At 42.5% G+C, this 72,089-nt stretch overlaps 1 long non-coding RNA gene across 1 annotated transcript; it reads left to right on the top strand.

Moving 5' to 3' along the window:
* The first annotated feature begins 38,122 nt into the window (after positions 1 to 38,122).
* Positions 38,123 to 57,479, top strand: LOC122451173. Its single transcript, XR_006272326.1, has 5 exons — positions 38,123 to 38,182; positions 42,676 to 42,744; positions 43,233 to 43,517; positions 54,391 to 54,492; positions 56,203 to 57,479. It is a non-coding gene; the product is annotated as an uncharacterized LOC122451173 (long non-coding RNA).
* The last annotated feature ends 14,610 nt before the right edge of the window (positions 57,480 to 72,089 follow it).

The following is a 72,089-nucleotide window of genomic DNA, read 5'->3' as shown; positions in this document are numbered from 1 at the left end:
TGTTATTCGGTTTGTTTTGATCTCCCAGAGATGTCAACATGACATGTTTCCCTAATGCCAGGAGATTTTTTCAGCACAAATTTAACTCTGGTGTTTCCTTGAGGTTGGTATCTTCACTGCTTTATGATTTATTTTTGATCATAGGTGAGGCTTGAGAAAATATCCAATTTCAGGATCCTTGGCAGATTCTTCCTTCTTAGTTTCAGCCGCTCGTTGTTACTTTCAGAGTTATGTTGCCAGGACTTCCCTGCTCCTCACTCCAGGCAAGAGCCATGCTTGCTGCCTCCTGGGTTTCATCATTTCATGCTTCATGTCTGCTTCTGGGTTTGTTAGAGAAACTTACCTTTTCACGAATGGGAGATGAGCAGACCTTTCCAAATAAAGCGATGGGGGATCCGCGTCCATGTGAGGCAGGCTTGGTGTAATGAAGAGAAACCGGCAGCCTTCGGTTCTGATCCCTTTCCAGCCTCTTGCAGTATAAACTTGGAAAATCCCTTTTCTTGCTCTGAGCCCTATTTTCTTCATTTGCAAAATGAAATTTCATTACATTTCTCTCACTGGTTAGATCTGGAGAGGTAAAATGAAATATACATGTATAGAAGCCTAGACACATTGCTTGGTACATAGCAGGCATTCAGCAATTCCTGTAGACAAATCAAAACCTCTGAGATGCGATGGGGATCCTCAACTTCTGATTATACTGGAGCTTAAAAGGAGCTGACAAGGTGCTCTGGGCCTACAAATACTGAGTCCTCCCAGGCGAAATGTGTGCTCTCTATTCTAAATGACAGTCTTTTTGTCTTTGTTGTAAGCATTACTAAAATTTTTCTCTTGGGCAAATTAAATCCACAGATATCAAATCTACTTCCTAAGATTCTGTGATGGTAAGATGGGAGCTGGAAAAAATGACATTAAAAATTACATAAAAATCCTAATAAATCATGCAAAAATCCCTGTTAAAATATTTTTGGCTGAGTTACTTTTCATTTTTATATTCTTCTTGTGTGATATAGAACATCACCCTTGCCCTGAGTATTTCTGGAATATCTTGTCATTCAGTGAGTCTGAGCTCCAGAATCACATAGGTTAGAACAGCAGAGACCTGAGTCCAAACTGTAGTCCTGCCCCTGACTTTGAGGAGGTCACCCACCCAACATTTTGTGCCTAAAAAGTGAACATCACGATGCCCTTTATCTCAAGATTTGTTTACAGATTAAGATAATGTAAATAAAATTCAAAGCAGTGGGTAAGGAAGAGTGCTCAACAGTGGTAGCAGTTATTGTTGAAACACGTGCTAAGTTGCTTCAGTTGTATCTGATTCTTTGCAACCCTATGGACTGGAGCCCATCAGCCTCTTCTGTCCATGGGACTCTCCAGGCAAGAATATTGGAGTGGGTTGCCATTTTCTCCTCCGGGGATCTTCCCGATCCAGGGATTGAACATGCATCTCTTACATCTCCTACTTTGGCAGGTGGGTTCTTTACCAGTAGCACCACCTGGGAAGCTTATTGTTGACCAGGAACTATTATCAAATCAGTGTAGATCTAGGAAAAAGGTTTATGGAGTCCGTTGCCTTTATTTTAAGTCTGGGAAAACTGGTCTGAGAAAGGAGAAATGTAACACATCAAACAGCAACCCATTAGTTCATAGAACCTGGGTTTCCTGAGGTCCACTGTAACTTCCCGGCACTACCATTTCATACGAAAGTGCCACCGATGGGCAGACAGCAGTAAGCCACATCATCAGGAGATGCAGGACAGTCATCAGACTTAGATGCCATCTGTGCAAATTCACACAACTGTCCTGACTGCCACCACCGCTCCCGCTCACTACTCCCCATCAGGTTCTGAATAGCCTGAGGATTTTGTTGCCATCCGTTGAAAAATGTCAGCTTTCCATGATACAGTTTCAGACCAAATTCTGCAAGAAATATTTTCACCCTCTCTTCCACAGCCTCTGAGAAGTAGGTCTGGCACACAATTGGAAGATAAATTATATGCTCCCATAAAAATAAAGGATCTGCATCATGGGGAATGGTTAATGCTCAAATTTTTGTAGAATATGCTAGAAATTGGAGGGACACTGTGATCATGCTTTCAGTGGTCAAATAAGATGTCTTGAAGAAAAAAAAACACCACCACCAAGAAGGACTCTAGGAGAAGGCAAAAGGGAGGGTAAAATAAGTATTTCGTGAGGACCTACAATGTATCACACATTTTACCATGCTTTAAAAAAACTATTACTTCGTTATGTTTATTTTCCACTGAAAGTTCAGTGAGGATATGGCTCTATCTTATATTCTCATCTGTAATTAACACAGTGCCTAAAACTTTGGCCGCCTAATGTGAAGAGTCGACTCATTGGAAAAGACCCGAATGCTGGGAAAGATTGAAGGCAAAAGGAGATAGGAAGTTCAGAGGATGGGATGGTTAGACTGCACCACCAACTTGAGAGACATGAATTTGAGCAAACTCTGGGAGACAGTGGAGGACAGAGGAGCCTGGTGTGCTGCAGTCCACGGGGTCGCAAACAGTCGGACACAACTTAGCGACTGAACAATAACAACAAAGCATGATTAAATGTTTGTTGACGGAGTAAATATGCTAGAAGCTCTCTGTAAGTGATCTTTCCAAATAATTTCAGTACTTAATGAGTTATAAATTATCCCCACATTGTGAATGAGAACACTAAGATTTACAGAAGCTAACTGCTGTGGACATTTTGTCAGCAACAGATCTGGAATCCCAATCCAGGTGCCATGATTCCTGAGTCCATTCTGTTTCCAGTGCGACATGCTGCCTGACTCTTTATGGGAAACATCTCTACTTGTGGTACACATTATTGGTAGGTGTTCTTTTCTCTAGTGATTTCCTGTAGATTGAAGGGAAATGGCTCTGCCTCAGAGAACCACAAGGCTGAATGAGTTGAGACAAAAGGAACTCACTGGACTGATTCTTTCTTTTTTACTTTTATTTTATGTTAGAGTATAGCTGATTAACAATGTAGGGATAGTTTCAGGTAGACAGCAAAGGGACTCAGTCATACATAGACATGTATTCATTCTCTCCCAAACTCCTCTCTCATCTGGGCTGCCACGTAACATTGAGCAGAGTTCCCTGTGCTATACAGTAGGTCCTTGTTGGTTACCCATTTAAACTATAGCAGCGTGTACAGGAAACCAGTTCGTTCTAAGTCTGTGAATCTATTTTTGTTTTGTAAGTTCATTTGTATCATTTCTTTTTAGATTCCACACATAGGGGATGTCATATGATATTTCTCCTTCTCTGTCTGACTTACTTCATTCAGTATGACAGTCTCTAGGGTCCATCCATGTTGCTGCAAATGGCTTTATTTCATTCCTTTTAATCCTAGTCTGATTGTTTACTGTTGAGGACCAGTGTACTCTGCATGAGGATATAAGGGGGCTTATTCCACCTCTTCCCTGACTGCTTTCTTGGTTACTGGATAGTATATTAGTTATCTATCATGCATCATAGACCACTCCAAACTTAGTGGCTTAAAAACAGCAACATGTATTATCTCACTAATTTTGTGAATCAGGAATCATGGAGCAGCTTCCTTGGGTGGTTCTGGCTCAAGGTTTCTCATGAAGCTGTGGGCAAGATGACCTCTGGAGGTGTGGTCATCTGAAAGCTTGACAGGTGCAGAGGAGCCACTTACCAAAATGTTCACTCACACGCCTGTTGGAAGTGGCCTCAGTTCCCTGCTGGTGGTTGATAAGAGACCTCAGTTTGTCACCAGGTCGACCTCTCCATAAGGCTGTTTGAGTGTCCTCACAATACATCAGCTGTTTTCCCCCACAGTGACCCAAAGAAGAGCAGGGAAGAAGCCACAGTCTCATTACCTAGTCTCAGATGTCAGACACTCTCACTTTCAACATAGTCTATTCATCAGAAGCAATTCACTAACCCAGCCTACACTCAAGAAGGGGGGAATTAGTCTTCAGTATTTGAAGGGAAGAATCTCACCGGATTGGTGGACATGTCTTCAAGCCACTGCCATAGGTTTGGGAGGTCATCTATTGTATTTGACACTGAAATACTCTATTTCCATTCCTCATGGGTGTTGCTGAAAGATACGTGGCTTTGAATAAGGGGTCATGTTGGAATCCTGAGTAAATATTCTAAGTCTGCAAGGTTTGTTTCTCAACCATAAAATGAATTTCATATCAAACCAATTTGCCAGGCTTTCTGGGTGGATCAGAGCTCATAGAGATAAAGCTGTTTGTACAATGTCCGGCACAAGGTAAGTATTCAAGCAATGGGCTCATCAGTGTTCTTTCACAAGGCAACCCTCCCTCTTCCCAGTCCTCAGATATGTCTTTGTCAGGATACTGAAATCACACACACACACACACACACACACACACACACACACACACAGAGATTTCGGAGTCCCTTCTGTTTCCACCACACCACCCTGCCAACTTTTGCATTACAGTCATTTTAGCTTCTGCACTTTAGATTACAGTTACTCGTCACAAAAATTGGATTCCAGAATCAGGACACAAGCTGGAAAGGAACTCAGATGTTCTCCCATCTTGCCCACATTCTCATGGTTAGTTGCCATTCTTGAGTGTTTCTGATAAGAGAGACATCGTATTAAATCCAGACTCCTGCACTTGCTATGCAGACAGCCTTTCCCCACTTTTCTCAGGGTCGTTAGCTTCCTCTCAAGTGTATGGTGAAGTTTAAGTTAGATAAAGTCTGTAACTTTCTCAGTGAATAGTAGCTTTTACTTTCACCATAAGCATGGTTAGCTTCAGCTCCTTTTAAGTTCTAAAATATAAAACATTTCGCCTGGAAAAAGTCTATATATTAGGGAGTGGGGGTTGGATAGGCAGGTGTACTACTTTTTCTGAAGAATCCCCAAATGTGCTTGGGTAAGATATTGGGATACAGAGAGGTAAAGGGGTTTCTGTAGGGATACAGAGAGGCATAAAGCTCACTGTAGTTTTCCATTTTTGTCTCCAGATAATGGCAGACTTTTGAACTGTGGTGTTGGAGAAGACTCTTGAGAGTCCCTTGGACTGCAAGGAGACCCAACCAGTCCATCCTGAAGGAGATCAGTCCTGGGTGTTCATTGGAAGGACTGATGCTGGAGCTGAAACTTCAATACTTTGGCCACCTCATGTGAAGAGTTGACTCATTGGAAAAGACCCTGATGCTGGGAGGGATTGGGGGCAGGAGGAGAAGGGGATGACAGAGGATGAGATGGCTGGATGGCATCACCGACTCGATGGGCGTGAGTTTGAGTAAACTCTGGGAGTTGGTGATGGACAGGGAAGCCTGGTGTGCTGTGATTCATGGGGTCGTAAAGAGTCAGAGACGACTGAGTGACTGAACTGAACTGAATGGCAGACAGCCCACCCTGGTGAACTAGCTGATGAATGGAAAGCCAGCTTGTGTTATTCAGGTACATACTGATAGTAAACACAGAAGACTGGCAGCCCAGAGGCCTTGACATTGATGAAATTACTGATGAAACTGTGTTGGATGATTATAAAGTCAATCTGCTTGAAATCAAAACATCACAGCGGAACAATTTCCTTGGTTCTGTTATGTCATTTATCACCATTGTTTGTCTTCCTTGTTGGTGTTAACATCAATAATTTATCATAATGCACATTTTCCTTCGAAGCCCTCTTTCCTGTCTGATGTGTGGAATCTCTTGCTATTAACTTGAGGGGCGGGTGGAAATGTTAATTCTTCTTACATCACGGTTCCTTCTGAACTGAGAGCTTTTTCAGTGGGGACAGGTAAATTGGTAAAAGCTGTTCCACGTTGGACAAAGACTGTTTTCCTTGCTCTGTACATCTGTATACATTTCCAGTTGTCATTTAAGGTGCTCTTCTTCTGGGGTTGGTGGTGTAGGGAAGCAGGCAGATATGTCAAATCTAAAGCAGGTAAAAGCAACAATTCTTGGGATGGCAGAAACCACTAGCTGCATTCCAAGATCAGTTCTCCCTTTTTGCCTTAGTAACATAACCTCCTTTTTTATGGGGTAGCAGTGGGCACATAGCTGAAGACTGTATTTACTAGTTTGCCATGGCACTAAGTTATGGCTGATGAGAATTGGCAGGAGTGTGATGTGAAATTTGGGAGGAAGGATCATTAAAGGAAACTGAATTTGCTGGAAGCCTTTCAACTCTTACCCCATTACCATTTTCCTTCTAGCCTACAACACAGATGTGATGGCTAAAGCTCCAGGGCCACCCAGGACTGTGAGATGACATTAGGATGGAAACTGCAAGTTATGAGGGCAAACAAAGTGAAGGAACTTGGATCCTGACGGTCATTACACCACCGTGGCAAGCCCAGACTTCCTACCTTGGGAAGATATTTAAATAGCTGAATTACTTAAATCATGGGGTTAAACAAATGCTTAGGTTTTCTGTTATATGCAGGTGATGTTAATTCTAAGAGAAATATCTGGGAGCATCCCTCAGTCAGGAAGATCACCTGGAGAAGGAAATGGCAACCCACTCCAGTATTCTTGCTTGGGAAATCCCATGGACAGAGGCGCCTAGCAGGCTACAGTCTATGGGGTTGCATAAAGTCAGATACAACTAAGCACGCACACACACACACAGAGATGGGAGGGAGGACTGGAGATGGGGAGGGAGAGGGAAGATCAGAGAGGACTCTCTGGTTCTTGGTTTGGGTGACAATGTGGGTGCTGTGCTCAGTCTCTCTGCCAAGTCCGACTCTGTGTTGCCCCATGGACTGTAGCCCGCCAGGCTCCTCTGTCCATGGGGATTCTCCAGGCAAGAACCCTGGAGAGGGTTGCCCAGCTGCCCCTCCTTCAGGGGATCTTCCCAAGCCAGGGATCGAACCCTGATCTCCTGCATTGCAGGCAGATTCTTTACCATCTGAGCTATCAGGGAAGCCCAAGAATACTGGAGTGGATAGCCCCCAACCATGTGGGTGGTGATCGCTTTCACTGAGAGGAAAGACGGGATTGTAAGAGGAGGTGATATGCTTGGTTAAGCAAGAAGGGGCTGTGGGACTTTAAGGCATAGAATTCTCATAGGCAGCTAGATATGAGTGTTAAGGGCTATGAAGAGATGGTAAGTGAAGAGACACAGGCTTGGTCATAACTAGAAAGGAGACCTAGTTGTGTTGAGAATTAACAGAGAGCTTGATGGAGCTTCCGGTGGGACAGCTGAGGATAGTAAACAGATACACACACACATAATTAAGATTCCAGACAGGATGTCACCTGCACTTTTCCCCACAGGTACTCATATTTTGCTAAGGCACCAAATAAACAGAAAATTTAAAGCCAGTCATTTCTGCTTCTAATGAATCTAAGGCAAATACTGCTGCCACGTAGAGGTTCTAATCAGCATGAGAGAACTAGCGTTGCCATAGTACTTTGCCATTATTTCAGTTACATCAAAGCCTTGTGATGTCTTGAACCTATGTGACCTAATCACAGACAAATAAATGATTTCCAGTAGGGTTGTAAAATATTGAAATAGACGAAAGGATTCCCCGGTACACCTTGAAGGAATCATCAAGTAGCGGACAGAGCGTGGATGTAAGACTATCAAAACTGGGGGAGTATGTTAGCTCTAACTGCTTCTCCCTAGACTACATTAATGTCTCAGCTCAACTCCCTTATGGGGAAAATGTACCTCATGGCACTGCTGCGAGAAATAGGAGATGACACATTTAAACTATAGGGACAGTGCCAGGCATGTAGGAGACCCATAATTCTCCATCTCATTTGGTTAACAGGAAACTTAAGCCCTGGGAAAGTGGGGATCATCTTACAGATGCTTCCTGTGTGAAGGCTCCATTCTCATGGAGTTTTCTAGACCAGAAGCAAAAGAACCTTAATGAAAAATTTTTAAAATATAGAAACAAAGAGAAGAGCTGGTACACTGTGGCTTCCCTGGTAGCTCAGCTGGTAAAGAATCCGCCTGCAATGCAGGAGACCCCAGTTTGATTCCTAGGTTGGGAAGATCCCCGGAGGAGGGCGTGCAACCCACTCCAGTATTCTTGCCTGGAGAATCTTGATGGACAGAGGAGCCTGGCGGGCTATAGTCCATGGGGTCACAAAGAGCCAGACATGACTGAGCGACTGAGCACAGCTGGTACCTTGCACAACTGCGTGGAATGCACTCATCTGTGTTGCACACAATCGCTCCTGGAGTTGCACTGTGTGTAACCTCTGTCACTGGATATCAGCCTCCTTGGGAGACACTTCTCACAGTGTCTTCTCAATAATGGCTATTTTCTTTGAAACTAGGAAGAGATGTGGTTTGTCTTTTGTTGCCCTTTGTTGAAGTCCTGCTTCCCAAGGCTTCTTTGAGCCTGACTTTGCCTCCCCTCTGCCACACACTTAATGCCTTTTTCACTTTTGCCTTTTCTCTTTGGCACATTCTGTTCCCTTTTTCTGGAAAACTCTTCCCCTGGTTTAGCTTCCAGGTGACCTCATCTTTTAAGACCTGGCTCAAATCTTCTCTCCTCCGGTTGCCTCCCCCACAAGCTCCAGGTGCTATTAAGGACTCTCACTTCTGTGCTGCCATGATAGTTTGGACTTACCTTTGTCATTGACTTTGGGATGAAGCCTGTCCTGGGAAGGCTCAGTATGATCACTGGTGATCAATGATCACCTTTGCAGCAGCATTTCTAGTTATTTCCCTCCAATGATATGCCCAGAATCAATGCTTTCTATTTATGTTGATTGGGGCCTAGGGTTTAATTTGAGCCAGGAGGAGAATGACTTACTGTGAATTGGGGCTATTCCTGGAGAGAATTTCACATGATCCTGCCCATGGGTATACAGTACTAGCACCCTTTCTTAGCCCTGTCATACGCTTCGTGTTTTAAAATCTCTTGTCACATGTGGCTACTTCAGTTAATGTTGACATATATATACTACCATGTGCGAAACAGGCAGCTGCTGGGAAGCCGTTGTATAGCACAGGGCGCTCAGCCCAGTGCTCGGTGATGGCTTGGAGGGGTGGGACGGGGAGAACGGGAGGAAGGCTCAGGAGGGAGGGAGTCTAGGCACACACAGAGCTGATTCATGTTGTTCGTTGTACAGCAGAAACTAATGCAACATTATAAAGCAATTATCCGCCAATTAAAAAATTCTCTTTAAAACATTGAAATTAGAAACTGAAAATTATAGCCCACTCTCACTTTTGAATATTAATGTAAAACTCCCAAATAAAGCGGGAAAAGAAGCTAAAAAAGTGTGGATATGCATTTAATAGATTCACTTTGCTGTCCATATGAAACTGACACATTGTAAATTATGCCCTGTTTAAAAAAATTTTTTTTAATACTACAAAGAAAAAAAAAATAAGGCATTGCCCCAACTTAAAAAAATTGGGTTGTTCAATTGCACTAGTCACATTTCAAAGGCTCTATAGTTGTGGGTGGCTAGTGTCTGCTGTACCATATTGGACAGCATGGATAGAAATTTCCTCCATAGTAGAAAGTTCTATGGGATAGCATTGCTATAGACTGCAAATGTTTGGCGGGAAAAGTATCTTAGAATTTTGTTCCCCAAAATATTTTTCCAAGACTAGCAACAACTGTATTGCCTGGTTGCTTGTTAAAAATACAGCATCTCAGACAAATTATGTCAGAGCTACTGAGTCAGAATCTGCATTGTAACGCGATTCCGGGTGACCTGCAACAGAAGGTTGAGAATCACTATCACAAAAATCAGGGATTTCAGCCACCTCACTTTGGATGTTCTCAGGGTATTCAACTGCACCTTGAAACCTGAGGAGCCTTAAGAACTGAATATCTGGGTCTCAATCCCGGAATTTTGATGTAATGGTTCTGGGGGGTAGCCTTGGTACTGGGAGTTTTAAAAGCTCCCCAAGTGACTCTAAGGTGCACCCAGGGCTGAGCACCACTGCTTCAGAAACAAGGCAGGAAGGCTCAGAGAAGGTGATGGACATAGATCTCTAGTTATGGGCTCACTTATGTTCCTGACTCCACGGCTGGTGCTCACTGGCCTTGTCCTCATCAGGTGGAATTCTACAGGAGCACTCTGGGCAGATCGAGTTTTTCTTGTCATTATTGTTTTGGTATTTTCCTTTTTCTCCTCTTAAAACAATCACCCTGATATCCCCAAGTGAAGGTAACACAAGCAATGCCTTATTTTTTTTTTCTCTTTGTAGTATTAAAAAAAATTTTTTTTAAACAGGGCATAATTTACAATGTTGTGTCTGTTTCATGGACAGCAAAGTGAATCTATTAAATGCATATCCACACTTTTTTAGCTTCTTTTCCCATATAGGCTGGCACTGCATTATAATTGCTTGTTAATATCAAACTGATGGCTGGTGGATTTATCATCTGCAGAGGCTTTGCTTTTAAGGGCTAATGCCTGGCATGTAGGTCTTGCAACACTCCTGCTGGAGACTGATGCTCTATCATGGAAGCCACTGGATGGCAGACACAGTGGGGGTCCCACCTCCTGCCTTTGGGCACTTTGGCTCTGCAATGAACTCAGGTCAGATTCCGGAGGGCTGAGGGTGAGGGAGCCGCTAATGAGCCCACAGGAGCCCCAGACCTCCGTGCACAGGGGCAGCCATTACCCTGCTCAGGAAGAGGGCCTGCAGGCCTTCCCGCCCCCTCCAGTGGACCACGTCCGCCACGGCGGGCAGCCTTGGACTTTCCTGCAAGAGACTGCTGGGAGGCAAGAAAGAAAAAAGAAAACAAGAGAGAATTCACAGACACTGCCCGCTCTCTCTGAAAATCTGCCTCTTCTTCCCTCTCTCTCCAAACTTATTCCACGTGAGGGGTGGAGGGCAGATTAACAGAATGTTGATAATGATAATAACCTAAATTTAGAGCACTTTGTGCCAGAGAGTCTACTGAGTTCCTTTATTCACTTTCCTGTTTAATTCTCACAGCGATGCTTTAAGTTGGAGCTTGATTTTACAGATGAGGAAGCTAGAGATCAGAGAGGTTATGTGACTTGTTCAAAATCGCATCAGCAAGTGGATTTGAACCAAGGTCTGTCACTCAGCAACACCCATGCTCTTCACAGCCATGCAGTTTCCTCTCCCAAAACATGTATGTGTAGGCTCCCAGGATTTCCCTGTGGCAGAGAAATCTCCTGGGAGGCCAGCCTTGTAATGACTATGCACATTTCACTGTAACATTCCTATTTGATTTTTTTTTTAATTGGGCACAATATATAAACATACATTGCATCAATCTTAAGAATACTACTGATGATTTTTTTTTTTTTGCAAATGTATATTCCAGTGTAACCATAAGTTAGTTTAAGATACAGAGCATTTCCATCATCCCAGAAACTTTTTCCACCAATTAGTTAGTGTTAGTGCCAGTCGCTAACAATTCTTTGCGACCCCGTGGACTGTAGCCTGTCAGGCTCCGCTGTCCATGGAATTCTCCAGGCAAGAATACTGGAGTGGGTAGCCATTCCCTTCCTCAGGATATCTTCCCAACCCAGGGATCGAACCTGGGTCTCCTGCATTGCAGGCAGATTCTTTACCATCTGAGCCACTAGATAGTAACTAATATTATAGTTTTTACAAACATAGATTAGATTGCATGGTCTTGAGCCTCATATAAATCAAATAATATGGTATGCTCTCTCTGTCTGATTTATTTTGCTTGATTTAATTTTGAGAGCCACCCATGTTGGAGGAAGCATCAGAAGTTTATCCCCTTTTATGCATCAAGAGTATAGTATTTTATTGTGTGGATACATCAAAACTTGGTTTTCACTGTTCTATTGAGCATTTGGGTTGGTTCTGCCTTAAACTGTAAATTTCCAAAGGACAAGATAGATTTTATCTGATAATATGTTCAGTTCACCGCTTTACTTCATCATGTGGCTAGCATGGTATCTCTTTTAGGGTTTAAAGTATATCTGTTATGGATGGACTTGCTGAGTGAGAGTCTAGAGTCTTTTTTTAAATATTTTTATTTTTATTGAAGGTTTTATTTTTACTGAAGCATAATTGATTTACAATGTCATGTTAGTTTCAGGTGTGCAGCCCAATGATCTGATTATGTATCTGCATATATAAAATACATATTAAGAATGTATAAGAATTCTTTCAGATTCTTTTCCCTTATAGGATATTACAAAATATTGAGAGTATAGTTTCCTATCCTTATTGGTTATTTGTTTTCTATATACTAGTATGTATATGTTAATACTAACCTTTTAATTTATCTCTCCGCCTTTCCCCATTAGTAACCACAAGTTTGTTTTCTATGTCTATGAATCTCTTTCTGTTTTACAAATAAGTTCATTTGCATCATAACAAAGTATCTGAAACCAAAGCTTAAGAGCTTTATACAAGTAGTTTCTCAAAGAGGTTGTCTTGATCTGTTCTGGCTGCTATAAAAGAACACCAGAGACTAGATAGCTTATACCCAACAGAAGTTTATTCCCTTCATTTCTGGAGGCTGGGAAGTCCAAGATGAAGGCATGGGCAGATTTGGTATTTGATGAGGGTCAACTTCCTGCTTCATGTACAGCTGTCTGGTCACTGAGCCCTCACATGGCCAAAGGGGTAAGGGAGGTCTCTGGGGTCTCCTCTATAAGGGCACTAATCCATTCAAGGGGGCTCTACGCCATTACCTAGTCACCTCTGCAAGGCCCCCACCTCCTAACACCACTGAGAAGCAAATACTGTGCTCCTTGCCTTATGGCTGTTCTTGTTTCATCTTCATAGCCCTCCTGGAGGACAAAAAAATTTCTCTGATTCTCAGAGAGGTAAAGCAATCTTCCCCGAGTCACACAGCTGAGATCAAGAACTCATTAAAGTTGCAATGGGAAGCTGTTATATAGCACAGGGAGCTTAGCTCGGGGCTCTGTGATGACCTAGAGGATGGGATGAGGGTGGTAGGAGGGAAAGTCAAGAGGGAAGGGAATATATGTAGACACATAGCAGATTTACTTTGTTGTAAAACAGAAACTAACACGACACAGTGAAGCGATTATAGTCCAATGAAACAATAATAACTAAAAAAAATTAAGCAGCATTTGTCTGATTCAAAAGCTCTTTGGCTCTTTTGGCCCAACCTTGCCAGTGGACCTGGGACTACAGCCACCCTTGTGGACACTGTGTACTGAAGGCTAGGGTAGGATTTGCCAGCCTGGGAGGGGTGATGGACATTCCAGCCAGAGCTGTTTCAGTCTGTGCAAGTCAAAGAAGCCAGAAAGTATGGAATCTTTGGGAAATGACTTTCTGGTCTTTCTCTGTGGCTGGAGACTAGAGTCTGTTGGCAAGGGGTATAGGGAGGGGAGAGCTGGAAAGAAGAGGCAAGAGGAAGAAAACCATGCAGGCAGTCTATTTGCAAAGGGCTTTGCACCTGCCGTGGTATCCTTCTTGTGCTAAGAAGACTCCAGTCTCAGGATTTTTGTTTGTTTTGTTTTGATAGTTAATTTACTATACATTTCTCCTAATACTTAACATACCAGTGAACATCATGAACACCAGGAGGTCAATGAGGCAAGAATTCAGTGCAATAGAAGGAAAGGTACCCCGGATTGGATTTCATAGGATGTAACCTTGTTTCTTGACCCATGGTTTAGACCTGAGTGAACTTTGGACTGCAATTTAACCCCGTGGTGGTTTCATTTCATCATTTGTGAAGTGGAAACAAGCTTCAGACCTCTTAATAGAGTCAGGGTTTCAAACAGCATCATAGATAGGAATCTGCCTTGCAAACTAAAAAGTGTTGGAACAACAAGCATTCCCAGCCTTTGGCATAGCGGTAGCTGGTGGTGTCAAAGGCAATGAACTTCTCCTTGGCTGGATTTCTACCAGAAGAAGAATACAAATGGCTTTGTGTTTCATCATATTTTTTGTTGCAACTGTTTTGTAAAAGTTCTCTTTTGCTTCTCGGACCAGTGTTAGATTGCCTTGTGCATTCTTTGAAGGAAGCCCACCCCAGGAGTCACTCTGGTTCTTGTGCAGCGGAGTCACTTGAGATGGAGAGAGAATGTGAGCTTGTATGTGCCTCACCCTGTCCTGTGAGGGAGGTGTGAGAACGCTCACCCTGGCACACCGGCTCACAGGTCGGGAGACTGAGGCTCAGAGACCACCACAGAGATGCAACCACACAGAGATGCAACCACACATGGCGAGCATGTCCCAGAGCCAGATGCCAGCCCAAGGTTTGAATGCCTCCTCTTTTCACTGGTTTATGTTGCCTTCAATAAAAGCTCCTCTGAGCAAATAGGTAGGACTGTCAGTTAAGTTCAAGCCAGAGTTGAGACGGAAGTATGCCCAAGGGTGATGAACGCCTTGTCGGACACTTTGCTGTGGCTTATTACCAGTCAGTCGCCAGAAGAAAACCCACCCAGAGCCAGCTGAAATCAGCCTGGGCCGTAATGAGCCAACACCTTTTAGGGTGAGAAAGCCTCTGTTGTTGGCTCCAGTTGACATCAAGAGAACAAGTCAGGAATGAGGAACCAGGAAACCACTGGGAGAAGATTTTGCCACCTGGACCGTTTCCTGGAATAGTATAGTTAAATAAGGCAAGCCCTGATAACTCTTTCAGATCTGTGTGTGTGCGCATGTGTATCGTTTTAAAGGAAGCCTATTCAAGCATATCAGACTCAAGACTTCAGCGAAAGATGCCTTCAGTTTAGGGGAGACCGTCCTTGTGGACAGCAGCCATCTCCTCTCTTGGAGGCATTTGCAGGTGGCACACCTCTCCAGCAGGAATACTCTGTCAAGATGCATTAGTGTCATCTGGAAGAACGCTGCCTGTGGCTCCCTCCCCAGATTAGAAAGAGGGAAGCTGAACACCTCCAGGATATCTTGGGAACGACATTTAAAAATCCACAGCTGTCCTGGATGATCCTGGAGCCTGAGCACATTTGGAGCACACATTATTTATGTCAGCAACCCCTGTCAGTGCTACATCTGCGGATGAAGAATCAAACCCCGACAAATTTAATTAAGGCTCATCACATAGATGAAATTGAGATGCTAGACGAGGCAATTTGTAATGGTTAGAAAATGCCTTTCTAAGTCCCACCTAATGCATTGGCTTCTTGGCATCTCCCAGAAAACCCTCTCACTAGATACGCCCCAGAGAGAGGGCACCTTTTAGAGGTTCAGGGACCAGATAAAGCTTGGTGATGAATGTTTTCCTTGGGGTGATTATGGTTCTTTAGTCTAATAGCTCCCCTATTCATACCATATTAAGGGCTTAATAAGAACTGAAAAGGTGCTGGTAGCTTTAAAAGCTGACGCAAATGCAAGGGCTCTGTAGAAAACATAATATCCCTGGGAAAATAGATAGTATAAAACCATAAACAAAACACAGCTCACCAATGCATTGATAAAAGCCAAACTGGTATTACAGCCTGCTGAGAAAGAAGGCTCATTCCTGGTAGGGACACTTGTATGTTTTGGGGGTAGGTTGGAAACCAGGAGAGCGAGAATGCCTTCTTGTTGGGACTTGTGGCAGAACCTCTGTAGGGCATGCCAAGCCCTTCCCCTCGTTAACTATTTGACTCTTCCTACAGGCTCAAACGTATTACCTGAGCAGTTGCGAAATGAGAAGAGCTCTGGGACAAAGAACACATTGTTAACTTGCAGAGTTGCACAGTTATTGCCTGGAGCACCGGGCTAAAGGAAACTGAGCTGGAGGATTGGCTGGTTCTGTCAGTACACACAGCCCAGGCTAAGGCCCTGATCCTGAGAAACTTGCTGGGTTCCTGCCCTTTGATTCAGAGAAAGCAGCCTTCCAGCTGGGGCAGAGTCCCTCCCCCACAGAAAATAAAATAAAGTCAATAGCACATAAAAATTCTTTGTACTTTTTTCAGAGCCTTTCATCTGCTGAGCTCAAAGGACCATGCGGGTATTAACTCTGGCTACACCCCTTAGTGGTAGGTGGAGAGTCTGCTCGTCCCTCTGTTTTATGGATGGGGACCTGAGATATGTAGAGGTTAAACAGTTTGACCAGGGTCACACAGTTGGTCTGGGCTGGAGCTGGGAAGAGAAATCAGGTTTTCTAATTTTTAGTCTAGTGTCCCCTGCAGACTGTATTGAGAGATGCAGTTGGTAAAAAAAAAAAAAAAAAAAAGATACATGAGAAAGGTAGAAATGGAATCACACATTAAGATCACACACACAGAAAAATTGAAATTATTTTTGCCGATGTCCTTATTTCTCATATGAGGAGATGAGGCTTGGGAAGTTTCTTGTGATACTCCAAGGTCAAACATTTAGCTCGTCACAGAGCAGAGTTTAGAATCTGGGCTCTTAGCTTCCAGTTTAAGGTGGTTCCTACTTCATTGTGCTATGGTTTCTCTATCTATGTCACCTTTGCAAACCTTAGAGTCATTGTTGTTGTTCAGTTGCTAAGTCGTATCTAACTCTTTGTGACCTCATGGTCACAATAGCCCAGCAGGCTCCACTGTACACTCTCTCCCAGAGTTTGCTCAGATTCATGTCCATTGAGTCAGTGATGCTATCTAACCATCTCACCCTCTGCTGCCCGCTTCTCCTTTTGCCTTCAGTCTTTTCCCATGAGTTGGCTGTTCCAATCAGAACTTTAGAGTACCTGGCAATTTAATTAGAATTTGAGAACTTTTGATGGTGATTTGATAGTCTCACACTAGCTATCCCCCTCCCTATGCTTTTGTATTCATTTTTTAGCATTCAGTTCAAGACCCAGAACATCTGAGAAGCTCTATGCGATCACCTCCAAACAGCTCTACCCTCTGCCTTTTGAATCCCACATGTGCCCTGGCATAATGTCCTACTCTGGTTATCCCTACCTCTCCCCTTGATCTCCCACCTCCACTGGCTATGTTTCTACAATGCTTCGTATCTAACTCTGCCACAGCATGTGAATCATTGGTCATGACCCATGATGCACTTGTCTCTCTTCCCCAGCAGACCTTTTATATGCAGTGAATCATAGAACCTTGCAGCAATTTTGAGGTGCCAATTCAAACTCCTTTTTAAGAAATAGAGAGGTAGAATAACTTTACTGCTGGTGAGTCACTTAGAAGCCAAGTCTTTTGCACTACAATTTTGTGCTCTTTCTACCTCACCTTGCTGCCTCTTCTGAGGCAACCATGTGGTTTTCTTTCTTTCTTTCTTTCTTTTTTCTCTCCCACCTCCAAAGGGACACATACAATGATCACTGATGAAATTCTGATTGCTTTGAACGGAAATGGCTCAAAACACATCACCTGATACTACTGATTATGAACCACGGTTTTTGTTGTGTCTGCCTCCTATGTCCACACACATGGGTGAATGTGTGTGTCCCACACATCTGCAAAGCTTCTCAACCAGTCAAATTACATCTTTGAACTCCTGCTTTCATGGCAAACCATGGAAAAGGCACAGACAGTGATTATAATGGGGAACGTGGAGGTGGAAGTGTCTTAGTCATTTGGGAAGATTTTCCCAACCATTCCTTCTCTCATAAATTATAATATGGCCTCCAAAGTCTTCTTTAGTTGAGAATCACAGGGAGGAGGTATATTGACTCAAATAACACTAACTGCTACAACAAACAGACGCCATGTATATAGAGGCTCACACTTGATAGAGTTTTATCTAGTATTCAGCATAACAGTTCTGGAGATGGGTGAACATGTTATCAGGATGGGGCATCCCAGGTGGCACTAGTGGTAAAGAACCTGCCTGTCAATGCAGGAGATGTAAGAGATGCGAGTTCAATCCCTGGGTCGGGAAGATCCCCTGGAGGAGGCCGTGGCAACCAACTCCAGTGCTTTAGCTGGAAAATCCGATGGATAGGGGAGCCTGGCAGGCTGTGGTCCATGGGATTACAAAGAGTTGGACTCAACTGAATTGATTTAGCAGGCACTACTCCATGTAGTTATTAAGGGACAGTCTCACAGAACTCTGCATTCTTAACACTTGCATCCATTGTTACATGATAGTCCCCATTCCAGTCAATCACAAAGGCAAAAGAGCTTGGAAAAGCATACATTGGAGATTGTTACAGGCTAGACTTGGAAGTCATGTTTTATTGGACTGAAAGTCACACGACCATATCTTAACTGTAAGGGAGACTGGAAAATGTAATTCAACTGTGTGCCCAGGAACAGATGAATTAATTTACTCTGAGCTTAGATCATTCTGTTGTGAGCACCTTTTTCATCCATTCATTTGTTCATTCATTTACTCATAAACTTAACAACTATTAATTGAGAGTCAATCATATATTAGGTATGAGAGTCACTAAATAAGAGGCAAAAGCAGACAAAAGACCTGCTTTCAGGGAGTTTACAGACTAATAAAGAAAACAGATATAATTCTAATAGTCATGCAGATCAATGTACATGTACATTTTTGATGAGGGCTAATTGTGAAAGTAAGGCATATGGTGCTTATGAGAGCTTATAGTAAAGACTCATGGCTTAGCCTGGGTGGTCAATGCTGACTTCCCTGAGACATGCATTCTGAACTAAGAATAGGAGTTAAACAATCAGTTGAAGTGTTGAAGTCAGGAAAGACGCTTTCATTGCCAGTCCACACAACTGTGTCAATACATAAAGCAACTGCTATGCTGGTAGGGAGCTTCCCCGGTGGCTCAGACGGTAAAGAATCCATCTGCCAATGCAGGAGGTGTGTGTTCGATCCCTGGGTCAGGAAGATCCCCTGCAGAAGGAAATGACAACCCACTCCAGTGTTCTTGCCTAGAGAATCCCATAGACAAGAGGAGCCTGGTGGGCTTCAGTCTATGGGGTCATAGGAGTTGGACATGACCAAGCAACTAACGCACATGCACACACACACACACACACACACACACACATGGTAGGTGAAGAGAGATGCTTACAAACATATGGTTTAATTCAGCCAAGCAACTAGTAAATCTTTAATGAAACCAATTGCCTATTTCTAGTTAACTGGTGGCTTTGACAGTGACCAGTGGTGAAGCCTTCCAGGTCTAGATGATTGGCTTGAGCCAGGAGTGGATCTGATACTTTGCATAAGCATGCTGCCAAGGGACCCCTTTGGGCTTAGCTTCTGCTCCCTCTCCAGGGATAATGCTTGGCTGGGGGTGGTCAAGAGACTTGGGTGTGCTGAGATTAATTAAATGTACATCACTGCCTGGTTTCAGGCTGTTCTGCTACCTGAATTAATATTCAAAATCTTTAGCTTGCTCTTCTCATGCACATGTTTTTGCCATGATGATGACATTTTGGTTGTGTCAATATTCACTGAATTGTACTATGCTGTGTGTCATGGCATGTCAGGACAATATCCTACAATAACAGGGTTCAAGGAACTGGCACAATATGAGGGAAACATAAGCCTGAGAAAAAGAGAGAGAGGAACAAAGTCATTTCTTTGTAGGATAATGAGCAGGTTGTACATTTTCCTCTTTGGAAGTTGCTGGTTTCCCAGGACTAACACCCCACAGGTAGCAGAGTCCTGGATACTCTTTGAAATGAGATGTGATCCCATCATGACTATAAGTTGATATATATATTATATTTTAAAAACGTGTCCTGCCAAGAGACTAATGAGATATGATACCATTTCTCCCCCTATCCCTTATTAGGGAAACAGATAAACCAACAATGATTCCTTAATATGATATAAGTTATGGTCCATCTGTGTACAAATGGTGAGTGGGTGAGAGAGGAAAGAGCTGTCTGGGACATGTTTGTGTGCGTGCACGTGTCTAGGTTTGCTGTAGGCAAGGCTTCATAAGAAGACACCATGGAAACCTGATCTTGAAGGATGGATGAGAATTTGATGGAGGCGGGCTGGAGGATTTGCAGGCAAAGTGAACATTGTAAAAGAAAACAGAGCTGTGAGAGGCCAGGGAGTATTTGGGAACAAGAAGTCTTCGTGTGGCTGTGGATTCAGACAATGACTATTGTAGAGTATGTGTGTGTTCAGTCGCATCCGACTCTTTGTGACTGCATGGACTGTAGCCCCCCAGACTCCTCTGTCCATGGGATCTTCCAGGCATGAATACTGGGGTGGGTTGCCATTTCCTACTCCAGGGGATCTTCCTGCTCCAGGAATCGAACCCTGGGATTCACTACCACTGAACCACCTGGGAAGCCCTGGTGTAGAGTAGGTGCTTCCTGTTTTTAATGAATCAGTGAAAAGATAAATGGATGACCTCAGTAGTAGGAGAGGTTAAACTTTGTGACTGTCCTGGTATGCATGGCCAAGGAGGATGATTTTTATTAATATCTTGTGAGCAATGGGAACCCACTGTACTTTTTGAATAAGGATACAATATTATAGGATTATTGGATCAGAAAACACTACAACCATATTCTTGCAACTGTATGGAGGGTGCAATACAGGTGATTAGCTTCACAAAGGTCCAGACAAGAGAGGCAGTGAGGATAAGAGGAGGGGGAGGATGTGAGACTTACCTGTAGGAAGAATTCAAAGGACAGGAATAAATACAGAGGATAAAGGAAGTTGCAGTCAGAGTTTGATCTCATTAGGAAGTGGTTTGTAAAGCATGACCCAGATCATTTAACATTTGTCTTTGTGTCTTACAGTTGTACCCAGGGGAAGTAAAAATTTAGACTTTTTCCGTGTGTCACCGCTTCTCTGTCAAATAAGAAACCTTAATTGCATACTAAGTTTTAGAAAGGAACAAAGTCAGTGTTTAGAAAATACCAAGATATCGTGTGTGCTTAAGGTTAAAATACTTAGGAAATACATTTTGGCAGAAGTAGAGGCATAAGGAGTCTAGGGAAATAAAACTCTTTTTACTAAAACTCATTCAGTGCTGGAGTTTATTCACAGGACAGTGAAATGCCTATGAAGAGAAATAGGGATCACTCTCTCACAGATCTTATTCCACTAAACTTGTTTAGCTTTTGACAGTGACTAGGAAAAGGCTAATACTGGGGGTGGAGGTGGGGCATGTGGAATCAGAGGCATCTCTATCTATCATCCATGGTCCATTGATCTTATATTTTTACTATCTCCATGATTTCTTCTTTTTGAATTGGAAGTTACAAGTAGCAGAAGGAAATTGGAGCCCATGCAGTTTTTGCCTCACAGGTTTAAGCTTTGACTTTATTTATGCCTCAAATTTTCTATTTAGGAGACAACTTTTGCCTTACGCTCTGTTTCAAGAAATGTCCTGGCATTGAACTTAGCCTCTGCCCTTGGCTGTGCAGCTCTGATTCTTGTTGACAGTCCTGAGCCCTTCCCAGAGCAGGTCAAACTTCCGTGTGTGGAGTTGTTCACTCTTTTCCCTCTTTGCTGCTGTGAGGCTTTTGAAACCAGTCTCCCATTTCTTACCACCTCCTCATCATTGCTCCTTTAATACCTGGGCTAAGTCAAGCTGCCACCCACAAGGAAGACCAGATTGCAAGGGAAAGAATCTGAGCTTTGGGTCAGCAGCCTTGGTCTGTCCATTGGCAGCAAAATGATGTTGAGAAATTATTTAACCATCATGGCCCCAGTAAAATGGGACTGAAAATCAACTTCCTCTAAAGTTTGTTGTGATGCACTGGCCACATAGTGATTGCTCAGTAAATGCTGGCTATTTTCAATTCTATAATTACAAGGACTTCAGGTGAGAGACAGAGAGCCCTGGGGGTAGGGATAGGTGGGGAGAGTATTTTCACTAAAGAGGAAAAGGAATTATACTTACATCTTGAAGGATGAGAAGATTTGACAGGGTAGAGCTGGTTCCTTGGTTGGGACTGACACTTTAGAGCCTTCTCCTGGACTGAGGGTTGGGGGCACCATGTGTTCAAAGGTACCAGGCATAGATCTGTCCTCTTGTGGGATATGATTTCCATGGTCACTGCCATGAAGCTCAGAATATTGGGTTCTCCAGATGAGGCTTGGGGAGGCTGGACTGCAGTCTGTCTCCATCTCCACCACCTCTTTCTTCTCCCAACACATGTCTTCTCCCAGTTTGTTTCTCCTTGCCTTCTCTCAATGAGTTCAAACACAAAACTCTTGGACCTTAAAATATGGGTGTGAGTAGTTATTAGTTTGTTTTCGCCATGCCTTTGAGTTGCTGAGTTAGAGTTGCCTAAATGATCCTCTTTCCTCTCTTCCCCTTTTCTTCCTTCCCTCACTTCCTGCTTTCCTTCCTCCCTCTTGTCCTTTTTGGGACAGTGAACTTTAATACAATAAGCCACACTGGCTTTGAATTCCACTTGAGCAAGTTTAAATTCCAACTCTCCCATAGAAGCATGTGTCATGTTTCCAAACATGAGTTTCCTCCTCTGTAAAATAAGATAAATAATTATACTTACATCATAGAAATCTCAGAAATTAAATGCACTCATGTATGTCATGTATTAGCATTTCTGGCCTTGAATAAAAACTTAATTAATGTCTCCCTTAGTTATTATTCAAAAGGCTTTTGTTGAAAATTATGCAAATCTATATGTATATATGTGTGTATGTGCATATACAGACATATACAAATTATATAAATATGTATACATGCAATTACAAAGATATAGGAGAAGAGTTGTGGATATAGGAGAAGACCATTGAAATCCCCAAGCAACAGGCTCTAGCAAATGGAACCTCAAGTGTTTGTTCACTCTCTACCCTCCCCACAGAGTATGAAATGCCATATTGATAACTGCTTCTTTTAAAACCACTACTGCTGCTCCATGGCCACAAGCACCCTAAAGCATTGCCCGAATCTTCCTTTCTGCTTCTACTTCCCACTGCAAAGCCCCTCACAGTGTTTGCAGCAAGGGAAGCTTAACACAGACTTCCCCAACTGCAAGTACTGAGACAGAAATAAGTAGGTGTCAAATTGGGCAAGGTTTTGTATGGTCATCTCAGTTAGAAGGTCAAGATCAGAGCACTGCCTTCAAATTCTCCAGCATTTGCCAGTAGAACTCAATCAAAGCTCCCCCAACCTGCCCAATGCCTATGGTGGTCCAGTGGGAGCATAACCAATGAAGTCTTTTAGCCACATGAATGGTGAGGTCCAACCAAAATCACCATTGAAGAATAATCTGTATTGAGTATGAATTACTTTATAGTAAGAAATGAGATATACTCCAGAAGCAGGATTGACCTTGCTTGTATTGTTCACTGTTACATCCTTTCTGGACAGCATAGCCCTTGACACCTGATGGCTGTCAATAAATACTAGTGAATCAATGAAAAAAATCAATGGGTGGCTATAGGAAAAGGAACTGGCTTAACAAGAACTGCTAAAATTTATTGAATGTTTTGTGCCAGAAGCTTTAATATACATTAATTTATTTTTTACTTTGTCAACAAAGGTCCGTCTGGTCAAGGCTATGGTTTTTCCAGTGGTCATGTATGGGTGTGAGAGTTGGACTGTGAAGAAAGCTGAGTGCCGAAGAATTGATGCTTTTGAACTGTGGTGTTGGAGGACACTCATGAGAGTCCCTTGGACTGCAAGGAGATCTAACCAGTCCATCCTAAAGGAGATCAGTCCTGGGTGTTCATTGGAAGGACTGATGCTGAAGCTGAAACTCCAGTACTTTGGCCACCTCATGCGAAAAGTTGACCCGTTGGAAAAGACCCTGATGCTGGGAGGGATTGGGGACAGGAGGAGAAGGGGATGACAGAGGATGGCATCACTGACTCGATGGGCATGAGTTTGAGTGAACCCCGGGAGTTGGTGATGGACAGGGAGGCCTGGCGTGCTGCGATTCATGGGGTTGCAAAGAGTCGGACACGACTGAGCAACTGAACTGAACTGAACTGAACTGAATTTATTTAATCCAAACAAAAAGAAATTATGGTAGGCTTCATTTTATTTTGTTTTGGTTAGTTTTGGCCACGCTGTACAACTTGGCGGATCTTAGCTCCACAACCAGGGATGGAACCCGTGTCCCCTGTGTTGAAAGCACAAAGTCTTAACAACTGGACCACCACGGAAGTGCCTAGTAGGTTTTATTTTTATTTCCAGTTTTGAAATGACAAAACTAAAGCTTGGAAAACTTAAGTCCCAAAGCCAAGACCATACAACCAGTTCTGTTGCTTTTCATGATCATAATACACAGTCTTAAACGCCTATTTTTGGCTTTCACCAAATAGTAACAGAAAAACATTCAACTTTGGCATTTCTATTTAGCATAAAACTCATTAAATAGTCCAGTGGTTCCACAATCAGGGTTTCATATACCATAGGACTCTGCCTCAGTTTATCCATTTGAAAGTAGAAATGATGAAGCCTGCCTTTCTCTGGGAGGTTATGAGATTTAATTAGGGCAATGGCTATTAAAATGCTTTGAAGTTAGAAAGTGCTTATTTTTTTTTTTTTTTTAGAAGCACTTCCATGTTTATTATAGTTCACAATGGCGAAGATGTGGAAACAACCAAAATGTCCATCAACGGATAAATTGTCAGGGAATGTTTAACAGGAGGATTCTTATGTGCTGTTTCTCATAAATGCTCTGTTCCTTATCAGTGGAACAGCAAGCCGCTCCCAGGACTGAGGTCATTATGTGAGGCAGGCTTGAGTCTCCTTCAGTAAACATTCTCTTTAGGACAAAACTGCTTAGTCTCAATCCTCTTTCTTGAGATATGGATTGTCTCCTGACCTCCTGACCATTATTAATCCCTTGTTCCCTTGGTAACAGTTGCTGTACGTTTGGTTTTCTGATCTTTACCATTGTCGAAAGAAATTTCTTGTACAACAGCCTATATATACTCACAGAAAGATCATTAAAGCACCTTTGCTCCATCTGAGCTTAGGTGTCTGTTTTGTCTCCCCCCCACCCCCGGCCGCCCCCTGGCTAATTCTCTGGAGTGTAGAAACCCCTCGTGCTCACTTTCCTGCCCAGGCTTCCAAGGCACCCTGTGCCTTCGTGAGTGATGCAAGCCCTGTGTCAAGGGCTTTATTGGTTCTCTGCATAAACCAGGGAATATCAGCCTCTTTCTCTCTTTGACTTTCTTATCGTCAACTCTGGACCACCAGGTTCCGGTCCATTAAAGGACCCCAACAATAAATGAATAAAAACATATGTACACTAACAATGGAATACTACTCAGCCTTGAGAAAAAAGGAAATCCTGCCATTTTCAACAATACAGATGGACCTTGAGAACGTTATGCTAAGTGATATACAGCAAATATCATATAATATCCCTTATACATGGAAAAAGCAAAACAAAACCAAAAGCTGGAAAACATTACAGTGATGGTTACCAAAGGCCAGGGGTGGGGTGAGGGGATGGGAGAGATGATGTTCAGGGGTATACACTTACAACTCATAGACAAATAATTCCGAGAGATCTAACATAAAGTACCAGGATTACAGACAATAAAACTATATTATAAACATTAAACGTGCCAAGAGATGATATCTTATTTGTTCCCACCACTGAAAGAGATGATAATTCTGTGGCACAACAGAGGCTAACTGATGCTACGCTGGCAATCATACTACAGTGTAAATGTATCAGATAAATACGTTGTACATCTTAAACATACATAGTTATAGGTCAATTATATCTCAATAATTAATGGATAAATAAATAAAAATGAAGCCTTAAACAGTTTTAAGTAGTAAAGTAAAATGTATCCATTCATAAGTGTGTCCTTATGTCTTTAGATTATAATTTTAGACAACATTTTTGTATCCTAATTTAAATTTTAAAGGCTTCATAAATCAAGGCATCACCAAAGATGATGTTTCGTAACAAGTAACATTTGCGGAGACGTTCTCAAGCTTCCAGCTTTCCTGGTGTGGCATGGCACACAGCGCATATTAATTCAGGTGTTTAATCTCTCAAACACCTCCCCTGCCACCCAAAAACAACAACAACAAAAAAAAAACCAGCCAATAAACTGTCATTGGTTTCTCAGGAAAACCAGAAAAAAAGTCATAAATACATTTCTTGGCCTGTTATGTCTACTTATATTTTTCTTTCTCCTTTGTTTTTGTTTTTTAAATATTCCTGTGGTTGCTTTTTCAGTGCATAGTAAGGGTAGAGCTATGGTTGAAGATTTTTGAAACTGCCCAGCAGCCACTGGTTCTCTCTCCTTTATAAATTCTCAGATGCAATGTCCTAGGATAGATCCATTTCCTATATGACTCTTCCAATGATAATAAGTGATGACTGATCTCAGAAGATTTTCTCACAGCATACGAACAGTTATTTCTCTTTGGTATAATTCCTCAGAGCATGATGCTTCCTCTGTTCAGAAGATTTTCCCCAGGAGTTACATTCAGAAGGTCTTTTCCCAGTATGAGTTCTCTGATAGTGCCTGAGACAAGTTCATATGTAAAAGGCTTTGGCCCATTTCTTACGCTCACAGGGTTTCTCCCCAGTATGAACACTCTGAGGCTTGGTAAGGAATAAATGAAGGCAGAGGGACTGTCCACATTCCCTGGATTCAGAGCGTTTCTCCCTCATGTGAGCCTTCCCATATGGAATCAAGGAGGAGCTATAACGAAAGGCTCTCTGATATTCTTATACTCAAAGGGTTTTTCTCCAGCATGGATCCTATTAGGCCAGACAAATAAGGGAGAATGAAGGCCTTTCCACATTCACTGTACTCTGGGATCCTCTCTTGTGAGAACCCTCACATGATGAGTGAAAAAAGTTGTCACAAAAGGTGTACCCACATACTTTGCACTCAAAGTATGACTGTCTTTGGAGTGGGAAATGTTACTTGGAAAAAAAGCAGAGCAGACACAAGATACTTTCCCACATTCTTTGCATTCATAAGGCTTCTCAGTGTGAATGTGCTGTTGGTGCATGAGCCTGACCACTCCTGTGGTTCTGCTGAGCATAAATCCTCACGTGCTGACTCGGGCCCACCCTCGGGAGAAAGGCACATCGATGCTTGCTAAAGCCATCCCACATTTCTTCCACTTGCAGAGATTCTTGTCTGCGTAGATCATGGAAGCTTTCCCTGGTGCATGTGAGTTCTGTTTATGAAAAGCATCTACTGGAGTAATTGTTCCAGTAATTGCTGGAGCGCAGACTGTCACCTCTTCTCACACCACGGTGTTCACAGCTCATCCTCCTGAAGACTCTGCTTGTGGGAAACTGTCCCTGGGCTCCACAGCCCTTCTTGCATTTCTGATTTCTAGTTTGCTCTAACCCAGAGTCCCAGAATCAACTGACCCTGGAGCAACATTCCCTCCAACAAGGGCCGCTGAAAGGCAGAAAGCTTTATGGCCTCAGTTGTGCTTTCCAGCCCAACGGGAATCCAATACCCAAAAGGACCCCATGGCGATGACAACAGAGAATAAGCTCCTGACATGCCCGCGTGGCTTCTTCCCATGGCGAGGGGCTGGGTGCTGGCAGGGAAGTTCTCTCCACCCTCCCTGCAAGTTAAGGCTGTCTCTGATGTACAGGATCCGCAGTACTTTACAAATGAAGCCTGCGTGTTCTCTTCTGAAGACTCCATTCTACAACTTCTGCATCTGGTCGAGGTTTACACTACACCTGAAATCTCTCCCCATGATTCACCTGCTGGGAGTTCCCTGCGGCTCAGCCAGGGGCCAAACTGTCTGTCAAGACTGGGCCACACATGTCTCAGGGGTGAGCCCTGTGGGTGGAGGGCTCAGCCTGGGCAGTTCTCATCTGCAGCGGGCTCGCAGGAGCCCCCTGCTCAGAAGGTGCAGCCACACCCGCCACTCCGGGCCAACGACCAGGCCTGGGCCTCCTCCACGTCTTCTTTGCTCTGACGGAGCAGCGTCTACCTCCTCAGGCACCCCGGGCTGCCCTCCGGCTCCAGCTGGGTTGCCTCATGAGACCTGGAAACTGTAAGTCCCAGCGATGACACAAGTGCAAAGTCCTCCAGCATCACATCACGGTACTGGAGTCTCTGAGCTTCCTCTAGCAGCTCCCACTCCTCCCGGGAGAAGTAGGCAAACACATCCTCGAAGGTCACACAGCCCTGCGCTGGGTCCATCAGTGCTGCCGCACCCGCCACTGCCACGGACACAGGGGAGGAATGGGGCCCCGTGAGGCGGGAGACCAGGGCAGGCTCACCTCGGGCTGCGCCTCACACGCCGAACCTCGCTATAAAATGATGTCAAACAACAACAACAAAATGACGTCAAATGCCCGAGAGGCCCAGGCCGCTGTCCTCGGGGCCCTGGGCGACAGAGCGCGGGTGGAGGCCTGTAGAAACATGCAGTCTCAGCGGAGACTGGCAAACGCGAGGCGCGAAGTCTCCTGTTCCACAGACGGAGACACAGTGTCCCGACGAAGGAGCTGGGGCTGGGGCGTCACGGCTCCGATGAGGTGCGGAGATAGGCCCGCTACCTCGCTGGCCTTACCCGCCAGGCCCTAGAGACACGGTCCCGGAGCTGTGCTCCGGTCCACGTGATCCAGAAAGTGCTTATTAATATCAGGACTCATGATTGTGTTTCCAAATAGGACATCCTCGTCTTTAAAGCCAGTTGCCTGGGATGAGCCTCAAGGTTCCCCTTAGGGAATGGTAAAGGGAACATTGACGTTGGATGCCTAATTCAGGCCATATGGTTTTGCAGTGATTCCATAAGTGAGGAGGAGAGCAAATAATCCCATCTCTTTAACTTTCAAGTGTGGGAACATTAGAGTTTGCTCCTTAATGATTATAACATTCAGGAATGTTGGCACCTTTTCTTCCTGACTTCACGTTATGAAACCCAGGGAGTGTTGAGTAACAGGATGTACATTCATGCCATTTTCAGTTTCTTTGGGGGTTCATTTTGGGAAACCTTTCTTTAAGCAAGAGCTTCAGTGGTTAGACACGGAACAGCCCTTTAACCTCAGGGCTGTTGCCTCCAATGTGGTGTAAAGGTCCTGGTGTGTGGAGTAAGAGTTGGATCTTGTTCCTCGTCAGTTAGGAGCCATTGTTTGCAAATGTGTTCCCCGATGGAAAAGGATTAGATCCCGGACAGTAGGGAACATTACATTCGTATTGCAAAATCTTGGTACGATCTGGTCTTGAGGCTGATGGGGATTTGATAAAGAATTCTTCTTGGCTGAAAGTATCATCACTGGGCTTAGCATATTACCATACCCTACCCCACCCCCACTCACACTGCAAGGCAAGATTTAGAGAAACCCCTCTGGCTCTGCTGGAGTAGCCTCCGGGCTGGAGGAAGACCACAGGACTCTGATCAGAAATCTGATTTTGCCTCCCTTATACATTACCTAGGGCAGGTTGCTTTAATTCTGTAGCTTAAGTTTTCTCATGGGAAAATCAGGACCATAATTCTTGATTCTCTTTATCACCCAGGATATTGTGATTATCAAATCAATCTATCTTGGGATTTCCCTGGTGGTCCAGTGGTTAAGATGTCACACTTCCACTGCAGAGGGTCGATCCCTGGTCAGGAAACTAAGATCTCACATGCCACATGAAAAAGTAACAAAAAAAAAAAAAAATTGACTATTAAAAAAAAAAATCAATCTATGTCTATCTCTAGCTATTACCTTATTTATTGATATGCAGTAGATAGACTGATAGATTGAAAGAAATATAGGAACATACAGTAGATAGATTGATAGAAATACAGGAATGTATAGAAATGGAAGGCAGACTAGCATGGTGACCGTGACAGAGATTCTAATTCTGCATATGGCCCTGGGAAAGTTACTTAACTTTTGTCTCAGTTGCTTCCTCTGGAAAGAAATAAAAATGACAATATCCACCTCAGAGTGTTATGAATATTAAATGAGATGATTTATCTTGAAGCACTTAGTTCAAAACCTGGCACATTGCAAGCTCTTACTAAATATTAGCTCATTCATGGTCAACAGCTTCATTGTTAAGAGAATGATTAGAAAATTATAAAAGGTTATACACATGCAGAAAGTATAAATTTTCTCTTTATTTTGGCAAAAAGCAGTCCTGAGGCTTACAAATTGTCCTTCGGAAAAATGAATTATTCACCAGGTTATTGGCCTCAGCACATTTCATCCTCAGCAGGAATAAGAGAAGTGAAAAATCTGCTGGCTGCAGCTGTGGCCCACTTCCGGGGGTGCACTTGAGGAAATTCAGCACAGTGAGAACCTGGCTGTGACTGTTTTTTGTGAGGTCAATGTCTTTTGCAGAAGTGGATCAATGTTGAAAACATGCCTGGAAAGTGAATCTCTGCAAATTGAAAGCTATCTTCTTATGAAGTTTCCATATAAATGTACAAATATGTTCATCCAGAAACAGGGACATATAATCACACTGGGAAACGTAGCTGATATTTCTAGTCACTTCTTCAATAGAAGAAATTATAAGTATGTGCTAATAAGATGACCCATCATTGCAAAAGAACTAGGTTTTCCTTTCAAGGTGGTAGCCTGAAATCTGAGAGAGGTAATTCATGTTGAAAGAACATCAGAGTCACCTGTGGATATTTAAAAATATGTAAGTGTCCAGTCTTAGCCTTTGTGCTTCTGATTCATAGGTCTGGGTGAAGCTCAAGATTTTTATTTTTTGATTTATTTTAACTCTACATAGGATTTTTATGTGGGCTTTACTGGTGACTCAGTGGTAAAATATCTGCATGCTATGCAGGAGCCACAGGAAATGCAGGTTCGATCCCTGGGTTGGGAAGATCCCTTGGAGGAAGGCATGGCAACCCACTCCAGTATTCTTGCCCGGAGAATACCATGGACAGAGGAGCCTAGCAGGCTATGCCCATGGGTTTGCAAAAAGACTGCGACTGAAGTGACTGAGCATGCACCCATGCGGGATTTTTATGTACAAGTGAGAATCACTGGAAGGAAGATAGTGACATGCTAATTGAATATTAATAGAACCCAATCATTAATTTAATAATAATTCAACTCTTATTCCTCTGCCTTGACTTATACCCACATATGGCTGTTCGCATTCTGTTTTCTAGCTCTTATTTTAGAACTGATTTTTTTTCCTGCATAAACCTAATGAGTAGAAGATGAGGTTAGAGTGGGAAGGGGACAGGTGACACGTATGAAGAAATGGAGAACAGAATCCTAGTTAGAACACACAGAAGAGGTTTTTTTTTCAACTTTTCATTGAATTTTAATTAATTAATTAATTAATTTTTCATTTATTTTTATTAGTTGGAGGCTAATTACTTTACAATATTGTAGTGGTTTTTGCCATACATTGACATGAATCAGCCATGGATTTACACACACAGAAGAGTTTAAAGAAAGTAGAACAAGACTGTCTTTTTGGAACAAAGAAGAGTAAGGAATTCTGAAGAAAGAGTTTCCAGACAATGACTATGCAACTGCTGAGTTATGAAGGCTTGACTTCAGAAAGATTTCCTTTTACTCATTCAAGATTGGCAAACACACAGACACATATACTCAAAGCAGTTTCCATAAAGAGTAGAGAAGGATCAGTATGCAGTCAATGTGACTTCCCTGGATAACCTCGTGAGCGGGCCTGTGTACAGGTGTGGTAGGCAGTATCCAAGATGGCTGCCGTCAGTGCTGCTCCTCACTTCCAGAGGTGGAACCTTGAAATCTAGGCTGACGTAAGTGATTACTTAACATATGGAACGTGGAGGAAATGATGTTCTGGGACGTTCGGGACCAGAAAAAGCCTTAGAGCTTCTGCCTGAATCTCTTTGAACAGTTACTCCTGGGAGGTCTCAGAAACCCAGCGGCCATGCTGGGAGAAACCCAAGTGAGGTGGAGATGAGGAGTGTGAGTGAGTCCTGGTTGGCAGTCCCTGCTGAACTCTCAGCCGACAGTCAGCATTAACCACCAGCCAAATGAGTGAGCCATCATGGATGCTCATTTCTAACCCAGTCCTTGGTTGATTGCAGCTACCCTAGCATCCTCGCCAACATCAGAAAAACCAGAAGAGTCATCGAATCAACTACCTGAACTGTGAGAGATAATCAAATAAGTTTTAGGCTGTTTTTTCATATGATAACTGGGGGGAAAAAGAGAAAAAGAAAATGATTGCCACTCTATATTTGCCAGTATTGGGGAGATACTAAATTGTTGATTTTCTGTATTTATCTATCCGCCTATCTATTTATCCATCTGTCCATCCATTCACCTGTTCTTCTACCCACCATTCCATCCATCCAACTAGCCATCTAACAGTTACTGAACATCTATTCTGAAAAGAACAGTGAGAAACACAAGTTTATTTTTTCATTCAACAAGTATTTAATTAGAATTTACTATTGCTAGATACTGATCAAGGCCTTGTAGACAGATGAGAAAATGAGTTGAAATCAAAGGAAACAAATAAAATCATTACCTGCTCATACTCCAGTGAAGAAAGATGGAAAATAAAAGAGGTACCTAAATAAACAAACAAATGGTGTAATTTAAGTGAATACTATAAAGGAAATAAAACACCATTATAGAATAAAATTTTCTGAGGTACCAGGTTAGTGTGACTGTTGTATGTGTATGTAGGATTATTAGAGAAGGGTTCTTTAAGAAAGTGGCATTCAAATAGAGACTTGAATGGCGAGTACACAGCTATGTGAAAAACTGGGGTGGCAGGAGCAGTTTCTCATAAGAGGAAACACAGTAAAAGCTCTGAAAAAGAAAGGAGATTGGTATGGTGTAGGGACAACAAAAAGACCAGTGTGGTTGGAACAGCTAATGATAGAGGGAATGGGAGAAGGGAAGATGGAGAAGTAAGAGGAAGCAGGATCATGTGGGCTATCATGGGGATTTTGAATTTAAGTAAAAATAAACTGTTAAGCCCTTGCATGATTTTAAGCAAGGGAGGAGTATGATATGAATGCATTTTCCACAGATGTAGCAATGTAGAGAATGAACTCTAGAGGAGAAAGAGGGAAGGTGAAGAAACCATTAGGGTGCTCTTGCAATGGTCATGGTGAGAACTACCAATAATATTAGCTAGGTTGGTAGCACTGGGGGTGGTGAGAAAAGGTCCTATTCAGAATGTATCTTGAAGCAGAATCAATAGAAATTGCTGATGATGATCTAGATATGGAGTGTTCGGATAGTGTCTGTGTGCTCAGTTGTGAATTATTCATGGCCCCATGGACTGGAGCCTGCCAGGCTCCTCTGTCCATGGGATTTTCCAGGCAAGAATACTGGAGTGGGTTGCCATTTCTTCCTCCAGGGGATCTTCCTGACCCAGGGATTGAACCTGTGTCTCTTATGTGTCCTGCATTGGCAGGTGAGTTCTTTACCACTGAGCCACCTGGGAAGCCCCATGGAAGGTTAGGAAAAGCAAAGAATAAAGGACAGTTCCTATAATTATAGTCTTAGCAATTGGGTGAATAGTGGTATCATTAAATGGGATGGGGCAGATTGTAAAGAAATGAGTGTGTAGTGAGAATGGGCGAGTTCTCTTTTGGTCTTAGTAAGTTCACAAACATTAGGCATGCTAATGAAGGTGTTGAATAGGCAGGTGGAAACACAAACCTGAAAAAGGAGAGTTCTGAACTAGCGTAGTCAGCATATAGAATTTACATAGTCATTACTGTGTTTCCCAGAGAAAGCGTAGAGTGAGAAAGCAGCCAATCACCTTATATTTTAAAGCTGTGAACAAATGATGGACCCAGCAAAAGAAATTCAAAAGAGTAGCCAAGTAGGTAAGAGCAGAACCACCTGAATATGTTCTTACAGAGACAAGTGAAGAAGGGAGGTGCGCACAATGAAGTGTCAAACAATGCTTAGAAGTTAGTCATCACAGACAGGTAATACCCAGTGGACTGGGCAGAATGGAATTTGTTGGTGAGCTTGACAACAGTCATTTCATTGGGGGTAGTGGAGACAAAATCCTGATAAAAGAAGGCTAAAGAGAGAAGGGGGGCGGGGTTAAGAATTGGAGACAAATAGTAGAGTTTACACTTTTAGTAAGTTTATCGAAAAGGAGAAAAAAATGGGGTAGTAGTTGTAGGGGAACATGGAGTTAAGGGAGATACATATTTAATTAAGATGGGAGAAATTATAGTATGTGCCTGTGTGTGCTAAGTCACTTCAGTCATGTCCGACTCTTTGCAACCCTATGGACTGTAGCCCACCAGGCTCCTCAGTCCATGGGATTCTCCAGGCAAGAATACTGGAGTGAGTTGCCATGTCCTCCAACAGGGGATCTTCTTGACCCAGGGATCGAGCCCAAGTGTCTCCTGTCTCCTGTGTTGGAGGTGGTTTTTTTTTTTTTTTTTTTTTACCACTAATGTCACCTCGGAAGCCCAAATTATAGTATATTTGTATGTTAATTGGAATAATCCAAGAAAAGGGAGAAATGCTTGGTGAAAGAGTCAGGTGAGATCATTTAAAATGCAAAATTATTGAGTTGATAACAGGGGGTGGAGTCTAGAACATAAGTCATGAGGTTAACTTAGGTAGAAGCAAGAACTATTTATACATGTTAATAGGCAGGAAGGCAATGTACACAGGAGCAGAAACAGGCAAGCTCACATTTAATTGATGAGAAGAATTAGTTCTGATCTGATCTGATCTGCTGGGACTCAGTGCTTTGTAGGGAAGTTCAAAAGAGTTTCCAGGGAGATGGAGAGTATGAAGGGGTTACGGATGAAATGATACGAAAATCAGAAGAAACAGACAGATGCTGCTTCCATGATGGGATTTAGAAAATACATTTTTTATTGGAGGATAATTGCTTTACAATATTGTGCTGGTTTCTGACATACATGCATTTTTTAAATTTCTTAAGTTTAAAAAATTTCAATTAAATTCAAAATTCTTTGAATTGAGCATATCTGTAGTAGCAGTTACTGAATTTTTTCCTCTGCCTTCCCAACATACACACATACATGTGTACAGACCTCCCCACAACCACACTCAACTTGCCCTTCTGCCCCCAAAGTGGGCATCTAATGCTGTCTGGGCCAATTATAATACCCCATACTCCAGATCTTTGGGACTGGACCAGGAATGAGCATATGACCTAAGCCAAACCAATTAGTACCTTTCCCTGTGGTCATTTCAAAGAGAAACTGGAGGCGAGAATCTGTCTTTCTTTCTTTACCCAAGAATGCAACTTTGAGGCAACCTCTGGTTGTGCTCTCTACTGCGTAGAAGCCCATCTTAGTGGATGTGAATGAGGCCAGCACACCGATAGAATGTGTATGTCTTGTGTGCCCACACTCAGGAAAGGTTCTCATCTCAGAGTCTTTATTGGCAGAGCCACCAAGGAAGCCATATTTCCCTGTACTGTATAATAATATATCCTTATTGCTTACTTATTTTACACATAGTAGCTCATGTCTCTTAATCCCCTATCCTTCTTTCCTCTGCTTTTTCCCTCTTCCCTTCTCCCCGCTGGTATCCATTAATTTGTTCTCTGTATCTGTGAGTCCGTTTCTGTTTTGTTATACTCATTTGTTTGGCTCTTAAGTTTTCATGTGTAAGTGATGACACAGGGTATTTGTCTTTGTCTGACTTATTTCACTCCTGCTGATTTGTTCAGTATTGTGACTGTTTAAGCCTCCCCATGCAGCCCCCCTCATCCTTTATAGCAGAGTCTGCTTTCTCAGGGAATTTGGCTTCAGGATGGCAGAGCTGAATATAGAACCTGCCAAGCGGAGATTCAACCTTGTTTACATTCTTGCTGTCGGCTCATGAAGAAGCGGGTGTGTACTCCAGCCATTATCTGAACCAAAAATAACACAAGAAAATGATTAATTTCAGCTAAAAATAGGCAGGCGCTCACTCTGTGAGCCATGATAATCAGGTTCTGCATTGATTGTACCGCAGCTCTGGGGTGGAAACTGCAAACCAAAGTGAGGAGCTAATTCAAGTCCATAGCCATCATCTGTTTTTTCTTTTCTTTCTCCTCTTTCCTCTCCTGTCTCTTTCTACCTTATTCTTATTTTTCTTCTTCTTTCCCCTTCCATCTCTTCCTTTTCTGCACACTTCTTTCCTCTCCCACTTTCTCCCTTATCCTCCTTCCTGAGATGCTACTCTCTGCCCCCCACCCATCACAGCCACCAGTGTCAGCGCTCTTCAGCCCACAGGCATCCATTCAATCGTTCAGAGAACAGTTTCCAGCAGCAGGATCTGTGTCTACTCGGTGGCACATGATACGATGTTACATGGAATACGGATGGTGTGTAAGTGGTGACATCCATTCTTACTGTGAGGAGTCCATTATTCAAATGTTTTAATTTTTTAAGAGAAAGAACAGTACACTTAACCTATTATTTCATGGATGTTAATGTTTAAGATGGGATCAAAGTTAGGTATTTAAGCCAAAACCAGAGTATCTCAATTTAAAGAGAAAGTGGTGTGTGTGTGTGTGTGTGTGTGTGTGTGTGTGTGTTTTATGTGCTGTGTTCAGTTGGTTACCCAATTCTTTGCAACCCCATGGACTATAACCTGCCAGGCTCCTCACTCCATAGGATTCTCCAGGCGAGAACACTGGGGCTGGTTGCCATTTCCTCTTCTGGGGTCTTCCTGACTCAGTGATCAAACTCCTGTCTCCTGTGTCTCCTCAACTGGCAAGCAGATTTTTTTTTTTCTTCACCACATTGTTTATCACTGTGCTACCTGGGAAGCCAGATAAGCTCACACTCACACTCACACACACACACACCCCAAATCACTTGGCTGTACACCTGAAGTTGACACAATTTTGTAATTCAAATATCCTTTCATTTTTTAGAAAAAGAGAAAGTTAAATAAGTCAAGTAAATACTGCCTTATATTAGGATGAACTACATGAAACTTGAAAGTTGGCCTTTTTTGACTTACAAAAATGTCAATTTCATATGATTTCACCCAATAGAATAAAACCCATGTTCCTCAACATCTGGCAAAGTCCCCTTCTGTCTGGCCCCGATTTATCTTTCAATTTTGAGTGTCCAATTTTACCCTGGATGAACCCTCTGTTTTAATTAGGTCAGCAAATATTTACCAAGGGCCAACTGCAAACTCGGCACTGAGCTAGGTCTTAGCACTGCAGGGATGATGTGAAATCAAAAATTTCCATTCTGAAGGAGCTGGCCCGTGGGCAGGAGGAGACAGATACATGGTTTCAGGAAAAATGTAAGTATTAAGATGTAGATTTCAACTGGGACTGCCCATTTAGAGCTATTTGGGAAAATGCATGGAGATTTCTGGTTGTCACAACGATTGGGAATATATTTAGATATTTAGGGAGTGGGAATCAGACATGCTAATTTTCCTGCCATGCATGAGGTGGTCCTACTGGATCGCTCAATGATGAACTGACTCAAACCAAATATCAATAGCTACCCCATAGGAGACACTGATGGGAGGTACTGGGGGCCACAAAGGAACAAGGAGAAGGGGCACCATATCATATAAGAGAGTTCAGACAAGCCCTTACGGAGGAGGTGGCGATGTGCTAAGTCTGGAAGGAGGAAGATCTGCTTTGTGAACCCAAGTGAAAAAGGCTTTCTAGGCAGAAGAAAAACGCAAATTATCTTGGGAGGTTAAGTCAGCTTAGCATCTGTTGTTTCCTCACCTGACTTCTACTGTATTCTGGGTTTAGACACATCCATTCTCTGGGAGATTTTACCTCTGTCTTCCAGAAGTTGTTCCCATCTTTCAATAAGTGTCTCATATCCTACTTTTGGGCTTCCCATGTGTCGCTAGTGGTAAAGAACCTGCCTGCCAATGCAGGAGATGTAAGAGACTCAGGTTCAATGCCTGGGTTGGGAAGATCCCCTGGAGGAGGGCATGGCAACCCACTCCAGTATTCTTGACTAGAGAGTCCTCACTGACCAAGGAGCCTGGTGGGCTACAGTCCAGGAGGTCACAAAGAGTCGGACGCAACTGAAGGGAGTTAACACACACACATGCGTCCTCCTTTCCTTACAGAGTCCCTAATTGACTCAATTGAAGGCACTTTCTAGGCCTTTACGACCCTAACAATGCTGCTTGCCTTTGCCCCCTTTCTTCCTTCCCTTCCTCGGTTGTGATCTTTTTGAAAGAAAGATGTTTTATGCTCCTTTTTTTTGAACTTGGCAAGCGACAACTAACAAATATTAAATTTGTCTTCTAAGACATTGGCAAATGCATTCTCTTTCTTTTTAAAGATAAAAATATATTTATCAAATCTGTTCTGCAGGATGGCTCAATGAAACTGTTTTGCAGGTGGCTTCCCTGGTGGCTCAGAGGTTAAAGCGTCTGCCTCCAATGCGGGAGACATGGGTTTGATCCCCGGGTTGGGAAGATCCCCTGGAGAAGGAAACGACAACCCACTCCAGCATTCTTGCCTGGAAAATCCCATGGACGGAGGAACCTGGTAGGCTACAGTCCACAGGGTCACAAAGAGTCGGACATGACTGAGCGACTTCACTTTCACTTTAATCCTATTGTGTAGGTCAGTAATTCTCAACTGGGGACACTTTTGCCTCCCAGGGAACGTTTGAAAACATCTGGGAACATGGGTGCTCATCTTCACTGGGGAAGGGTGCGACTGGCTTCTAGTGTGCTGAAACCAGGAATGCTACCATGAACCTTACAATGCCCAGGACAGCTTCCCACTAAGAGAATTCCTTGGTCTGAAACACCAGTGGTGCTGAGGCTGAGGAACTCTGGGTGTTGATTAAGAATTGTGACTAACTTCCTGAAGGCTGTGCGGGGGGTTGGTGACAGATCCACCAGACATTAGGACATCAGGACCATGAGGGAGTGGAGGAAGATGAACCGTGGAGCCCAGCGACCAAGCTCAGAGTTGGAATGACTTACTAGAAGGTCCCAGACTCATGGCTCACATCCCTACTTTGTCTCCCATTGCCTCCCTCTTGCCTCAGTTGAATCTCTCGTTGCCATGCTGTTTTGTCTGTGACTTAGGGCATATCATCTTTCACCTTTTAAGTCTCAACGTCTTTACTCATAAACCTAATAAAATCTCCATCATGGAATCGTTGAGATTAAATGTGATAGTGTACTTGGAAATGTGCAGGCAATATTTATTATGAACTTACTGTGTGCTGTGTACAATTCTGGGCACTTTATAAGTATTAAGTCACTTACTCCTCCCAATAGCCTGTGGAGTGGGGACTATTATTAGTTCCATTTTACAGATCAGGTAACCAAGACTCAGACAGGTTAGGTACCTTATTGTAGCATCACAGGTTGTCAAGTGATGCAGCCCAGAATCTTGCGCTGAGCCACTGCACACACCACACACTTCATATTTGTGACTTCATTCCTCTGCTCTCTGCTATTAAACACTTGCATCCTGCTGGGTGGGGAAGGTACCCAGCTCAAAGCCCACATTTCTGCTCTGTCGTTGTGGCTCAGTTGCTAAGTCGTGTCTGACTCTTGGCGACCATGGAGTGCAGCAGGCCAGGCCTCCCTGTCTTTCACTCTCTCCCTGAATTTGCTCAAAGTCACATCCATTGAGTCAGTGATGCCATCCAGCCATCTCATCCTCTGTCACCCCCTTCTCCTCCTGCCCTCAATCTTTCTCAGCATCAGGGTCTTTTCCAATGAGTCCACCCTACCGTAAGCCTAAACTGGCTCTCTAATTGCTAGGTTATTTCTACTTGTTCCCTACCTCAGTAAGACCCAAGCTGAAGCCAGGTCTAGCAATCCAAAAGATCATCAAGGAAAAGTCACCTGCTCAGCAGATCCACTCAGCTAGGGTGGTTTTAGGGTATATTTTAGGCTTCTAGCTAGGGCTGCCATAACAAAGTTCCACAAACTGGGTGGCTGACAACAAGAGAAATTTTGTGTCAGAGTTGTGGAGGCTAAAAGTCCAAAATCAAGGCATAAGCAGTGCCACCGTCCTGCTGAAAGCTGTAGGGGAATCCTTCCTCAATTCTTCCTGGCTGCTTCTGGTGACTGCTGGCCAGCATGGGCATCCCCTGGCTGACATCCCCATCACTCCAGCTCTGCATCTGTCGTCAGATGGCATTCTGTGTGTGGGGGGCGGGGGGGCTCGCCTCTTTTTGTAAGGACGTCATTCACATTGGATTAAGGCCCAGTCCACTCTGGTATGGCCTCACCTCATGTTGACAAATTACATTTGCAATGACCCTGTTCCCACATAAGGTCACCTTCTGAGGTACTAGGACTTATGACTGCGGCATATCCTTTGCTTTCAGCGGGGGACACAATTCAACCCATATCATAGGACAAACTTCTTTCTGTTTCTGTCAACCCAGAGGATGGGCTCCGCTCGTGGCCTGGCCACCTCCGAGCTTCCCTCTGCCTTCCCCAGTCTCTCTGAGGCAGATAGTACGTTTTCAGCTTCTTAATCTTCAAGGAAATGAGGTATCGCGTATCCTTGTCAGAATCCCTGCTATTTTGTATGTTCGTTGATCCAAATAAATGAGCTCTTGAATAAATACCATCTGGCCCTGCTGCATCACTTTCTCAAGTGGCCTCCATCACTGCCTCCCATCAGGGGCATCCGTCTCTATGGATACCATGGTTACCGGGGCTCGTGGGTAGGACCCAGCCTGCTCCCCACTCAGATCCTGTTCCGTGCGTCACAGGCTTGAGAGGTGCCCCCGGAGTTATTCTCCAGCCTTTCTCAAATAAAATGCTGTTGCTCAGTGTCTCTAAAATTAATGTCACAAAGACCAGTCCTCACTCTTCTTTCTCCTTGTCTTCTTTTATAAAAATGTGGGCTTAATAGTAAAACAAAGGGTTTATTAAGATGACTTTCGTGGCAATTAAAACAGAAGAGTACTCGCTCATGTTCTCACCAGGCCTAACCAAGAGCTGTTAGAAATTTCATTTCCCAATTTTAGTTAAAGGCATGCATATTTTTACATTAACTGCAACGTATATAAAGTGTTCTATTTTTTCTACTTTAATATAATTTTTAAAAGGAAAATTTTACATCGCAACATGGTCATTCAAATGACTGCAAGGTATTTCCATAGGGTTAGTTTACCATCATTTAATTAATCAAAACATTTTATCAGGCATATAAAGCTTGGGAATGGATTTTTTTCTTTTTATTAAATAGAAAACTGTAAATATGCTACAATAACTTTCCTTGTACAGGTTTTTTTTTTTTTTCTTCTTTTGAATTTGTGCCTTAGTGTGAGTTGCCAGGAAAATTCCTTGATGAAAAGGTATAACGATGTTGACTCAATTTATTTTACTGATTTGATCTCTAAAATGATATTTTTTTTCAATATATTTGTGTTCCTTTTCTCCTATAGTCTTATAGGCACTGGGCTTTATACTTTTATAATTTTCTCTAAAGTTATTTTAGCAGATATAGAAGTTATACTTTGATATAGTCTTAATTTGCATACCTTTGGTTAGCAGTGAGAACTCCTTTAAAACGCAGTCTCTCTGTCTTACTCCAGATACATGTAAAAGCCATCGGCTGATGCTTCAGGCCATATGATCACTAGTGATGAACCCTTCCTAGTGATCCAATCCTACAACAAAGAGAACAATCCTCCTTCTCCTCTTACTTCTGCCTGCCTAGAGTGCTGTTTGGGACTCTAGTAAGCTGTGGGGTGGGGGTGTTGTCTATGTACCCTGCTCTGCTGCTTCTGTAACCTGGCTTTTCATGGCTTAAAGTGAAAGGAAAAGAGCAATGCTTATCATCTAGCACATGCTACCTTTGGGATGTTCCTTCTGCTGCTCTGACTATAAGCTGCTCTTAGAAAAGCAGATAGGCATTTGGGTGATTTGAATCAAGAGCCTAACCCTATAGTATTAAATGTCCCCAAGTCACAAACCAAAATACACTAGCATCCACGGCCAAACTGTATGTCCCAGTTAACCGTACTCCAAAAACAAACTCATAGTAAAGTTTTGCTGGGAAGGAGAAGTGGGATAGAAAGGAGAATGTGAAGGAATGATGAAGGCGTACATCAGACACTTGGGAATACCAGGGTCAACAGATGTTTCTCCAAAGGGCCAGACTAAATATTTTAAGCTGGTGGCCAAATGGTCTATCACAGCTTACTCGACTCTGTCATCGTAGCACCAACACTGCCACCGGCAATTCTTAAATGAGGATGTGTCTTGTTCTGACCTTATTTATGGAGACTGAGATTTGTATTTCATCTGATTTCCTTGTGTAACAGAATACTATTTTTCCTTTGATTTGTTTTTTTTTAAATTTTCACCACCTGCAAATGCAAAAATCACTCTTGGCTCAGACATCATACAAAAGCAGGCAGTGGGCTGGATTGGGCCCTTGGGGTGGAGTTGGCTGACTCCTGGGCTATAGTATCAGAAAAGAGAGGATGGTGGGGTGAAGTGGTTTTCACACTTCTTTAGCAGGAGATGTATTTTGAAATGGAACACATCATCAGTGAAGGTATCCTGCTCTGGTAAAGAAAAGGAGAGCCAGAAGGCTGCTTCTCAGCCTCTTCCTTCCTCTTTCTTTGCTCCTTCACCTAAAGCAACCTCTGGTTATGGAAATCAGGTTGCCTTAGAAATCCAGAGGCTAGATTTTAGTCAGTCTTCTACTCTGAGCACCATGCAAGTGATGGGTGCTCATTAAGTCGATTAACTCAATTAGTGGATGGAGGACTTGTTTCTGAGCTCACCACTTTCAGTTTCCTCTTAAAAAAAAATCAGTGTTGAAGCAGGAAGGATGGAATGATCTTCGAGGTCTCTTCCAGCTTTGTTTGATTCTAGGTTGTGTGCTGTCTGATATTGGAAGGGTCCTTGCTCATTGAATTTGATGAATATAAAGCATGAATTTAGCTTCATTCAATCAATGTACATTTTTTTTCTCAAATCCTCACTGCTTGGTTGATTAGAAAGAATTGGAAAGTTATATAAGAAGAAATGGTGGATGTGGTAATGGGAATGTATTGATACTGAATTATCTAAACTTTCTTTCCTGTCCCGCTAATTAAAAAAACACTGAATGTTTTTCAACAGGAAGACCAGTTCTTTGAAATTAGGAATGATGCATTTTCTTTGCTTCCAAAAGGACCCTAAGCACATCAGGTATTTCTAAAAATGTTACTGACGTTGATATTAATAGTGATGGCTACCCTTCTGACTCCTTGCTGGTTCTACTACAACCTTACTAGCTCACTCTCTTTTCTTCAAATGCACCAAGCTCATTTCTGCCTGAGGGTCTTTTCTTTTCCTCTGTCTGGAAAAGCAGACCCCTATGTCTTTACACAGCGGACTGTTTTTCTTCACCTAGGTCTCAGTTTTCACAGCAACTCTTCAGAAAGATCTTCTCTAGACACCTTAAATAAACAGGATTACCTCCTTCCCTATCACTGCCCCTGTGCTATTGCCAGCATTCAATGAGCATCACCTCTAGTCATCACACCCATGTTGTAGTCCTATTATGTGTTGAGCTAGTTGAGCTAGAGTTGGTCTGTGTGACCAATTGCATATGGCAAATTTGATGCTAGGGTTAGGTTGTAAATGACCATGCCTTCCACCTTGGATATTGCTCTCTTTTGGATCATTTATTCTAGGGGAAGCCAGCTGTCATGTTTTGGGGACATTAATGCATCCAATGGAGTGGTTCTATGTGGAGAGGAGAGCAACTGAAGAGTCTAGCAGCAACCAGTGAGGAAGCAAGATCTGCCGCCAACCACATGTGTGAACTTGGAACAGGATCCTCTCCCAGTTGAGTCTTCTGATGAGGCTCTGGCCCCAGCTGTCTGAAACTGTATGAGACTGTGAGCCAGAACCATCTAGCTAAGCTCTTTCCAGATTCCTGACCTGCAGAAGCTATGAGCTAACATCTGTTGTCTTAAGTAAGTTTTGGGGTAATTTGTTACAAAACAATAGATAACTACCATATCGTGATTTACTTTCTTTGTAATGCTTTTCATTATCTGATATTGTCTTATTGACTGAGTCAGGGAGATGGTATTATAAACAGCTAATTTACAACATGTGCTGTAAGTTCAAGGAGAGGATTATGCTTGAGGTAAGTGTAGGCCAGTTGTTCTCACAGTGTGATCCTTGGGCCAGTAGCATGAGCATCATTGGGAGCATGAAGCAGGGTGGCTACACTGGCCTCAGTCAGTTCAGTTCAGTTGCTCAGTCATGTCTGATTCTTTGCAACCCCATGAATTGCGGCATGCCAGGCCTCCTTGTCCATCACCAACTCCCAGAGCTTGTTCAGACTCATGTCCATTGAATCAGTGATGCCATCCAGCCATCTCATCCTCTGTCGTCCCCTTCTCCTCCTGTCCCCAACCCCTCCCAGCATCAGGGTCTTTTCCAATGAGTCAACTCTTCATATGAGGTGGCCAAAGTATTGGAGCTTCAGCTTCAGCATCAGTCCTTCCAATGAACACCCAGTACTAATCTCCTTTAGGATGGATTGGTTGGATCTCCTTGCAGTCCAAGGGGCTCTCAAGAGTCTTCTCCAACACCACAGTTCAAAAGCATCATTCTTCGGTGCTCATCTTTCTTCACAGTCCAAATCTCACATCCGTACATGACCACTGGAAAAACCATAGCCTTGACTAGATGGACCTTTGTTGGCAAAGTAATGTCTCTGCTTTTTACTATGCTATCTAGGTTGGTCATAACTTCCCTTCCAGGGAGTAAATGTCTTTTAATTTCATGGCTGCAATCACCATCTGCAGTGGTTTTGGAGCCCCAAAAAATAAAGTCTGACACTGTTTCCACTGTTTCCCCATCTATTTGCCATGATGTGATGGGACCAGATGCCATGATCGTAGTTTTCTGACTGTTGAGCTTTAAGCCAACTTTTTCACTCTCCTCTTTCACTTTCATCAAGAGGCTTTTTAGTTCCTCTTCACTTTCTGCCATAAGGGTGGTGTCATCTGCATATCTGAGGTTATTGATATTTCTCCTGGCAATCTTGATTCCAGCTTGGGCTTCTTCCAGGCCAGCGTTTCTCATGATGTACTCTGCATAGAAGTTAAATAAGCAGGGTGACAATATACAGCCTTGATGTACTCCTTTTCCTATTTGGAACCAGTCTGTTGGTCCATGTCCAGTTTTAACTGTTGCTTCCTGAACTGCATACAGGTTTCTCAAGAGGCAGGTCAGGTGGTCTGGTATTCCCATCTCTTGAAGAATTTTCCACAGTTTATTGTGACCAACACTGGCCTCAGACCCAGCATAAAGAGCAAGGACACCAGGAAGACATCCTGGAGGAGGGGGCACCAGAAACAATATGTAAAGATGATATAAGCTCCCAAAATGAGTGCAATAGCAATGAAATCATAAAAGTAAAAGGTAGAGATTTATTTTTTAATTTTATAAAAATGACTCTATTCCCCAGTATGGTGGGAAGTCTTCTTAGCAGAGTTGACACCTGTGTAGGACTTTTCCAAAAGAACGAAGGGCAAAGAAAATCCCAGGCAAAGGTACCTACATGAGAAAAGGCCCAGAGGCAAGGGGCCTACTGTGATTACAACAAAAGGTCATGAACTGCGCGTCCTGGCAAGTGATGAAGCTGAAAATGTAGGTTGGAACCCAATCGCTGCTCCAAGCTGGGCGAAGGATCCAGGAGTGGACAAAGGGAGATGAACACAGAATTCCCTGAATGTTAACATTCTGAGGCCAGATGGTGGGATTGCGTGCGTCTCTGACAAGGCAGGGCTACACCTGCAACAGGAGGCTGTTGAGGTGAGAGGAAGGAAAGGTTACTGTTCTCTTCTCCTCCAGTGACTGCACTGCCTCGGGCGCTGGCTGCCTCTCTCTGTCTGCAGAGATGACAGGCTCCTCCAACTCTCCAGGCAGGAGCTGCTGGCAGGTTTGATCACAAAGGGTGAGTTGTTTTGGGGACCAAGCAAGACAAAGACACCCCTTTCACTGTGCCCAGGAGGTAACTCTTGCTTCTCCACTAAGACTGCCTTTGCCCTCTGTCTCTCCCAGGTACTCCTTCCCCAAAAGGAAACCCTACCTGACCCCCGGCCCCGCCCCGTCCTCATCTTTAACTAGAATGGGAGCAAGTGCATTTGCACGTAGCTTTCCTTTTAGGTTAGAAGACTAGGATGGACCGCTCACAGCATAATTTATGTGGCATGTCCTTCTGTGAAGTCGCAGGGACCTTGCTATGCCCAGAACAAAGAGGTTTGAATAATCAGTCGCTGTATTTGCAGCCTGAGGTGCTGGGATGGCCTCAAGCTGGTTTGCTCCAGAGAGATTTGTCCTTCACACATAGGTCCACACAGCTGTGTTCCTAGGGAGGCCCATCGACCTCTCAAGGTCACTGTTCCTTTCTGTAGACACTTCCTGTTCCAGGAGTTAAGCCACAGGTTTCCTCTAAATGCTAACTGAAAGAATAACAGACCAAGTGACAGTAAATGAATGGATGAATGAAGGAATGTTGTGGTGAAAAGAATCTGGACTTTGGATACATAGTTCCCATGCTAATAACAAGGGAAATTCAATATTATAAAAATTACTCACTTGAACACATGTACTTTTCAAAACATTATGCCATTGTGAGATATTGCTGCTGCAGTTGATAAAGAATAGTATTATTTCCAGATCCTTCTCCATCACTCTCCAGTTTTGAGGGAAGCCAGAGACTCTGTGTGGTTCTAATGTCCACATAGCAAATATGCAAGAGATAAATCCATCCATCCATCCATCCATCCATCCATCCATCCATCCATCCAACAAACATTAGTGTCCAACAAAAATCATGTGTTTTAAATACTCAGCTTTCTAAGACAAAGAAAACAAAACTCCTCTACCCCAAAAGCTCCAAGTCTCAAAGGGACAGTCACATGTGAACTACTCGTAACAGAGCATGATAAATGCTTTGCTTGAAGGATGAGCAAAATGCTGCAAGTGCAGACCAAGTGAACAGTGCAGTAAAGCAATGTGATTCTCAGGAGAAGAAAACCTGTCTTCACAGGTGTAGATGCCACTTTCTGGAGCTTTGTCAAATCCCTCCAGTCTGTGGCTAACTTTCACAAGAGGAGAGCGATAGCCTTCCCTTGTCTCACTTGCTTTGTCTTATCTCTGCACAGCCCAATGATCTATGCAAAGTAGCATAAAGGATGCATTCTGAAAAAAAGGAATAGGCAGTCAGCAAGCAAGAAATCTGTGCCTTAGACAGATTGCTGCCTAGCTCATGTAATAAATGTGTTCTGGGTGGGCACCTGGATGTACCTGGGTGTGTACAATAAAATGTAAGAGGGGTGAGGGCCCTTCTTTGTTGGTATGCCCACTCATGGTATGATTTTAGAGGATGAGAAAGGCTGACCCCTCTGATTTCACTATTGACTCTATACCTTTCCCTTAATGCTTTGACAGAGTCACAGGTCTGCCTTTAAGTTGCTAGCAGTCATTTCTTCCTCACTGTGGCTAAAGGGACTGTTCCAAGGTGAGTCTGGAAAGAAAAGATATTTTTATTCCACAAAACAGGGCTTTTCTGGTGGTTCAGTGCTAAAGAACTTGCCTGCCAATGCAGGAGACACAGATTTGATCCCTGGGTCAGGAAGATCCTCTGGAGAAGGAAATGGCAACCCACTCCAGTATTCTTGCCCCAGAAATCTGATGGACAGAGGAGATTGGTGGGTTACAGTCCATGGGGTCACAAAAGAGTCAGACACGACTTAGCAACTAAACAACAATATTTATGTAGAGCCTTCTACATGATGAATCTTTGCTAGTATTTGGAGATATTGAGCGAAGATACAGGTGTGATCTCAGGAATTCTCGGTCTGGTAAGGACAAGCAGGAAGCAGTCACACTGCAGGATGGCAAAGGGCAAGCTACAGGCTACACAGCATCCATGGTGGGGCTGACCTAGTGTAAAAAACGGAGTGATCCAGATGTCTGCATGTGTTGGCATCACTCTAGAATTTTGCTGAGGTTGCGCCTAAACTGGAAGTCCAAGCTAACCTCAGTATTTAGTATGGTCCTGTCATTTTTCTAGAGAAGTGATTTCATTACTTTTATTACATGTTTTAGTCAGGGAAGTGCATTTCTCAACAATAATCCTGAAAAAGACATCAAGATGATAGAAACAACTGATGATTCATTTGTTGGAAGTTTCAACTAATGAGGTTAAGATTCAGCAGATGTCAGACATCGACATCGAAGAATTTCAAAAGAAATAGCTGAGAATCACTTTTATTAATTTTAAAAACCTTCTCTCTCCAGTGGAATTGAAAATGACTGGGAGCAAATGGAGAGAGAGAATTATGTGAGGATAATTTCAGAGAGCTGTTGAAAGCCTGCGAGTTCCTGGGTTTTGGGGAAATCTGCCCTTTGGTGCAAGCCTAGTGAGAGGAGGCTTCCATGGGACCACTCAGAAAGCTTGATGTGTGTCCCTGGGAGCTGTGGCTGTGTTGTGAGTTGATGCCTGACTCCCTCCAGGGGACTCCTGAATGAAAGGGATTGACTCCACCTTCCTGCGCCCAGTCAATTTGTCAGGGTGAAAAAGATGCCTGAGTGTCCTCTGGGTCAGATATGGACACATGGGAGGGAGAGCTGGCCTCAAGCTCTTTTAACACCTACCCATGAGGCAACCCAAGTGTGTGTCTGTATGTGTGGAGTAGGAACAGGTATAGAATGCTATCCAGGGGCTTGGATGAATCTGTGTCTCATGTAACTGAAGTTGCAGTAGACAGGTTCTGTTGGGGTGTTGGGCCCACTTTGGAGCTGATCTTCTGGAAAGTATAGAGTTCATAGGGTTTGTCTGTTGCACCCAGAGAGAGCAAAGCTATTTTGCAGTAGTACCAGCTAAGTGAGGACTCTCTTACACCCTTACTTCTTGTTCTTTCCTCTTCCACCGTCGTCTGAAAGGCACGGAGGATCAAAAATAAAAAGAAGTCAGTAGAGAAGGTGGCCAATGAGAAGGTGAGCAGTGAGCCTTTCCAAGAAAGGTTACCTGCCAACCGTAGGCTTTAGGCATTTGGGTGAGCCAGGTGGGAGGGGCATCTTATCCTTAAACAGAAACAAGGCTTTCGATGAATTTATTCAGCTGGATATTTTAATTTCTGAATGGAGATTATCCCTTTGAGACTTTTACTGCTGATCTGACCAGGGGACGACCTGAAATTTCACCCATACCTGGGTGCTTAGTCACTTAGTCGTCTCTGACTCTTTGTGACCCCATGGACTGTAGCCCTCCAGGTTCCTCTGTCCATGGCATTTTTCAGGCAAGAATACTGGAGTGGGTTGCTATTTCATCCTCCAGGGGATCTGTCCGACCCAGGGATCGAACATGCGTTTCCTGTGTCTCCTGCACTGCAGGCAAACTCTTTGCTCACTGAGCCATTTCACATTTCTATTATCCCTGTGAGTAGGTTTAAGAGAGCAGTCAGGCACAAAAGCAAGAAAACTGATTTTATGACTAAGCTCTATGAGTTCTGCGTGTTGAAGTGTCCTCATTACTCGTGTCCTCATCCATTAAAAGAGGACCCATAAGAGAGGAAGCAAAGCTGTCCCGGGAACACCCACCAGAACGCCCCTGTGTGATGAGCGGTGGGTGGGAATCCATCTGGACTAAATTAGCTGCCGAGTGGGCTTGGGCATCGGAGCAGGAAGTGAGCTGAGAGTGGCCTCCTGAGACAACTGTCCGGAGGAGGAACTCCATAGGTTCTCGGTTTATCTCGACTCCATTAACAGCCCGCTCAGGCTTTGCTTGCCTGAAGGGATTTCTCTGACAAGAGGAGATTCATAATTCATGCCACCGGCTCTCACCAGGCCTGTCACGCATGGTGTTGGACACAAATTCCCTGTCTCTTTCAGAGGTTTTGAGACACAATGTGCAGAAAGAGGCAACTGCTATCCCTGTGACTGCAGTTCTCAAATTTTAGGGTTCAACAAAATCATCCGGGGATCCTGTTAAAGTAAAGGGTCCATTTGGGGGAATTTGATGGTCCCCAAAGATCAAATTCTGTTTTAAAAAACTTGGGGCGAGGCCTTGGGGTCTATATTCATAACAAAGCCCAGGGTTTTCTTTCTTTCTTTTTTTAAAAATAACTTCTATTTCCTACTGGAGTATAGCTGATTAACAATGTTGTGATAATTTCAGGTAGACAGCAAAGGGATTCATCCATACATACACATGTGTCCGTTCTCCCCCAAGCCCCACTCCCATCCAGGCTGCCACATAGCTTTGAGTGGGAAGTCCCTGTGCTATGTAGGAGGTCATTGTTATCTAATTTAAATACTGCAGTCCACCCCAAACTCCCTACCTGTCTCTTACTCCCATTCTTCCCTGCTGGCAACCATAACTTCTTTCTCTAAGTCTGTAAGTCTGCTTCTGTAAATGAATTCATTTGTAACATTTCTTTTTAGATTCTGCATATAAGGGCTGTCACAGGCTATTTCTCCTTTTCTGTCGGATTTAATTCACTCAACATGACACTCTGTAGGTTCACCCATGTAGCTGCAAATGGCATTGCTTCATTCTTTTCTATAAGCCCAGAGTTTTCTGAGCCAGGTTCCTGGTGTTTGTAGCTTGAGGAGCACTGTACTGGAGTTTAGATTCTGAAATAATGACATCTGTCACATTCCACCAGACCTGGTAGAACTCATGTGTACCTAAGGCATTTGCACCCTGCCCTCTGCTACCTGTCTTGTTGATCATTGTTGAGACAAAGCTCACTTAATTCTTATAATGCTCTGTGAGATGGGTCTTACCATTTTCCCATTGTGCAGATGAGGAAAATGAGGCACCATAAGGTTAAGAACTTAAGTCTTTTCCAAAAGGCTTCTTTTGACTCCTACTCGCTGATGTCTCAGAGGATGGAGGGGTCCAGGAAGTCATTCCAGGAAGAGAAGTGGGGCTGGGGACAAAGTTTCATTCATGGCTGTGTACCGTCCACAAACTTTTGGAGAAGTTGGGAAGTTAATTCTCCCACAGAAAGAGAAAAGTGGCTCTTTTTAGCAAAAAGCTTCATATCACATCTCAGCACATCTGGAATCTGATGAAAAGTGGGGGTTATTGTAATGACTCATAGACTCTGCAAATATTGGAATGCCTTTTCAGGGAGAGGAAATCGGGTTCAGTAATAGTGTGCATTATTACTATTATCCCTAATTTTTATATAGAGGAGGGGTCTGCAAAGTTTTCTCAAAGGGCCAAATCATAAATATTTAAGGTCTTGTGTACTCTGTGGTTTCTGTTGCAGCCACTCAGCACTGCTGGCATAATGTGAAAACAGCCATGGACAATACATAGAAACAAAGAATGTGGCTGTGTTCCAATAAAACTTTATTTACAAAGGCAGGTTGCCATAGTTTATGGTTCTGGATACAGAGCAATACAGCTTATGGTACACTTTCCAATCTCTTACTCTGTTGGAGCTAGAGGAATAGGATTGCTAGGGAAGTAAGTGACTCACTTGAGGTCACCAGCAACCTGATGACACACCTTCAAATCATGCCAAGATGTGCCACAGTCCCCCTTTCAACTGAAATCCCAGCCACCACAAGACACAGGGTACTGCAAAGAATTTGAAAATGGTTTCTTGCACATGATAGCCATCATGACAGATACTGAATTTGGTTTTACTATACAAAATCTTTAATAAGCCAGAATGTCTAATCTTCCTTCTTTGCTAGAAATTTAAATTTACTATAGTAAGCAGTTACACTACTGTGAGTATTTTAAAGGTAGAGCCTGGGATCATATCTTCTCATGTGTCTTCAGAACCTAAAACAGGGCTCTCAAACTGAGAATCCTATAGGGCCCAGCTAGTTAGCACTAATGAATGAAATAATCGAATGGTGCATGTGCAGTCGCTCAATTTTGTCCAATTCTTTGCGACCCCATGGACTGAAGCCCTCCAGGCTCCTCTCTCCATAGGATTTCCCAGGCAAGAACACTGGAGTGGGCTGACATTTCCTTCTCCAGGGGATCTTCCCACCCAGGGATTGAACTCGCATCCCCTGCATTGGCAGGTGGATTCTTGGAAGCCACCAGGGAAGTCCCTGTTGGAATGGTAGGGACAAGGGATACTCAGAATCACATGGCCCATGTCCAAGAGGCAACAGCTACTCAAGCTGATGCAAATATTGACCTATAGAAATGTTATCCCAGGGCTTCCAAATATTGATATTTTCCAAGAGACACTAGAAGTTTAGATTTGAATGTGAAATATTATGATTTTAAATATTGGCGAATTGCTTCCAATTGTAACAAAAGGAAAGTACAGATTAACTAAGCAGGACCCTCAGACAAATGCTGATGGCCCTGTTCCACTTGTAAATCACCAGTTTCTGATCTCTGATCTTACACATAGTAGGTGCTCCACAAATGATGACCAGAAGAATTGCATTTCTATGTTATACATGGGCATATGGAGTTCAGTGTTGTCTGTAATAGGGTTCAGTGCTCCTTCTGTTAAGCAAAATCTAGCTTCTAGGAGCTCCAGCAATCTCTCCTCCTCACCTCTCTTTTTCATTAGAAAGCTATTGACAAATGTTTTCTCAATCAATTACTGTAATCAGTCAGCTGCAACATTTACAGGTCAGGAGAACACATCAACAACTGTCAGGAGGCCAGACAATCATGATTTCCATTTGTCAAACATGCCATCTCTCCCCATTACTATGCGGCTCCATCCACAAGTGCAGAACCTCACAAATAAGTGGCTGCCACAAGGCCCGTTAAGGGAACAGCCATGAGAAACAAGACCACGATGGATATGGACCCAACTGAAAATTCCATGGTTTCTCAGACGCTTAAAACAATGCCACATAATAGAATAATTAAAACAGACACTGGGATATTACAGGAGCAACTGAGCTGTTTTGGACACAAAAGAGAGTAATATCCAGTATAAGAGGCATTTATTTTTTATGACCCTCCTAAATTCAGTGGTCTCTAAACACCTACCAGGCTGGTGTGCTCTGGGTCCCTCTGTTTCATGGAAAACACGGTGACGGAAGGAACAGGAGAATGGAGACCTGCTTTTTATCTATCTCGGTCTGTATTCCTAGTTGAGTGACAGAATTTCCAGGGAAACCATATGGTGATTATTAAACATTTATATAATGCCATCTGTATACTCAGGGCCTCATGAATCATAAATGTGACAAGAGCCCTTCTCAGAAAGTGAAGGATTTCTGTAAAAACTAAGCAAATAAAACTAAGGAAATAGAAGGAGGGCAAGTGATGTAAAAGCAAGAAGTGAGGGGACCCTTGAGGATATCTGAAAACATTGAGAACAGATTGGCTTGGGGTTTAGCAGGGGCAGGGAAGTCATGCTGGAAAATCAATAATAATAACAAGAGTAATAATAATAGCAATTTTTATTTTTGAGCAATTATTATGAGATGGATAAAATGTTAAGTTCTTTGTAGGGGCTACAGTCCATGGGGTTGCAAAGAGCCCGACAGGACTTGGCGACTCGACAACAATAATAGCAACAAAGCACAGTTTTGCTTAATGCTGACTACAGCCATGTAAAGTAGGGATTGCCACTTCTTTTTGTAGCATTTGGAGCATATCTGAGCTCAGAGAGGTTATATGACTTGCCCAACCTCGAAACCTGGTAAGTAGCAGAGATGAAATTTGAGTCCAAGTCTGTGAGGGCTTCCCAGGAGGCTCAGCAGTAAAGAATCCACCTGCCAATGCAGGAGCCACAGGAGACAGCTCCAGTCTCTGGGTTGGGAAGATCCCCTGGAGGATGAATTGGCAACCACTCCAGTCTTCTTGCCAGGATAACTCCATGGACAGAGGGTCCTGGTGGGCTATAGTCCTTGAGGTCAAAAATAGTTGGACATGACTGAGTGACCGAGAACACATGCACTGAGGGGTCTTAGGTAATTTCCAGTGAATCTTTTTTTTTAAAATATGCTTATTTGGCTGAGGCAGGTTTGGGTCTTAGTTGTGACACAGGCTGTTAGCAGTCGTGGTTGCCCTGGTTTAGTTGCCCTGCCGCATGTAGGATCTTAGTTCTCTAACCTGGGATTGAACCCATGTCCCCTGCACTGCAAGGCAGATTCTTAACCACTGGACCACCAGGAAAGTCCCTTCAGTTAGTCTTGATGGTCATGAAGATTCAGTACATGTCTTAATTTCTTTTAACACTTTCTGGCTTGGATGCATATGTATGACACAGGTATGAGAGGAGGCTCTTTCTTTGATGTCCCCTCCCTCTTGAAGGTTGTGATACTCACTTTTTCATTTCAGTTCATTTCAGTCACTCAGCCGTGTCCTACTCTTTGCAACCCCATGGACTGTAGCATGCCAGGTTTCCTTATCCATCACCAACTCCCAGAGCTTGCTCAAACTCACATCCATCGAGTTGGTGATGCCATCCAACCATCTCATCCTCAGTTGTCCCCTTCTCCTCCCACCTTCAATCTTTCCCAGCATCAGGGTCTTTTCCAATGAGTTGGTTCTTTGCCTCAGGTGGCCAAAGTATTGGAGTTTCAGTTTCAACATCAGTCCTTCCAATGAACACCCAGGACTGATCTCCTTTAGGATGGACTGGTTGGATCTCCTTGCAGTCCAAGGGACTCTCAAGAGTCTTCTCCAACACCACAGTTCAAAAGCATCAATTCTTCGCTGCTCAGCTTTCTTTCTAGTCCAACTCTCACATCCATACATGACTACCGGAAAAACCATACCTTTGACTAGACGGACCTTTGTCAGCAAAGTAATGTCTTTGCTTTTTAATATGTTGTCTATGTTGGTCATAGCTTTTCTTTTTCCTTTATTGGCAGGTTATTGTCTAGAGGAATAATGAAAATATTGTTAGCAGTAATTACAGAAATAATGATGACAGCTACTTTATACTGAGTACTTACTCTGTGCCCAGAATTGTGGTAAGTTCTTTGTATATATCACCTTGTCCAATCTTCCTGACAATACTATGTAGTAGGAATAATTATCTCCAAATTATACCTGGAAAAATGGGGACTAAGGGAGAATAAATAATTTGCCAAAGGGTGTGAATTTAGTTGGCTCCAATCTAAACATTGGGCTATAATGGACAGTGAAAGAAGGGGATTTAGGAGTAAAATAGGCCAATCCCTTCAACATAAAGATCCCAGAGAAGGCTAGAAAATAGCGCAAGGTCACAAGGCAGGAAGGTCAAATGGACGCTGAGGCAACTGACTTCCTTCCAAGTGCTTTTTTTCCAAGTTGCATCTTTTTTCTTACCTGCTTCTGTTCTTTTATTTTTTGGAAAGCAAAGCCAAGCCCAGGAGCAATTGTGTCATTTGTACATACAAACAAAAAGCACAAGGAACCCAGAATAGTACTCATATCAAGATCTGGGAAGCTGCCTGATTAAAAATAGTTTGATCTAGGATTTAGAAAAACCACATCAGGTTCCTCTTACAGCTTGATGTGGTGGCTCTGACAGTGGTCAGTGAGATGGGAAAATGAATGATTGGGCAGAAAGGAACAATCACTGTTGATTAAATGGCAGCAACAGATACAGATCTAGGTCTGGTTCCCTCAGTGCATTTTTGCAAGGAAGAAAGCCATCAGTCTTAAAGATTTCCCCACCCAATATGAGGATCTCTAATTTATTACATACATATATTAGGCTGGATTTTTAGAGCAATATGATTTTTTATTTATAGGAGAATTTAAATACGGCATTTTTCAAAGTGTAAACTTCAGATCTAGCCTATCAGCTACAGTCATAAATCACGGCTGTTTCATTTCCAAATCATTAGGGAGACTGAAAGCTTAAAGTATTTAATTTATCCAAACCACATGGGGTAGTTTATCATTGTGCATGATGTACCATTTTTTTATTCTGATGCTGACTAGTAAAATTTTGAACAAATTATGCTGAGTTTGGGGGGTGTATGAAGGCAATGCAAATCTTCTCCATCTATAAGGAGTAGGTAACATGAGCATCCCCATGAAACATTTGCAGACATGGAAGTTTATGGAGATACTTATGGTATCTTCCTTACATGACAGGGTGGCTCATCTTAGAACCTGTTCTGCATGGATAAGTTGAATGTTTTTGTAGGAAGATAAAATGTGATTTGATTGAAATGGATGGCATGATTGAATAAGAGATGCAAAATGTACTAGTCCCCTGTTGGTTAGAAAAGACATTTTTCCCTCTGTTTACAAGTCTTTCCCTGAAAATAAAGTGAATCCCACAACACCTGTCTTGAAAATTAACTTGCATTAACAGGAAACTCTTGGATTCCTGCATGAGTCTTTGTTATATGACTCAGAATCCCATACAGTCTCAAGTGCAAGATTGGGGTAGTTGGGTTGCCTATCTCTTTTTATACTTAGGGGACAGGTATTTATTAGGATAACAAAGATCTAATATGTTAACAATGACCAAATCTGAGATTTAAGCTCAGATCTGTTTTGGCTCCAAAGCCCCCAAGATGAAGCAATCTCAGTGGCATCCAGTATTTTTCTTCTCAGAGGCCAACAGACAGCTCTAGGCAGGAGTAGCTAATGTGAATGTAATTTTCTCCTTAGCTTAAAATGGGTTAGTTCGTCTCCCAAGTATGACTCTACATTTACCCGTTGTTTTTACTTTTGCATTGCAGCCTTCATTTGTATCTGCACTCCCAGATTCATTGCAGCATTATTCATAATAACTGAGATGTGAAAACAAACCAAGTGTCTGTGACAGATGGGTAGATAAAGAAAATGTAGTCTATGCTGTATACAATGGAACATTATTCAGCTTTAAAATCAAAGGAAATCCTGCCATTTGCAACAATATGGATAAATCGGAGGACATTATGCTAAGTGAAATCAGCCAGTCACAGAAGGACAAATACCTCCTGATTCCACTTATATGAGATACCTGTAGTAGGCAAACTCACAGAAACCAAGAATACAGTAGTGGTTGCCAGGGACTGGGGGATGGTGGAGATGGCAAGTTGTCATTCAAAGAGTCTAAAGCTTGTTATGCTAATGAACAAAATCCAAAGATCTGCTATACAAAGCAGTGCCTATAGTTAACAATATGGTATTGTGTGCTTTACAATTGATTGAGAATAGACCCTGGATTAAGTCTTGTTACCACAAAATAAGAATAACAACGACAAAGGGACATAAAGAAACTAGGAAGTATTGATATGCCTTCTACTTTGACTGTGGTGATGGTATCATGAGAGTTTGCAGATATCCAGACTCATCAAATTGTACACAATTAATATGCACAGTTTTTATGTCAATTATTATTCAAAAAGCTGTTCAGAAAAGAAGCAATTCTCGTATTCCTGCAATGAACTGAGTGTTGTGTTAGGTAATGGACATTCCATCCTAGACCTGCAAGTGTTAAATTCCAAATTTGGTGTTGACAGCACCCGAAGTTACTTTTCAGGCCCATTCTGTAACTCTAGGCAACTCTAAAATCTTTACATGCAAACATCTCCTATCTATCTCTGTCCATTTTTAAGTTGAGAAAGTCATGAAACAGATCTGAGCCTCAATTTCCTTATCTGCAAAATGGAAATAATAATAGATCCTTTCTAATTTGGGAAGATTAGAGGAGCTAAGGTAATATAAAATATAAATAATAATAATAGTTATACTTGTCTGGTGGTGCAATGGTTAAGATTGCATGCTTCCAAGGCAGGGGATGTAGGTTAGATTATTATTATTATTGGGCTTAAAGTTAACAATTAACTCTGAGCACTTAGCGTGATCTAAACAATCCATGGTTTTCATTTCACATAATCTTAGTTACAACCTAAAGCTAGAGGTAATAATATTATTCTCATTTTGTAGATGAGTAAACTGAGGCTTAAGAGAGATTAAGAACATGCCCAAGGTCATGGTTGAGGACACCAACATGACATGATTTTCATAATTCTCCATGACGTGGTAATACAGCCTGAGAGAGTCATGAAAAGTTTAAGAAGGCTGGAATTTTTGTGCCCAGCTTTGAGATAAGTCAGGAGATACTTGTGTGTCTGGGGGATATCTTAAGTTTGGTTACATGTTCCCCTGCCTCAGGTCGGTCACATCTGATTGAAAATGTTTCAGTGGGCCACACATGACAGCCAAGTCTTCCATCTCAGCAAGGGAAGGGGAACACTTGTATTTAGTTAATCTTCTTCCATATATATAAGGCTTTACTATGTGTTTATCTCATTTTATCCTCATAATAATGTTTTGTGGTAGGTGCTTATATCCATATTGTGTGTGTGTGTGTGTGTGTGTTCAGTTGTATCTGACTTTTTGTGATCCCATGGACTGTAGCCTGCCAGGCTCCTCTCTCCATGGCATTTCCCAGGCAAGAATATGGGCTGCCATTTCCTTCTCTAGGGGATCTTCTCGACTCAGGGATTGAGTTTACATCTCCTGAATATCCTGCATTGCAGGTGGATTCTTTACCACCACTGAGCCACTGCGCAAACTCTGATTTGATTCTAGTCCCAACATTATTATTCTAGCCCTGTGTTAGTTCCCAAATCACTGCCCCTCTTGGATCTCCTTCTCCTCTCTTGCATGAGTGTAACCATCCTTGGCTTCCTAGAAGGGTCAATTCATTTCATGTAACCAGAAGGCTTTGGGAAGCTGCATGTTGTGATGCCAGAGTGGTAGAAAGTATTCATGACTGAGCTTTCTACAGGACTGCTGCTTCCCATGAGAACTCTACGGAGCAGAATTGAGCCTTGTGACATTCATGCAAAAGTAAGCAAAACAAAAACCAATATATATATATTGTATATATATATATACACACGCACACACACACATAAAATAAAAGGAAAAGAGGGAGGCAAGTATTAATTTGAATGGGTGAGCCAGTCAGTAAATATAGAACTGGTTAGAGTGCAGCAGACTGATCTCTTCTCCCGGGGACCTTGCATTCTAGTGAGCTGAGCTCCACGTCAGGCATCTTATAGACTTCATTTTTGCATGTGTGCGTGCTCAGTCACTTCAGTTGTGTCTGACTCTTTGTGACCCTATGGGCTATAGCCCACCAGGCTCCTCTGTCCGTGGGGATTCTCTAGGCAAGAATGCTGGAGTGGGTTGCTATTTCCTCCTCCAGCGGATCTTCCTGACCCAGGGATTGAACCCACACTTCCTGCATCTCCTGCATTGCAGGTGAATTCTTAGCCCACTGAGCCACCTGGAAAGCCCAGATTTCATTCTTATATCTCAGTAAGTTACCTGCTATGAGTAGGTATTGGGATTCCCATTGTACAGATTGGAAAATGAAGTTTAGAGAGTTGACATGACTCTCTGAAGTGAGTAAATGACAGAGTTGGGTCCAGTTCCAGTCCATGTTGTATTGTTCATGATCTTTCAGCCGAGGAAGTTATTCAGAGATGAAACTAAGCACTATCCACTACGTTTCCCAAAATGGGGCTTGAGCTCTGGAGGGAGCTACTGTCTGAGTACGACCCAATGACATACTCATGAGAAAAGACACTGAACAAGATAGGATTTGAAAAGCCTCTAGTCAGAATGCCCACTAATGTTCTAGGAGAATAGAGATGAGCAGGCAAAACCAAGAATATGCAGCTGACTGCCCTGCCTGCCTTCTTGGGATGGGACTATTGCTGGCACCAGGAGTGGCAGGCAGATGAAGGGAAACCGAGAATAATACACTTGAATTTTCTATTGGGATTCCTATGTTTCAAGATAACCTTACACATATTATTCCAATCAGACCTGCCCTTCCACCACACACCCCTCTACCATGCTAACTACTCAATGCTCATTATCTCTCCCTGGGGCTTTATGCATACCTCAGCTTCCTACCTCCTGGGTGAGAGTGAGTGATTTTTGGAAAGGCAGATCTGGCCTTGTGTCTCTCTGACCAAATTCCTCTGATGACATTCCATTATGGTTAAGAGAACAAGAGTCCAAATTCTTTTCATGTCATCCCAGGGCTCTCCTTATCCTTCCTGCCTCAGTCACCGCACTTTCTCATCACACTCAGTATTTATCGTTCCTACTCTGCTGAGCTCCTCATGATTCCTTGATATTCTAAGCACTCTTGATCTTTTGGGCTCTTGCCATTTCCTTTGCCTCCATCCATTCTTCTTTTCTCAATTAAATCCCACTTTACTTTCAAGTCGCAGCCCCATTATCAGCTGGTAAGATCCTTCCATTTACAATCGGTCACTATCCACGCTGTGTTGCCACCACACTTTGTTGACAGTACTGGCATTTTAAATTACAGTGTGGGATGATGGTTTATAGGGGCTGGAATTGATAGTATGTGTCTGTCTAGCTCATTAGAATCCCTGAGGTCAGGGCTTCGGTCTTTTTCATCTTTATGTCTTTAGCGCTTGGCACATTGCCTGGGACAGGGCAGAGATACCACACTGTGGAAGTAAACGGGGATTCACTCTATCAGTAGAAAATAGAAACCACTCTAGTTATTTTAACAGACAGAATTTAACAGAGTCAATTGGTGAAGTGTGAGAGGACAGCAAAAGCAAAAAACAAAAAGAATGACATGACCACAGGAAGCAGTTATTAACCCTAAGTGTGAAGGAAAGAAAGGAGGTTGGAGGTAATCAGATTTAAGAAGTTTGGAAGAGGGAGGTGAAGAGGTGCTGGGAGGTGGTAGTGGCTGGTGTTGGTGCCTCTGCAGGGACAGGATGGGGCCTTAGAACAATAACAATACTCACTGGTGGGGTTGTTTTGAGGATGATATGGAGAAACATTAATGTAAGAAGGTTTAGCACTGTGCCTGGCACACGCTGAGTCCTCCATAAAGGTAAACCATTATTGCCCAAGGTGATGGAGGTGCTCCTGTGTGTGACGCAGAGGGCTCTGGGGACAGGCAGGATCTTGTCGGTTCTCATGGCTCTGCTCTCTTGCCTACAGGGTTGGGTTGAATTGAAGATTACAGATAGTTTGTGTAAATAACCCAGAACAATGACTGCCACGGGATAAGTGGAAACCCCATTCTTTCAGCTGTTCGGTAACCCCCACTGTCCCCAAATAAAACAAAACACAACACTGGAGGCATCTCTGACGTCTCTTTCTTTCTCCTACCTCCCAAGCACCAACCATCAGCAAATCCATTTGTCTTTGCCTTCAGAATATGTGTACAACTGGACCATTTGTCACCACCTCTGCTGTTGTTCTAGAAAGGATTGTCTCAAGGAGTGGAAACCTCAGAGGAACTATTTGAAATATGGTTGTTTTTAAAAAGTTTCATACAATCAAGATGCCATAATTTTCTGTCTCTCTATTCCCATTCCTAACAAAGAGAAGTCTTTTCAATAAAATTTGATTTTTAAAAAATATTTTACACAAATATGTGTAAAAGGCATATTTTAGCTCTATTACTCACTCATGTTAATAGTATTAAAATTTTTGATACAGAGGTGTGAAGGAATATTTATTCATCTCAGTCCATGAAGTTTTTAGAGCCGAGGTTATGAAACTTTTGCAGGTACCAGACTGACCCAAAGTGCTTGTGAAAACAGATATTGCTACACCTTATCCCTAGGGTTTTTGATTCAGTAGGTCTGAGATGGGGACCAATACCCAGCCTTTCCAACAACTCCCCAAGTGAGGCTGATGTTGCTGATCCAAGGACTACACTTTGAGAACGACTAATTGAGAAGGCTGAAAAAGAAGTGAAGGCTTCTTGAAGTCAAACCCCGAGTTAGGAAATCCATGCGCTATTATTTGTATGATTAATTCACAAATGTGTTTCTTTAGACTTTACTCAGAACTCTGTGTAACAGAGCCCTGTTTTCAGACAGAATCATTCTATTACCAGTTTTCCTAGCTTCTAGATTACAGGAATACATGAATAATGAGAAACACTGGCATTTACTGGAGAAAAACATTTATGAAAAAAACTGGAGGAAAAAGGGTTGCCTGAAAAAGAGAGGGAAGTGAGAAAGTAGATAAAGCAGATGTATGAAGTTAAAATATTTAAGTGCCTGCTCTGGTTTAATGAAGGGGCAATTAATCATGAATGCTTTATTAGCTCTCAAATTTGATGTCCAGTATAAAAGCCTCTGGCCACATGTGGCTATTGAACATCTGAGATGTGATCGGTCTGACTGGAGTTGTGCTGTGTGCATAAGATGCATGTGGAACTTTGAAGGCTATGAAAAAGAATGTAAAACATGCCGTTCATGATTTTTAAACACTGAATGCATGTTGAAATGGTAACATTTAGGATATATCAAGTTAAGATCTGTTATTAAAATTAATTATAATCTATTTCCTTTGACTTTTTAAAAAGTCTTCATTGAATTTGTTACAATACTGCTTCTGTTTTAGGTTTTTTGGCCACAAGGCATGCAGGATCTTAGCTCTCCAACCAGGGATCAAACCTGCCCCCCTGCATTGGAAGGTGACATCCCAACCACTGGACCACCAGGGAAGTCCCCTCCCTTGACTTACAAAAAAAAATTTATTTACTTATTTTTCCTTTTTTTCCCTTGACTTTTCTTAAACATGGATCCTAGAAAATTTAAAATCACCTGAGTGGCTCACATTCGATTTCCGTGGGAAAGCACTGCTTTGGAACATGTCATTATATTACAGCACTTGCAGTAATTTTTTTTTTTTTTTTATTCTGAGTAATAACGGCAGGATGGGAGGGTGGTGATTCAAGATCACTGAGTTCCTTGAGGGCAGAATGACTTATTATTTGCAGGGTCTACCCCAAAGCCAGAGCCTTTCAGTGCCTGGCCCATGAGAAGTGTGTGTTTTATGTTTGTTGAAAGCATGAATACATAAGTGGATGGATGAAAGAGTTAAAATGTTTGAAGTATTCTGTTTAAGAAAGTGAGAGTGGGCTTTCAGAAATATTTCCAGCAAAAGTGGGTAGAATTTCAGAATTCTTAGTCTTTAAAGGTTACAGTAAGCTTCAGTTTTCTGAAAAATGCATGAAGGAGAGGTGCCTCATTCTTTAACAATTCAGGATGGATGATCTGCTACTGTCTTTAGATTTAAAATACCTCTTTCCCTCCAAACAACACATAAATATTTAAATAACAATTGTACTGTAACTTAGTAGCTCGTGAATCATTTATTGAATGTACTTGGATTTGACATACTTATCATACTTGAATTAAGAAGTGGTAAGATAGAAAGTGAAAAGTCCTGGGTTTAAGACTCAGAAGACTAGAATTAGAATCTGTCAAATCTCCCATTTATTAGTCACCAGTGCCCCAAAGTTATGCAAGTCTTATGTTATACAAATGGCATCTTCGGTGCATTGCTCCCTAAGGCACATGCTATGGTTTTACGTGTGCAGGATGTTTTTGCTCAATACTATAAGCACAAAATAGCCTTGTGTCCTGGTGCAAACTAAAAACAAGAATGCAAGGTGGGAAGAGGGAGGAGGAGAAGCTGTCCTTTGTTCTGTTGCTGTGAATATTCTTGCTGCTCCAGCCTGTATTAGTTACTCAGCACTGTTTCTGGGTGAGCCCCTCCTTTTTATATAAAACTGGAGAACAACTGGAAAGAATATATGTAAAATGGTTTCACCTAGAATTAAATCTGTAAACAAGAATGAAATATGAAGAAAGCCAGCACATTTCTTTCATTATACTTCAACAGTGAAAAACATTTTGAATGTAATACATTAGAAATACAGTGTCCGCTGCTGCTTTGTTCAATATGGTAGCAACTAACCATATGTGGCCATTTAAATTCAAATTAGATGCAGCAACATGGATGGACCTAGAGATTATCACACCAAGTGAAGTAAGTCAGGCAGAGAAAGACAAATATCATATATCGCTTTCATGTGGGATCTAAAAGAGTGATACAAATGAATTTATTTACAGAACAGAAATAGACTCACAAACATAGAAAACAAACATGGTCACTAAAGGGGAACAAGGGGAGAGGGATAAATTGGGAATTTGGGATTAACAGATACATGCTATTGTTTATAAAATAGATAAACAACAATGACAAGGGAACTATATTCAATATCATATAATAATCTATAATGGTTGGATGCATGAGACAAGTGCTCAGGGCTGGTGCACTGGGAAGACCCAGAGGGATGGGATGGGGAGGGAGGCAGGAGGGGGGTTCAGGATGGGGAACACATGTAAATCCATGGCTGACTCATGTCAATGCATGGCAAAAACCACCACAATATTGTAAAGTAATTCGCCTCCAACTAATAAAAATAAATGAAAAAAAATCTATAATGGAAAAGAATCTGAAAAAGAATATATATATATATATCAATCACTGAATCACTTTTTATATACCTGAAACTATAGTTAATCAACTATACTTATATAGTTATCAACTATATAACCATATATAGTATATGACTATACTTATATACTTATATAGTTAATCAACTATACTTCAGCTAAAAGGAAACTTTAAATCAAGTTAAAATTCATTAAATGAAATGAAAAATCAGTTTTTTAATCATAATGAATGATATTTCAATCTCTCAATGGTTGCATGTGCCTAATGGCTACTATATTAGATAATGTATGAAATATTCATTTCCATCATCAGAGAAATTTCCATTGGTTGGTGCTGCTTTAGGCAAGTGATTCTTCTAACTTATTTAAGCTCAGTTTCCTGATCTTGAGAAAAAAGAAGAATAATAATTTAGTCTTTAGGTACATCACAAGTCTTATAAATCAAATGTTCTTAAAGGTCTATACAAATGCTACACAAGGTGAATTATTATCCTTACTGTAGTCAGTGTAATCAGTGGAGGAAGGTTGGAGTGAGAATCGCTGGCAGGCAGCTGGCTGGATGCTCACTGTGTGTAGAGCACAGATCTTTCCTCAGTGCACCTGCTATATTTTGGCTGAATGTACAGACATGACTGGACATCCCTTTTGCACCATCTTACCTCCTGTTGGTCTACATTCCCTACTCTACCCACTGCTGAAGTAACCAGCTACTATGCAGAACAAACCAAACAGTATCTGGTCTCAGCTACACCCTACTACCCATACTTTTTTCCCCTGGAGCATCTATGACATGGCCAAGGTGAAGTCCCTGAAGGAATCTGTACAGACATTTGGGGCACATGCAGCCCTGAATAAGTGAGTCGGCACCTCCTGGGAAAACCCCTGATCAATGCAGGGATGGAAGCAGGTGGCTAAATAGCATCTATCCCTTAGGTAGCGTGTACGCAGTTCATTCCACAAGGTTTCTCTGGAGGGAGGTAGCAGAACAGAGCTGAAGTTGCCCACAGTGGTGACCAGCTCAACTGTGCACTCTGGATAGGCTTTTCTTCATTCTCTGTTTCCCTCTTCAAAATTCCTCTTCTGTTCCTTGGGACCACTTCTCCAAAATAAACTCCCTGAAACCCATGTCCAGGCTCTACTTTTCTTGCAGGAGTTGGAGGTGGGGGGAACCTAGGTTAAGGCAAGGCTTTGAGATGATACACTATTTTTCATCAAATTTTCTCAAAGTCATTTGAGTTCTGAAATTTGAACTAGTTGCTTTAGTACTGCCCAGTGGCCTGAAGCCAAGGACAAAATTAGTCATGTCAATTAGCCTGCCCATTTCTGCTACCTCTGCAAAGAGAGAGGAAGTTGCAGTGATAGGAAAAGGCAGGGATTTGCCATAGTCTCCATGACAACCTAAATCCTCTACTGTCTTATTAAAGCCAGCAAGTTTTCACTGAAGTGATTAATGTGTGCCCAGTACTGTGCCTGGCCAAAAAGATTTCATAGGACTAGAAGATTTATTTCTCACCTTCTGGGAGCTTATAAGCACTATTAGTATTTGACCTTTGATGTTAGATTGTTCTTTATGTCAAACTGCATTTTGTTTCTTTCATATTGTTTCATATGTTGTAAATATTTGTTTATAAAGTAGACTGCAAACTCCGTCAGGGTAAGACCTACATCATTTCACTCAACATTTTGCCCTAGGATGGGGTAGGGCACAAAGAAGGTGTTCAGTAAACATTTTTTTAGAATTAATGAATGATTAATAGTATAATTTATTGAGCTTTTACTTAGTGTCAGGCCAGGGAATGACAAACTACAGCCAGTGAGCCAAATTCATTGTCAGATCTGTTTTCAATAAATCAAACTGTATTGAAACCCAGCCACGCTCATCCATTTCCATCTTTTCTATGGCTGCTTTCAGGCTAAGTGACAGAGTTGAGAGTCACCACAGAGACCACATGGTCCACAGAGCCAGACATATTTACTATTTGGCCCTTTACAGAAAATTCTGCCAATTCCTATGCTGGGTCATAGGGTTTTAAGAAGCGAAAATTTCTCTGTGTTCCATGATATGGAAAATGTTGGGAAGGTCTGTAGTAAACCCCCACCAAGTGGAAGACATTGTTCTAGAATACTTCATACCAAGGTGCAGAGGGAATCATTTGTATGTATAATTTTATGTATAATCCTTTAGGAAGGAGGAGAGAGCTAGGAGACTTCTCAGCAGGCCCAAGAACAGGGACATGGACAAGCCTTCTACTCCTCTTGGGGTTGTGGCTTCATGGCCTTAGCAGTGGGTAGGAGAAAGCATTCTGTTTCTTCCCCAAATCTCCTGCTCCAAATAACTGAGTTCAAATTAAATAGTCATAGTCACCAATATATGGAAAGAGCATAAACTCCATGTGTCTATTCTGTGTTGTATCTGCACTGAATTCCCAGGTCCCAGAATGATGATTGTGTACAATAAATGCGAATGAAATTGATGTAATTCTCACTGTAATATAGATGAGGAATATTTCAGCCAGGAGAAATAATGTTTGTTGCACACACAGAAGTTATGGTCATTGCCACACAGCTAGTGCAAATTGGAGGTGGATTCACACTCAAGAAGTCCTGACTCGGTATTTGAATTCTCTCATCTCCAAGCTGTCACTAGGTAACTGGGCTCTCAAGCCAGAACCTTCATTTTGGGGCTTCCTTTACTCAACCAGAAGATGGGTGGAGAGTTGAGAACTAACTGAATGATGGGTAAACTCAGAATTAAGCTTGGAAGGTACTGAAGGTATAAGCTATTGTTTGCAGCCCTGGATTGAAAGGCGAGGTTGGTTTAATTGAGGTGGGAAAAACATTTTTAAAAATAGGGAAAAAGTGAAGAAGTTGCACAGTGGCCAAGCAATATAAACAAATGAGTTCTGTTTCAGGGCGCTTCGGGTCCCCATGTCACAACTAGGTCAAAAATCACTTGAATAAAACTCAAAGGTTAAGTTAACCAGAAAATAAAATATCAAATGGATCAAGTGGAAGAGAAAAAGCCCCCTTTGCTTTCAAACTAATACCCTCTATTCGGAGCTGGAAAGGGCTTATCTTAATTGCTTCATCCCATAACAACATTTCACATGGGTTCTCTTTGGTTTTCCCAGTGCAGTAAATCTTATTTTTCTTTAACCCATGGTGTGTTTTTATAAATTATATTATTTTTGTCTTTTCATTCTAAGAACTCTCTTCTCTCTCTGTTCATTTTGAAGTTCAAAGGCATGCTCTTTAAAATCTTCTACCCAGCTCGGTCCCCTTATCTGTGACCTGCCATCTCATCAGTTTTATCATCAAAGCCTCAGTGTGGCTTCAGAGCACATGGTTTATTTTTATTTTTATGTCTTGACTTGCCCTGGGACACATGAGTAATTCAGAAAAAGGTGGCCCAGGGACCTACAGGCCATTCTCTTCCCTTAATTCCCATAATTAATTGCTTTTTAATTGGTGGCAATGATTCTGGCAAATGAGCCTGCCAAATATTTGCTTACTTCCCTTATGAACTGTTCAGCTTCAGCTTCTGAACCCAGACACTTAGTTGCAGATGTGGCATGATGAGCTGGCTTGGGGATACTGAGCCAGATTTTGATCTTGCTGAACTGTAGAGGGTTGTTCTGAATTATGAGGGCTTTTCAGATATACCGGAGTTCTCATACTTGAAACTTTTGAATGTATTTCAACAAGATGTTTTTGAACAGTCATTAAGGCATTTGTTTTCAACAAACATTTACTGCATTTTCTATTTTAAGTGCTAGAGCAGAGGATAGGCAGTCAGATTAAGTTTCTGCCTCATGGGCATTTCAGTACAGACAAAATAGTCAAAGAATAAGTAATATGTACCTGAACAGACAAGTAAATGGTGATAAGTGAGATATGAAGGAAATAAAACAGAATGAAGAAACTGAGCTGGAGTATGATGTTAAAGGTTGATGGTCAAGCAAGTTATTGATAAAGTGATGACCTTTGAGTAGGAATTTGAGTGGTAAGAAAGAGCCAGGTGAGAAAGTGGTTGAGGGTAGCTTGGTGGTGTCCAGACAGATAACATGGTAAGCATATAAATTCTGAGGTTGGAAAGAGCTTGGTGGATTTGGGAAAAACATCAGAGCCGCCCAGTTGGTTGGAGCTGGGTAAATATGGAGGGTAGCAGTTTAAGATGAAACAAAAGAAGTAGGTGGGACAAGATAACTCCTTGCATAGCATAGGCTCCAGCTCTGTGCTGGAAGCCAGGCTGGGTGCTGGATGCTGGGGTTCTAAAGACCAATAAAACACATTTGTGGACCAGATAGCTTGCCTTTTGGGTCTCCCATCATTGCATGTATGAAGCTCCTCCCAGATCTAAGACTCCCATCACTGATGCTATCACACTCATACCTGCCATCCTTTATTCCTTGGTCACCATCATAGACCAATGCCCTCAGCTCATCCCAGTAGACATGCCACTAGGTCTCCCAAATTGATTTATTGCCAACTCATCTGCCCTCTTAAACCCCGAGCTTCTCTGGAATTCACAGTGAAGCATGAATAAATTCTCTGTGTTCCAAACTTCCTCTCTGAGAGGTCCCATCGCCTCTTGGATCTACATGAAGGCTTTCCATTCCCTAGTGAAGCAGCTTCCTTCCCAAGTCCTCTCGTTGGTGTCATCTTTCACACCCCAGATAACTCAGCATCTGAGGGTGAGGGAGTTATGTCCCTTTGCCCATGGTGTCTTTTCCTACTTTGAAAATTCCAGTTGCTCTGAAGAACATTACTAGACTATTTTTTTCAACCCAGAATTACTTGATACAGAGGGAGTATTTCCAAAATGTTGGCTTTAATTATATATTGTATCATTTTACTTTTTTTTTTTTTTTGTGCAGTAGGGGAAACGTGGTTAAGGGGATAGACCTTGAGATCAAATAGCCTGATTTGGATCTAGGTTCTGCAATTTGCTAGCTGTGAGATTAGAACAAGTCAGTTAATGTCTCTAGGACTTGGTTTCTTCATTCCTGAAAGCGGGGCTTCCCAGGTGTTGATAGTGGTAAAGAACCCACCTGCCACTGCAGGATATGCAAGGGACTGGGGTTCAATCACTGGATCGGGAAGACACCCTGGAAAAGGAAAAGTCAACCCACTCCAGTATTCTTGCCTGGAGAATTCCAAGGACAGAAGAGCCTGGTGGGTTACAGTCCATGAGCACGCACACATGGAAGGAGGGAATATATATATAATTATTACCGATTCATGTTGCTGTAGAATGAAACCAACATAAAATTGTAAAGCAATTTTCCTTCAATTAAAAAACAATAATAAAAATAAAGAAAAAAGGAAATAACCTTAAAAATTAAATTAAATTAAAAAATAGGGATAGTGTAGATGTGAAGATTAACTGAGTTAATACATGTGAAGTACTTTGAAGAGTGGTTGGCATATTATTGGTGCCATATAAATTTGTTATTATTTTTTAATCTATTGATTGATCGATGACTTGAGCATCTGGGTTATTTCTTCTCTCCCTGTCTGCCTTATATCATTCTTGGCAGACTTAGCATCCATGATGGTGGGCCATCTATGCATGACTCTGACCTTTCAACCTTTGGCATCTTTAGATCTAGTCATTTCTTCTTCCACTGTATCTCAGCCATCTACACACCCTAGGCTCTCATTTCCAGCTGTTACCTCCTCTCCAAAATCGAGATGTCACACATCCCACTTGTATACCATTACCTCCTCTCCTACTAGTATAATCAATCACTCCAGCAGTTTCCCACCAGAGACTGACATCATTGACCTTAAATTCGTTTACCCTTCCGTAGCTTTGTTACTGTCTCTTCCCTCTACCTCATCCTCACTTCTCTCATTAATGAGCTTATAGTTTATGGTTATTAAGAGACAAAGTTCTACACTGATGTGTATTTGAACTTAAACCCTAGCTTGCCAGTTCCTTCTGGGTGACTCTGAGCATTTGAGCAATTCTTTGCAGCCTCAGTTTTCTCATCTGTAAGATTGGAATAACCTTGAGAACTACAGTTTTCCCTAGAAAGGAGACTATACACAAAAACTATTTCTCTAAGTTCTCCATAAAGAAAGAAAAGAAAAGAGATACACGTATGGTGAATTCATGTTGATATATGACAGAAATCAAACCAATATTGTTAAGTGGTCATCAGTTGAAAATAAATGAATATTTTAAAAAAGATAGAAAAGAGAGTGGGCTATAGCCCATCTTGCCCTTTCCAGCCCCTCTCAGAACTTCAGCCCTTGCCCATGTCCACAGCCTGGTCATCGTCACACTTAGTTGCAATGTGACTGCACAGATGTCCCACCCTCTCACCCTCTGTGCAATGCAGTGTAGATCCTGGGTGGTGGAGCCAAGTAACATGGATGGCAAAAGGCAGTTTGTGGTGGGCAGAATCCTAAGATGGCCCCTAATACCCCCTTGCCCTTCGCTAACCTTTTCCTACTGTGTGTGAGTTGAACTTCTGAATATGATGATATATAGCAAAATGAATTTAACTGCTGTAGTTAACATCCTTATCTTTTGAATTAATCAAGAGGAAGATTACTCAGGTGAAAGTGAAAAGAGAAAGTTTTAGTCGCTCAGTCGTGCCCGACTCTTTGCGACCCCATGGACTGCAGCCCATCAGGCTCCTCTGTCCACGGGATTTTCCAGGCAAGGACACTGAAGTAGTTTTCCATTTCCTTCTCCAGGGCATCTTCCTGACCCAGGGATCAAACCTGGGTCTCCTGCACTGCAGGCAGATTCTTTACCAACTGATCTACCAGGGAAGCCCCTGGGTCTAGGGGTTAGACACAAAGTCAGATTCAGAGCATGAGAATTATTTAGTGTGACAGAGGCTTTGTTGTTTTCTAAGATGGACTGTGAACATGGCAAGCAATATGACTGTCTTCTAGTTGTTGAGGGTGATCCTCAGATGACAGTTGCCTAAGAAATGGGACCGTCAGTCTTATAGTAGCACGGAACTGAATTTTGCCAAAACCTAAATAAGCTTGGAAGAGAAGCCCAGCTCCAGATAGATGAGCATGAGCTTGGCTGCACCATGATTTTGCTTTTGTGAAACACAGAACCCAGATAAGCCATACACAGACTTCTCACCCACATAAACTGTGAGCTAATGGAGTTGTTCTGAACTGCTAAATTTGTGTTCATTTGTCATGAGCAACAGCAGCAATTAGGGGTATAAGAATCTCACTGAGGGCTCTTTGGTACCTGGCAGGACCTCACTGTGGACTGGAAGAATATGATAAGCCCAATTAAACAAGTCTCCCAGAGGAATGGGGATTCATGAAGAGTATTTGCTAACTATTCCCCATATGATAAATCCTGGTGGCTTTTGTTAAGTATGTCATCATTACACACAGCAGAAGTGTATTAGTCATGCTGGACAGACACCACACTCACTCTGGGTCATGGGGGAGAATTTTATAAAGTGACTCGATGCAAAGGTTTAGAGAAATAATACATGAAAGAGAGTAGGATCCTGAAGGTTGGCCATAGCAATGAGCTGTCAGTACCCCCGGTCTGGAGAGCAAGGGGAAGGAGCAAGTCCTTGCACCCAGAAAGAGGATCTGCTTCAGTAGAGAAATGCAGTCACTCTAGCAGAGAGCAGTGGGCATGCATGGGGTAGAGGCTAGACTCAGAAGCCTGAGCTACCTTTCTCTGTCCAGTGACCTCTGGCATTTCACAATCGGAAGTCAGAGGATGAAGAGTTGGCATCCACACTGGCCAAGTTAGCAGGATGGAAAAGTGTACAGAATAAATGCAAAGGGGCAGATAGAGAGTATCTGATACGTGACTTAAGCTCTCATTTCTACACAAGATGCATGCCTCAGAAAGCTACTTTTTGCCAAGTCTCCCACTTGGTCTCTCGTGACTTCTGCAGGCAGTAGGAGATCCAGCACATGGTCTTTGTCAGCTTGTGATACAGAGTTGTGTGTGTTGGACTGAGGGTGTCCCAGTGTCGTTTGCCCGTGGAGGATATTCCTGGAAGACTTTGGCAGGCCCTGTCTATCATGTTGCTGAGAGCTGAAATTGTATTTTTTTTTTCTTTTTAGAAAGTTTTGGATAGTTTACATGTAGCGTTCCTGTCCACTCTTCTTGTCATCATCTTGTTCCATGTCTCCATAAAAGAGCTTCTTGGGAATTGAACATTCTGGGAGTTGGGAGGTGTTGGAGACAAGTTAGTGGAACATAATATGAGAATTTAAAATCTCATGTTAGAATCAAATATTAACTATAAGAATTAGAACTGTCATTACCTCTTTTGCTAGGTCCATAAGCAACTGAATTT

Source organism: Cervus canadensis, chromosome 12 (genome assembly GCF_019320065.1).
Source record: "Cervus canadensis isolate Bull #8, Minnesota chromosome 12, ASM1932006v1, whole genome shotgun sequence".
NCBI lineage: Eukaryota > Metazoa > Chordata > Mammalia > Artiodactyla > Cervidae > Cervus > Cervus canadensis.
The sequence above is the reverse complement of the archived record's forward strand: the minus strand, read 5'-3'. Positions and strand labels throughout refer to the sequence as shown.